This window comes from Sander vitreus, chromosome 5, assembly GCF_031162955.1.
Source record: "Sander vitreus isolate 19-12246 chromosome 5, sanVit1, whole genome shotgun sequence".
Lineage (NCBI taxonomy): Eukaryota > Metazoa > Chordata > Actinopteri > Perciformes > Percidae > Sander > Sander vitreus.
The window spans coordinates 31,931,192-32,002,837 of NC_135859.1; the positions used below are offsets into that span (position 1 = coordinate 31,931,192).

Sequence of the window (71,646 nt, forward strand, 5' to 3'; positions counted from 1 at the left end):
TCTCTCATCTCTGTCACTATACTCTCTCTCTCCCCCAACCCGTCTTTCTCCTCATCCATTGTCCTCGACCTCCCATATCCCTTATCTCTTCCTCCTCTTCTCATTAGCTTCTTTCCATCTTTTCCTCTTTCCTCCATTTCTCTCATTACTAAACTGTGCCTCTCTCCCTCCTCTTTGTCTCTTTCCTCATCCCACCCTCCTCCTCCTCCTCCTCCTCCTCCTCCTCCTCCCTGCAGGCTGTTGATGGAGAGGATTTCGAATGTCAGCCGGGACAGTGGTCATCGCAGGAGGAATTCTGGCTACAGTCATCTTACTGACCATCGTCGCTGTACTGTGTTTATGTAGGTTGCAGGTATGACATTTAATGTTTAACTGAAAAAGTACAATAAATGATTTTCTAAAAGACATTCTAAGAGTCTACAACGATAGGCACAGTGGTGCTTTGAGCTAAATGCTAACATGGGCTTGTTTAGCTTGTCACAATCTGGCTCGTAAGGCCACGACAACGTGGGAGTTTTCCCACACACTGTTTTCAAAAGTAAAGTGATTTCAAACAAACTGAGATTAATTAAATACGCAACAAGTACATGGAGAGAGTCTCAGAACAGCCAGGTGTGGCTCTAATGAGCCCCTGAAACCAGTTATCTAGAAAAACAAGTAGACAAACGACAGATTGGTAGGGAAGGGCAGTGGCTGTCACAAGCTGGTATCATGAAGCTGGTTCACCATTCTAGTGAAGCATGAGCATTTTCACATTTGCTGATTAGCACTAAACACAAAGTAGCCTACCGCTGAGGCCGATGGGAATGTCTGGTTTATGATCAAGTACCTTTAAAACTAAGTATTGGACACATTCAAGTTTTGACATGGGGATGGCGCTAGATCAAAAGTCAGAGGATCACCAAAGTTGTTACAATTCATCCTGAGGGGAACATGAATGTGTGAACCACGAAGTAGGATTCATCCTCTGGAGAACAGGAACTTCTGCACATTCATTTAAAGGAAATCCACGGAAAACTAGTCAGTCCAGCTGGTTAATGTTTAGATCCAGATATTCGTCATTTCAATTAGTAGCAAGGCTTCATATTGTTCTGCATGATGTTTGTCAATGTTATCATAGTCTATATCGACGATGTTTCATTTCCGGCTTTGTCCAGATGCCGCTGGAAATTCTACCAGATGTCCCTAATTTTCAGCCGGATGTCCGTCACCTTCCGCGTTCTTTGTGTTGGCATTCTAAACTCCGGCCGATTGATGATGACTATGGTTAACTGCTCCTCAGATCTCTGCAGGGTAAATCCAGACAGCTAGCTAGACTATCTGTCCAATCTGAGTTTTTTGTTGCACGTACACGTGCTGTGTTGGACGTACACGTTCCACCAAAATAAGTTCCTTCCCGAGGCTATTTTGCAGAGGCACCGTGGCTCCGTCCAGTGCTTAGCGCTGCCCAAGACGATTGTGATTGGTTTAAAGAAATGGCAATAAACCAGAGCAAGTTTTTCTCCCATACCGCAACCCATCCCGCAATATTGTGTGGACTAGCCAGACCCTCCTCCGCTCCGCTGTGGAGGTAGGTCTGGTAATGCGAGACTAACTTTTGACTCTGACCGTACTCTCTCCTCCTGTTTTTCACTGCTCCAGTATTACTGCTGTAAGAGGGAGGAGTCTGAGAAGGGGGAAGAGGAGGAACCGGAGTTCGCCACCATGTCGCCTTCCTGGCCGCTGGCTCTGTCCGCTCCCCCTACACCTCCGACGCCGGAGCACTACGGCAACGAACAGGAGAACTACACCCCCACCTTCCTCACTGAGGCCAACGGGCCTGCCAGCTGCTGCCCAACACCGCCACCGCGCAGGTGCCAGCGCTCACACACCTTCTGCCCGTCCTGCGCCCGCTGCTCGCTGCCCTTCTACCTGCAGCACCCGGAGAGGCTGTGCAACGGCGGGCGCAGAATCAGCTACAGGACTGTGCAGCAGCAGGACCTAGAGCTGCCCATAGATCTGGCCAGCTTCTACCAGAAGCTCAACCTCATCCGTTCCGTTACCATGAGGGAGGTGGTCAACCACAGTGTCAGCACCGACGTCTAGGAGCAGGCAGGGGGAAGGTCGTGCCGTCCTGCTGGCCTAGAGGAAAGTTGCACTGACTCTGTGCTGTCTGCAAAATACACGAAATGACTTTGTGTTGTGCAGCATTAATAGTGTGCTGCACTAATGTACTACAACACTGAGGGCTTTTGGATGATGCAATACATCTCCTGGCAGCCATATTGGAGGTCTACAGCTCTGGAGCCACTGCTACTGTAACAGCTGAATGCATTTGTGAACGTAGTTTAACATTTGTTTCTGACAGACTTGAACAGACTCACTTTTGTCAAGTTTGACTTAAAACTGATCATTTTGTAACCAATATGTCGGATTTTGATGTTTAGAAAAGTAGCTTGTTTGTTAATTAGCTAGTTAAGTAGCTAAACAATATGTGTATCAAAGTATAAAGACACAATTTGAGCTTTTGTCAGTAAATTAAACACAGATTTAGTTTGAATGCACCACACAAGACACAGAAGTGGAGGTAAAAGTCCAGTGCAAACAGGAGGTTTTCTAAATGAGGCTAATGGCTAGTTAGCTGCCTAGCTTACTCTAAAATCTCTTCTAAAGAATAAGTCGTGGATGTATAAAGAGAACTGCATACAGCGTTTGAGGCAGGCCCCCTTAATTCCTACAGTAAGTATCTCAGTGGTGCATGGCGCATGAAGCGGAGACTTCCGCTGACCAAGACGGCTACTCCTGGTTTAGCTCTTCGCTAATTTGAATGGGGAATATTGATTTAATCGTGCGACTCTTCTAGACTTTCCAACTTTATTGGACCGAATGGATAAAAAAAAGTAATTTCCCAGTGGTTGTGATGCTCAAAAACCCTATCTACTTATTAACAGACATCTCTTTCGCCATGTATGTCTGTGGGAAAAAGTCTTTTTGGGGCAGAGGGCAACCCCTGGCTTTGTAATTCCACTGTTTGGCCACTATGTCGAACATGCCTCAAATCCCGGCGCACTTCTGGGGGTCCATGAGTCTGGTCTTATTATGCGTTTCTGTTGACTTTGTGAATGCAAACAGAAAAAAAGCCTGTGAAGGTATGTAGTTCTCGGGGGAGCTCTGCTATGCATTTTCTCTCAGGGAGTCCCCAGAACTCTTTGGTCCAAAAACACAGATTGTCAAATCCCATGTGCAGACCAAAATCAACAGTGAGTGTATCTACTAACAAGTATTGTTTGTGTATTAAAGCATGATGTAGCCTATCTTCTTCCCCTGTGTCATAGAGCTTCATTGTTGTTAAAAACCCATCAATTGGCCACACTGTTGCACAGGGTGTCCTGTTCCTTCATGTTCCTACACACACTTTAGTTTATTTTCAATTAGAGTGTACTGACACTTGGCCCAGTTAAATTGTGCCCGAACATGTTTTTGACCCAAAGTCCAGTTCTTTGACTAGTGTGGTCGCTAAATAGTGCCCTGGCCCGCTCGAAAGAGGAAGCCAAGGGACCCGGGCATCGTTCAAGGTAACTGGGCCAAGTATGAGTAAGCCCTTAATCCCACATACACCGTCCCATACAAAAACTACAGTGACAGCTGACTGAGACTTAAAAAAAATGAAACTACATTTGTCTTTACGTATGTCTTCAGTAGGAACCAATGGCTTTGGAGCTGGGAGACGCAGACAGGAAATCATAAAGTATCGAGACACATTGTTGGTTTTGGTCTTATCATGGGATTTGTTAGCACGAAAAATACTAAATAACACTTATCTTGAAAGCTCCAAATCAAGAGGGTTTTGGAGAAGAAATACTGTCGAGCTGAAATCTGTTTCCTGAGTCAGTAGCTTCCGTTTGGAGACCAATTTATTTGAAGACTGTTCACATTGACTCAGACTGTCACTGACTACAGTCAGTTTTCTGTGTTTATAGAAATCCATCATTTGTGCACAACCAGGTCTCCAACAGACTAGTACTCTGCTCCAGTACTGAACATACAGTGTATATGTGTACTTTTACAGTGTACCTTTAACACCACTTAACTTTGATTTCATTCATGCAGTGAAAAATATACAAGTGGATGTTGACACGGACAAAATGTTTCATTTGTGTGTGTTTGTGTAGCAACTGTACAGTGTTACATTTCACCTTTATTTCTTTCACAGTGACATTTTACAGTTTATTATCTGTTCAGGCTGAAGCTGCACAGGTCTCTTCACTTATTCTGCCTGATTACAGAATGAGTCAGGGTCGAATCAGCCAAACTGAAACACCTGTGTGAGCTGCTTAGATGCAGAGAATATAGCGAGCCATTTCAACTATTTTTCAATTATCAGTTTGAGTGCACTAAGCATTTTGTGCTTGCGCATTCCCTTTTCGCCCTCTGTACTATATTGACTCATTAAATCAGAATTTTAATTGCATTTTTCACATCAAAAATCCATTCTTCAGTATCAAGAATTCTGGTTATAATGTTATGTCGTTTTTGAGAATCCATACCATTAGAAATTTGATTTTTACTCAGGCAAAATGTTATTTCTATCATGAATTCCATTTTTGATTAGTTGAATTTAAAATATATATTCTTGATCTTGAAATTACTCAATAAATCACCTAAATTTTTTTGTATGAACTGCTTGACAATATCTATAAAAATTAATATTTTGAAATTATAAATTCAGCTCTTGAGCAAGGCAAGGTAAAGATTATTCTTTTATCATCAAGGATTGCATTGATATTATCCAAGACCAAAAACTGGGATTTTGTAGATAGAAATGTATCCTTGGTTAAAAAAATAAAAAAATAAAAAAAGCTAAAACATTGCAGATGTCAGTAGCTTCAGTTTGACCCATGTTTGTGTTCACTTGTGTAGATTTGTCAGCAAAGCGATGTTGTTTTTTTGCTCCAATTCAGACACAGAGGTGGTGCTGGTGCTGGTGTCCTGTCGGTATGTGAGTGTTTCAGTGTGTGAATTCCTGTTTGTCTGCGGAGCGTCTCGGTGCAGAAAACAAATCACATTTTAAAAGGGCTTTTCTGAAGCATTCAAAATTCCAATGGCTGTGATTTCTGAAAGATATTTATTTCCTAATAAAGACATCAAGTAGATGCTGTGCTGTAGGCCGGGATTCTGCACCATAAGGTATCCAGCATTTAAGAAAAAAACTGCACATTTCTTAATGATAGTACTGTAGTAGTACTCTGTTTATTCTCTCTCAGAAAATGAGTGGTTTTTTTTCTGTCATGTGTGATTTAGTCCTTCCGTGTTTTTAATGGAGTGTGTGTTAACACATTGTGATCGTCTAACACTGATAGAGAGTGGAGGACCTGCAGAGCCCTAAAACACCTCGGTTAGGATGAATGGATGTGTGTTGGCGGTTAGGATAGTTGCAGCAGTTAGCGTGCCTAAAGCAGAGGTTCTCAATTGTTTTTCAGCCAAGGCTAAATGAAACACAGAAGAGAAGAGGGTTTTTGAGGTTAAAGTTTGCGTGTAGCCACAGAGGATGGACATCCTGGTAGTCAACTCTCTCTGCCAAAGAAATATCCAGCCTGTCGATCGATAAAGCCTCAGACATGAATCCATTCAGGGTGTTTTGGGCGACGATGCTGCACGTTCTACACTTTGTATTTGTAAGTTCCTGGGGAAGAATGAGTGCAGAACCACTTTCATTATTCAGTGAGTGTTTCCGGACATTTTTTTCTTGGGATAAGACTGAAACGGTTGCATTTGTTTCCTCTCTGCTTCATTAGTTGATGTGTTTCTATTAAATCCTGCAGTTCAGTAGATGATGAGGTTTGATGCTGACCAGCAGGGGGCGCCAGCTGCTGTCAAAACGTGCATCAACTGCAGCTGTTCTGTAAGGGATTTCATTTACAGTGTTAAATAAAAGGATGCAAAACTGTTTGGTATCTGTGTAATGCCTTCTGGGAGAATATTGATACAGAAAAGCAGAGCAGAGAGAGTTCTGTTGCTTATTTTTAAAATCATTTTTGACCGGCATTAAATCAAACGTGTTTACATCAAAAGAAGCCCAAGGGAAGAGAGTGGAGATCACTGTAAAATAATTTTAAGTCAACTGTGTGTTTCTTCATTCATAGTTGTGATGCACCTCTGCAATTTACAGCATAACGACTTTCAATTTCAGTGTAATAACCTGAACTAAACTACATTTATTCCTCCAACCACCTTAGCTAAAATTACAGATAGAACACGTTTCAGTTGCCAGTTTGAATCTCTGCACTGATAAAGATACAAGTTATTTTGAATACAAGTCATAGGCATTTTTAAGACCTGCAACAAGTGCAAATGTTTAAATGTAATTTTTGTTGAAATAGTGTGATTGGAGGGGAGTCCTGGTAGCTGGGGTGACACCACGTGCCCAGTTCATTTCCTGTCACTTCTCTACTAGTCTCGCATTGCCAGAACTTCCTCTACAGCGCTGCGGAGGACATTGTGGGGAGTCCACACAGCAATCCAGGATGGGAGAAAAACGCGCTTTCGTTTATTGGCATTTCTCTAAACCAATCACAATTGTCTTGGGAGGTGCTAAGTGCCAGACGGAGCCACAGTGCCGCTGCAAAATAGCCTCAGGAAGGAACTTGTTTTGGTGGAACGTGTACGTTCAAAGGTTGTTTTAGTCGTACAACAGAAAACTCAGATTGGACAGATAGCCTATAGCCAGCTCTCTGGATTTACCCTGCAGAGATCTGAGGAGCAGTTAACCAAAGCCTTCATAATTCGAACGGAGTTTAAAATGCCAACACAAAGAGAGCAGAAGGTAATGGGACATCCGAAAACAGACATCCGAACAGAGTGACATCCGGCGGAATTTCCGCCTGAACGAGAACAATCCTGAAAGTGGAACTTCGTGGATATAGACTACTTCTCTACTGTCTGCCATCATATAGAGCAGTTGTCTCCCAACCCTGCTCCTGGAGAGCTAAATGATCCTGCATCTTTTAGGCATCTCCTGAATGATCTGCTCATTATCAAGCAGCTGAAGCCTGCCAAGGGGATTGATAATGATGAGTTAAGAAGTAGAATCAGGTGTGTCTTCCCTGATTGCGCCGTTTGTCCTGGCGACCAGCTCTAGTTGGACTCCTGGTTGTTCCAAACTAGGAGTGACCCTGAATAGTCGAACATTCGATGCTTGGATTGAAAGAGTCTGATTCGACTGCCAGTTTCACAGTTGAATCTTCGCAGCGCCGTGTAAAGTCCAGCTTAGACCAAAGACTAACAACGAGACAAGTGTAAAGTTGCAGCTCCTTGCAACGCGCTGCTGGTCTGCAACGTTCTGAAACCTGCCAGTCGTCGATAGGCAAGACTTGACAGATCTGATTCGACTATGACAATTCTTAGTTGGGGACACCCCTATTCCAAATGAATCATGAAGGCCTGGATCATGGAGGCTTTTCACCTGACAGGTGTGTACCTTTCCAAATCAACTGTATTGACCACAGGTGGACTCCGATTAAGGAGTAGAAACGTCTCAAAGATGATCTAGAGAAATTGGAAGCACCTGAGCTTAATTTAGTGTCATAGCAAAGAATCTGAATACTTATATCAATGTGATATTTCAAATTTTAATTCATTTGCAAACAGTTCTGAAATCCTGCTTTTGCCTCACCATTATGGGTTATTGCGTGTAAGAATGATGGATGGGTCTGCGTATATTCTGAATGCTCTGTATATGGGCAGCCCTAGAAGAACTGCATTCTCAAGAAATGTATTTTCACCCAGATTACATTTGTTTCATTTGTCCTTATACCAGCAAACTGGCGCACGTTGTGAAACGGTCAGTTTTAAACACGATGATTATTGTAGATTGAAACAAAACTACTTGGTTGGATAAAAAAATATATGGTTTGGGTTCAAATAAGTATGTCTGTAACGTAACTTACGTTATGTACATAAGTTAAGTACGTTACGAAAGTTTTTATTCTTTTTTTCTTGTTAAACATTTGTTGTTGGAGAGAAACATGCTAGGTCCCTGAACAAATATATGAAATTCACATAAAAACGACAAAGAGGCAAATCTGATCATTTGAACTGTTATTTAATTGAAATACAAGTCAGTACCATTAGGTTTTTAGTTTATTATCAACAGTACACAATGTCCATACTTTCGTTTTGTACAAAGAGGTATCAGTTATATAAAAACACAGTACACAAAAGTTAAAAATGACACATACATGTACACGTCTGAATACATTTCAACCATACTTCAAGTGTCAGGAATCTTCTGTGTTTGTATTAACTCTCCTCTGTCACACACACACACACAGACCAGAACTGGCATCAGTTGACCCGAGGAATAACCATCGGCTGGCATCAGGAGCGTCACGATAAATGAAAATGTGCTATGACTAATAAATATGCTTCAATATCCTGCAGGCGTACCGCCACAGCGCCAAGCGGGCAGGCGGGGGGGGGGGGGGTGGAATGGAAATCTAAACTTTTTACATGCCAGACACCAAACTGAAACACAATTAAATAATATTCCATAAACAGTATCTGTATTAAATATTCTAGTCATGCAGTATATTCCGTTGAGAAATAATTTAATAGATATTTTCATCGCAGCAATGAACACAACAAGATTGAGCTGCTAACTGGTGATGGAGGTCTGTGAGACCGTTTGAGTGTTGACTCCACTTTGTTTCTGACTCCACGTGTTGTTAGAGGAAGATTTTCTACTAGAACAACAGCTGATATAAAACTGGCTTTCTGGTTGAGATACAGTATAATGATGATATGAATTGTGAGGATGAGGAACATTAACTTGTTCTTTCAGTTAATTAAAATAAAAACGGTATTAGAAGCACATGGAATACCATTAATGAAATAATTGAAACAATTGCCCCAAAATAAGTTTAATATTAATAATAAAAACCATAGAGGATCCCACTGAGATTGCCAACAAATTCAATAACTATTTTGTAAATATAGGTCCAGCTTTGGCTGCAAAAATTCCCATCATGCCCATTTATTCCCCGAATATAAAGTCCGTCCCCCCCACCTTCCTTCATTTACTTTTTCTTCCGTAAGTTAATGACGTTACACTGAGATCTTGACATAAAATTGGAGATGGTCAGAAAAAACTATTGTTTCTATAAAGCTGGGCGAGACGTTCCCTTCAATATTAAAAACAGCTTCCTCTTTTTGACCAGTTGATTCTCTATTTATTCCAAATAAAACAGACACACGTTCTGTGTGAATAAAGACTATGATAAACATGTTTTTTGTACGTGTGAACATTGCAGTTGATGCAGCATCAACAGGATTGACAACATGTTTTTGTCTGACATCAAGCTTTCATTTTAGATCATTTAAACTATCCAACTGACAAATGAACCCATGTAAATCCAAGTAATCGGAGGAAGCTCTGGACCTTCCTCCCATTGTTCACAGTAACTGCAGTACCACGTGTACATAAACGTACCCATTTGTTTCCTCATGCCAGTTTGAGTCGGGGGTGCGGAGAGGCGGTGGTGTCCTGGACTAGGAAGTTGGGGGCCGTAGGGCGCGGCAGGAGTGGCAGCAGGCCTTGCTGTAGTACCAATGGCTGCACAGGTTCACCTTCAGCGCCAGCAGGCAGTTGGTGGAGGGACGATCCTGGCAGCTCTCATCTGGGACACAGTTCGCACATGGTAGTGTTCATGTTAGCAATTTTAAAAACAGTTAAATCTAGGGGTTGCACAATTAATTGCAATGTTATCGAAATCGCAATTAGCAGGGGGGGAGGGCGCAATATTTGTTAAAGGCAAACAATGTGTCAAACCATTCTGAATTAGGTATTGTGGTGCTGCAGAGATTGGTATCCTACAGACTAAAGAAAAAATCTTTGTTTGGTACAGATTCTCGCCAAAATCACACTATAATCATTTACCTTTTCTTATTTTAGTATTTTTCAATGAAAATGAGAATGAGATTAATAATACAAAAATGATCATACCCTCCTATATCGTGAATTATATCGCTATTGAAATATCAGTCGAAATAATCGCAATTATTAAGATATTTTCCTCACATCGTGCAGCCCTAGTTAAACCTAAACTAGTCTTGCTTTGTCAGACCTTCCTCCACAGCGCTGCGAAGGAGGGTCTGGCTAGTCCACACAACATTCCGGGATGGGAGAAAAACGTGCTCTGGTTTATTGGCATTTCTTTAAACCGATTACAATCGTCTTGGGCGGCGCTAAGCGCCAGAAGGAGTCACGGTGCCTCTGCAAAATAGCCTCGGGAAGGAGCTTGTTTTGGTGGAACGTGTACGTTCAAAAGTTGTTTTAGTCGTGCAACAGAAAACTCAGATTGGACAGATAGTCTAGCTAGCTGTCTGGATTTACCCTGCAGAGATCTGAGGAGCAGTCAACCATAGTCATCAGAAATCCACCGGAGTTTAAAATTCCAACACAAAGAAAGTGGAAGGTAACGAACATTCAGCCGAAAAGAGTGAAATCCCGCGGAATTTCTGGCGGCAGCGGAGCAATCCCGGAAGTGGAACGTCATGGATATAAACTAAATCTAAACCCACAACCAGGCTAAGAGCCCGGCTCTATCTTTGATACCAACATTTTTTATCAAAAGAAGCCAAAGTTCATTTAAAGAGAAATTCCAGTAATATTCAACCTGGGTCTTGCGGCATTTCTACACAGGTGGCGTTTCAGTAACCCAAAGCATATTTCTATCCTTCAAGTCTATTTAATTCCATTTTATGTAACTGAACTGCTCTTAACTAAGTGAAGCTGCTGCTGCTCTGCTAACGTGCTGCTCACGCAATGGCCCTCATACTCGTGGCCATTCTCACTATGGGTCGTGCTAACTTTGCACTCGCAAATAGATGGAGATTTGGGGAAAAATGACTCCAGCAAAAGAAAATGTACACTACCGTTGGAATGTTATGAATCAGCTGTTATATTGCCGTTTTTCTTCTTTTTCCTAAATAATAACTATTTAACAGTGGATAAAAACATTATAATTCAGACACCAAATGTATTATTTACATGTGAAATAGTTTTGGCCCCAAAAGAAGAAGAATGAAATAACCTACAGTGTTGTATGACAGGGGAGACAACAGTTGGAACTTGTATTTTGAATTTGTTTTCCAGTCTAGAAAAGCATAAGTGACCCTCGATCCTTATTGAAGCACAACGGTGCGATGTGGCTCCAAATGTTGAGTTGGTGTTTTTTTTCTGCTCAGTGGTTAGATTGGAGTAACTGTGATTTGTCAGTCCATAGAATGTGTAGCTGTGATGCAAAGCTTCTAGTTTATTTTACCAATGACAGATGGTTTCTTCTATTCTTTTTCAACTGTTCTTTGTTTTCTTCTGCCCTATCAGTAGCTAACTGCAGAGGGAGCTACTTTCGGGGAAAGCTTGCCGGAAACTTGTGGCTAGAACAATCTGTTTTTCAGATTTTGTTAGATGAACAGGTAGATCTTGTTTTCTAAAATGAAGAACAGTGTGGGTAAGCTTCTGGAGGCAGAGCAGCATTCCCTGAAGTGTTACCTGGCGGCTCAGTGGGGCAGGGCTGCAGAGTACAGGTCTGTTTGGCCACCGGTTTGGTAAGGGGGTCACAGCCTCGGACCAGCTCCCTGCTCTGGTAACACTTGACGTCCCTCATCCTCACACCCACACCACACGTCTTAGTGCACTGAGGACGACACAAGACCAGAAACACAGTTGTTATACACGGCTGAAGATCAGGGGGATTTGTCTTTGTGGTCTTACTGGTGCAGGGACGCCCACTCTGCAGAGCAGAGGTGAAGTGTACTGTGCTGACCTCACCTCAGACCAGGGGGTGGTGTACCATTTGAAGCACGGCCTCTCAAAGCAGGTGTTTTCCTCCTCGGGCTTCTCGCTGCCTCCACACTCCTCATCATCGAAGGTCTGGAACTGTCCTCCACTGATGCCCACACACAGGACGAGCCTTCGCTTCACGCCACGACCGCAGGTTGTGTTACACTACAGACAAAAACAGAAAGTTACTAGTATCCATGTCTGATACGGGACTTTCTACATTTCAGAGTTTCTTCATAAAGCAGTTAAAGGTGCACTATGAGTTCCTGCATGACGTCACTTCTATTGACGTTCCAAGTAAATTCCAAACAAAACAGAGCAAGCTTGCCCCTCCCCCCATGTTTCCGTAATTGTCATGACTAACCATAGACAGTATATAAGAATGGACCAACAGATCCCGTTGCTCTGGACGGAGACCAGTGAAGGCCATTAGAAGCACTTTTCCGGTGATGGCTGAGCGTTACTGCGCAGCCTCCAACTGAGAGAGACGACGTAAATGTGCCGTGAGCAACGTGTCTGAAAGTTGGAAGTCTTCTGGTAGCTGTGCCAAGAGAAATCTCAATCATTCCCAATCTTGCAGAGACGGAGAGCGTAGGTATATGGTGATAACATGGACACAGGCTAATTATTGCTAACTCCAATGCTAGTTAACATTAGTAATTAAACTTAAACAGCTAATGTGAGACGAAACTGCCTGCGAGCTTCTCCTGTACTGTACGGTAATTTCTCTACTGTGCGACAGTAAGTCGCGTGGTTATGACACAATCGTTAGCCTATTTTTACAAAAACGTCTGCTACGAAGCCATAACGTGAGATACAAGGTAATGGAGCCTTTTATACATTGTCGCGTTTCTTTAGAAATAAACAATGGACAAATAGAGTCTTTAAACGCTTCAGATGTAAAGTTATTCGCTGTCAAAGAGACGCCAAAATGAATGGCAGTCAATGGAATGCTAATGGAAGGTGATGGCTTGGTAGCATCAAAATGGCGCCATAGGAGGTTCGGGTTGTGAGGAGACGCTTACCCCCTTGTGACTAGCTGACTAACTGTCACTAACCCCCAACCCCTCCCTCAACCATTTTGTCGGTGATTGGCTGGAGTCGTTTGTTGTATTTTGGTGCACAGCCTGTGCCCCTAGTGTTTGTTTGATGTTTACAATCCCTGTGTCGTCTCCCTAGACCGGGCCTTTTCACAGTGTATTCAGGGGGCAGGCAGCTAGCGGATCAAGGAGAGATGCCTACGATTTGAGACAAAAAAAAAATATGCTGAAACCATGAAGGAACTCATAGTGCACCTTTAAAACAAAGTGTTTCCTTGCTGATGTGAAAGTGAAAACTGTAACCATAGAATAACTGTCCATGACAATTTAATTTCAGACTTTATGACGTCCTCAAAATGCTTACTTGTGAAACAAACAGCCCAAAAGATTTTCAATTCACAATAATATCAAAAAAGAGAAAAGCAAGTAAGCAAGCAAAACAATCAATCGACTGAGTGGTTCAGGTAAAGTAATAAACAGTTCAATCTTAATTCCGACACTGTGACAAGGCCTCACCCTCTCCCAGTCTTGACTCAGCCAGTGTGGCGCACAGTCTCTCTCCCCACAGGGATGGATGGCCAGCGGCTTGTCCTCTGTAGAGCACTGGTTCTCAGGAACCACGCGACCCTCCGCAGCCTTACAGTACACGTGACGGACCGTCTTCCCCTGGCCGCACGACCCCGAGCACTGCAACAAAGAGGGTGAAACTGGGTGATTCATGATCAACAGTATGCATTCCTTTTCTCTTCACTGCCTCTTTTGTCACAAAGCTCAGAGTGAAACAATGCCTGGTCGTCTCACATCGTATTAAATAAAAAGGAGACGTGAAATGACATAAATGACACAAGTCACATCCCGCCACGTTACATCAGATAAAATCAGGTGCCTACTCATGTTACCAGAGATGATTATTTACTGTAGTTGAAGCTTCCAATGAAACCTCATGTATTAATATTCATACAGAGTGGTACGACACACTACTGTAGGCAAGATAAGTACTTTTTACAGAAGCATTTGTCCTAAGTATTATATATTTTACAAACGTTTGACCGACACTTGAACTAACGTTTGTCCATCTAACTGCCAATATGGTTTTAAAGTGAAACCAAAAGCTTGAAACAACCAGAAAACCTCAGTTTATTTGGAATAACTCTTATATGTATTGTTATACATTATCAGTGGATCTTGTGGTTAAGACAAATGCATTTCCATTCACCTCCTTTAAATAGGGGTGGAGGCAGAAATCTCAGAGACAGATATCAAAAAAACTAAATGATCTGCATGGATAGATCCAACAAAAAGTTTTTTTATCTTTTCTTTCTTATAATACACATACAAGTGCTTTAAAATCAAACTGATGTACACTTTACAAGAGGAGGAGGAGTAACAACCCACCCATACCGACACTAACAACAAATATAAATCCATAAAATAGTGATTTACTGCAGGGCTGTTATGTTGGCACATCTGTACATAATAAAGTGGTAAAGCGAAGTACATTAAAAATGCAAAGGTACATTGTGCTCACAGTAATTTTCTAAATAATAATATAAACTTTACTGACCCAACATTAGCTGTTGCAATAATATTTTTGTGCAAAGAAAATTTCACATTGTCCATGTTTGTGCTTGGTTGGACTCCATGGTTGTAAATTAGACCTGCAGGTTTCCAGACTTTGACTTTGAAAGGAACATCAGGAACTACATTTGTCTGTGCAACACAATACAAACCCTAAATTCACACTGTGGCACTGAAGTACAAATAGCTGGAACAGGTGAGGTGGAATAACCCCAACAAACATTTAAAAGAGTGGAAAAACATTTTTAAATATAAGGCAAGAAGGTCAAAGTGAACTCAGACACAGGACTCAGGTTATACAAATTAGCTTAAAATGAAATGCCTGACATCACTTCACTGTCTGCCACTTTGTTTTGTTTGGATACAAAGTAACTGTGTCAGTTGTCTATAATGTCTATAATGAGAGCAGCAACAAGAGCAGCTACAGGTGATGAATTCCAAAACACGTAACATGTGTTGTTATACTGTATATGTTACTTTCTCTGTATGTCGTGTACATGGGGAGTAAAAACACTCACAGGCCCCCACTCTGACACAGTCCACTGGCGTTCGCAGGGCGGACCGGTGCAGTTTTTGATGTTTGGTGGTTTGGTCATCTGGTCACAGGGTCGGGTCTCATCAGAGCAGCGGACATCGCGGGTCACCTGGGCTTTGCTGCCACATTTAGCAGGACACTGGATCACACAGAGACATATTTTTGATAAGATAAATACTGTCATGTCTAAAGGTGAAGCATTGGCAGATCACTGTTGGAAAGCCAGCTTTTTTTGGAAAACTGCCAGACTTTGAAGACTGAGTACTGCTACTATTACTTTACTTTTACATTTGGAACTGCTCCAATTTACCCTTATTTGGAGCCACGTTTAATCACTTTGCTTTTAAAGAGTCTGACATCTGCTGGAAAAGACCAGAAACAACATCTTGAGACTCAGAAGTGATATTGATTTACCCCGTAATATATTTAATATTAATATGTATTGTTGCCTGCAGAAGGCTAGAAAACTAACTAACTCTGCTGCTCAATTCAAGCCTTATAGCTGTTGATTCTGTGCTAATGTGCCACCTGGTTTGTAGTTGATAAATTAAGGGCAAAAAACATAATACATGTTTACGACTTATATTTAGCTACAACACAAGTGACTCCTGATGTTTAGAATGTACCAAGAATGTGGTAACAAATATTCAAGGACTGCTTTAAAAAAGCACTGAGAACAGCTGATTGTATTTGGACGTATGGCTGTTTCAACACCAGAGAAAAGTTGAACATTTCTAATTTCATTTCACTCTTCACTTTTCAGTTTTTTTTAAACCCCTTTGGCTCAAATCACATCTAGGGTTTTATGTTGTTGTCTGGTAAGTGTCTCTGGAGAATCCATCAGTTTTCAAAAATTAAATCAAACAATAATCCAATTAAAATGAAGAACAAACCCAAAAGCCAAAACAAAAAGTACAGAGTCGCAAAGCATTATCAGCTGTGAACAGGCAAAGTCATGAGTAGGCTACTGTAAAGCCGTAAAACACACTTCTCTCTTTGTTTACTTGCTCCAAGGGTAAATCATAACAGACGTCTCGTACCTCGGTCCACTCTGCCACCTCCCACTGTGGGCCGCAGGCGGGGCTCTTGCAGGGTCGTCTCTCCACGGGTCTCTCCAGGTCGGCCATGGTGCAGACATCGCTGTAGACCGAGCTGTCCAGGCCCGGCGAGAGCATCTTCCAGCAGCGAACTTGGCGAAACTGGAAACCCTCCCCGCAGGTCCTCGAGCATTCGCTCCAGCTGCTCGCCTCCCATCTGGAACACCACATTAGTCCCATCTCATCATGGGTCTGTACAGGTAGCAATATATATATATATATATCCTGTTTAATGTTTGAATCATTTCTGGCTCATTGAAATGTTTTAATTGTACCTGGGCTGACATTCTCTCCCAATACAGAAGTCGTGGACCGGCTCCGGTCTGGTCAGAGCGTCACAGTACATATCGTGCACCTCGATGCCGTCGTAACGAATACATGTGACGAAGGACTTTGACACTCCTGGATTGGGAGCAAGAAACAATAAGCTGAATGAAGCAAGGCAAACCTATTTATATAGCACATTTTAAACACAAGAGACCAAAACGCAAGAAAGAAAGAAAGAAAGAAAGAAAGAAAGAAAGAAAGAAGGGGTTTACCATCAAAGAAGTTAAGAAGAGCCATCCACAAAAGGGTCCCAGTGAGCACACAAGCAAAACGGCTAAAAACTAAATATTCAACCGGCAGCAGCAAAAAGTAACATTTTGAGGTTACTTTTGATGGCTAGCATATATATGTATAAAGGCTGTTTTATCATAAAGCACATAACTGTACTTTGTTTAAAAATGTGAGATTTAAATACATATATTTATTGAAATTACATTGAATGCAGTCAATGTTATTGTTATTCACATCTGTCTGCTGTGAAGAAGGCCTGAGGGGACTTCTGGCCTCAAACATGATTACTCAATCAAGTGTCCTTCGGTGTAAATGCACAGAACGATGCACCAAGTGTGCACTTCACCAAACCAGTGTAACAAGTGTTACTGCAAGCTGGTCTGCAGTCTGTTGATATTGTAGATCTTAATAATATTTTAAGAGTGTGTGTGTGTGTGTGTGTGTGTGTGTGTGTGTGCGTGTGTTTGCATGTACCTATAGAGCAAGTCATGCTGCATGGCTCCTGAGATGAAAGTTTCCAGCGGTACATGTCAGCTGCACTCAGCTTCAGGTTCTTCTGGTAGATCCTTTGATTCCCCCTGTCACCCCACACACACACACACACACACACACACACACACACACACACACACACACACACACGCAAACATGTAAACAAACATATAAGGAAAGTAAAAACTTAAGCAGTAGCTGTGGCAGCATTTATCCTCATGTCAAGTATTTAAGAGTGGAACACACTGTGCATGCAAATGTTGAGTGGAGAAGTTGGAACAGTTTATATAGAAGTTTCTTTTTTTTTTTACCAGTAAAATAAACTGTGGCTGCAGTAAATCCGAACTGATTACGGCCACTGTCTCCCACAAAGGAGCAAGATTTAAAAAGACAGATTTTGAAAAGCTACATTTTCAGTAAGATATTCTTTTAAGGACATTTAAGGATACCAGAGCCTGAAACACTCACACACTGAGACTGACCACAGTGTGACAGCTGATTCACAGCCTGCATCCCAGCAGACGCACTTTGTTTTTTCATCACATCACATAAAAGTCATGTGCACATTCTTGTCATAACACCGGTTGCTCCCTCCGCCTCTGCCAGACGTTTATTTGAAAATCACTTTGAGTTATTCCTCGCCGGCATCCCTCCATGTACGCCAGACTGATTCTTGCACATTATTTTCTCCCTAGAGGTGACTACAGTCGGACAGCACACTTTCCCTCTTTGCATCACATTTTTCACTTTTCTTGCAAATAACTTGAATTATTTGATTCTAAGTGTGGCTGTACTCCCCTCTGTGCTCCTCTGCTCTGCTCATTTCCTCTCCTCTCTGTCTCTCAGAGGAGAGGGCGTGTCAGCCCCATGTTTTATAGCTGCTGGCTGCAGAACTGGTAAAGCCGTGTTTGGACACAGAGGAGAGAAGCCAACATGAATTATAAATATGATGAATGGAAAACCTGCCAGGTCTACCTGTCTGTCTTACTGTCTGTACAATATCTCTACAGTACCTGTCAAACTGCTTTACTGTCTGTCTGTCTGTCCATCTCCCTGCATGTCTAGCCTAACTACCCTACAGTCTGTATGTATACCTGAACTCTTTCTGTCCAAGTGATTTATAGTCCACCTGTCCTATCTACCTGCCTAAAGTATCTGTCTGTCTACCTGTCTACCTGGTTTCCCACTTGCTTAGCTTGCAGCTGTCTGTCTTACTGTCTCACTTATCCTTGCTTGCCTTCCTTACTACTTGTTCTGCTTTCTGTCTGGCTTACCGCCTGTCTGCCTACTTCCTTCTTTGTACCCTACAGTAGCTTGCCCCACTGTCTTGCCACATTCTTGCTTTTCTGTGTTGCTGTCTGTCTCTCTGCCACTCCCTCTGGCTACATCTCTCTGAGGATATCTTCAGAGGAAAACCAGTGTTCCCGGCCTCCAGATTGCTTCTCGTTCAGCCTGCAGCATATTTTTCCCTCAGCCCGCAGCAGACCCAAACCTGAACACATTCAGTCAGGACAATCCAGCCCGAAAGGGAATGGCTTTCTGTGAGTGGACCTCTGCTGTGGATCACCTTAAAACTCATTTGAGATTCGATGTACTTGATGCTCTTTTTTTACCTGTGTTCCGTTGGATTACCTGGTTCTGTTGGAGCGGCTGGAGGTCCTCCCAGCGCTCTGCACTGTTTTGTTCTGGAAGGAACTGTCTCCGCTGTCGTTGCGTTTGCGACCCAGAGTAAACTCCAGCGTCTCGTTGATACCCATCAGCCCGTCTTGCTCCAGGCTGCTCAGGTCCGCCTCCGCTGGTCCCACCTCTGACGGGAACAAACTGTCTCCCTCTGTCAGCAGCTGATTGGTTGAGATGTTGATGAGCAGCTCATCGGGGCCAATTCGGCCATCCAGCAGGACCCTCCAAATGAGGTTTGGGGAGTCTGGTCCTGTATCCAGGAGCCCACCAGCAGAGGCAGGGTTGGCAGTGCTACCTGCATGGCTGCTGTTTCCTTCTGATGGATCAAAGTGGAAAGGAAAATTCAGCTTTGCTTGGAGAGCAAATTGATATCTCATTCAGTTAATCTGAGACGGAGCTTTTGGTCATGTTGCACTTGAGACCGTAATTTATTCAGCTCAGATTGGAAGACTTTGCAGCTGTTTTCATATTGTTTCTTCTAAGGTGTCACACCTGTGCATCAAAGAGATGGGAATTTAAAATTACAATATTTGCAGAACATTTAAAAAAACGGTGAGTGAATGAAAAAAAAGAAAGGCGAGAGGAGAAAGTCAGTGCTCTGGTGACTTTATCTGGTCTGTAATATGACGTCAGCCTGTGTAGAAGGTGTATGGCGAGCCTTTCAACCACCCCTCCATCTCGTCTCACCGGCGCCCAAAGCGGTGGTGTAATGGCCTCGACAGTGAGCTGAGAGCCCACAGGAAGGCCATTACCGCTCATGTTTGTGATGAAGCCTTTTTTAAAAGGAAAAAAAACACACCAAGAAACTCTGAATTTTTCATCTGCTGCTGATCCTCTTTATGTGTCTGTACCATAAATAATGCAGAGCTCCAAAGGACTACCTCTCTCTCATACACACACACACACACACACACACACACACACACACACACACACACAGAAAAAGAGAGCAAGATAGAGGATCGGCTGTAAAATCTGACCTATTTTGTGTCATCTGCCAAACAAACGCCTCAAACTAGAGCCCAACCAATACATCAGCATGGACAATATTATCCTATCCCAGATATTTTGGCCTTTCATGCTTAGATTTTAACATGGTAGGCATCAATCATTTAAGCCTCTAACCTAATAAATGTTATTTGCAGTGGTGGAATGTGAGTCTCATGTGGATTTAGTACTTTTACTTACAGTAAGTAAAGGATCGGACTTCTTCCTCCATCACTGGCGATTTGGTCGTTTTCCATGGTGATTGGGTGGTGCCTGGATTTTTGTATACTCATACAACACACACAGATCTAAGGTGTTACATTAGTCCTTACCTGTAAATTTTGGGGCAGCTGCTCCGTCCTGGTCGCAGTCGATGGCCGCTGTCTCCTCGTACACCTCGTTGGTCTCTTGGCCTTTCTGCCCGTCGGCATCTCCCAGCTCCAACTGGCTCTCAGGGGCCGCCTGGTCGTAAATACTGCTGTTCGGGGCCATCGGCCCACCTACCTCCACAGAAATCTCTCCGGCTGAGGTGTCTGACCCGGTGTAGACGGGAGGAGGTGGGACGGGTGGCAGGGAGTCTCGGAGGACGGTGTACTCGTATGTGATGTACGGTGTGCGACCGTTCTGGTTCCACACCTAAGTGACGAGAGGGAAGCGAGTCAAATCAAGGTTGGGTTAATTTATACAGATTTCAGACCAGTAACAAGGAGAGTCAATAACAAAACTAGGACCAAAGTGCCTCAAACTGATTTTACACTAAGACCTTTGCACACTAGGTCTGTTATTTCTGTCTATTGTATTTAAAACCAACTCCTAAATTGTCATCTGGTTTCAGAACTGCCTTTAAAATGTTCTTAAAATAAAAGGTTATTTAAAACAATGTACTTTATATTTATGAATGACCTTGATTTGGAGAGATGTGAGCATATATTATTAAGATTATGTTTCCCCAGGACAATGTGAAGTCAGTGCAACTGTAGAACTTGGCAGGATTTATTGCAGGGTTGTTGTATTGGACTGCATTACATGCATGCTTTTTTTTGGCTTTTCTTGGCTTGACTTGCCATTGATACACTATCAGCTCTACTGTATGTGAGTCTGCCACAGTTTTACAAATCACTAGATTTAAGATTATAATGCAGAGGGAGAATATGCAGCTCTTTAAGGAAAGGTTTTTACATGGTGTGCATCCTGGCTTATAGGTCTGAAGATAAAAATTCTTTAGCAGAGAATAACCAGCAGAGCTACAATGAGCGTCCAGGTAGATCTCTGTGATCCAGCATCCTGTAGAGAGATCTGTCAAACCCAGCCTGTGACTTGGAATCTGTTTGAGATGTATGGCTGCTGTCAGAACACAATCAACCTGAGACACAGACTTGCCATTACGTCTGCATTGCATATACATCTCTACATTTACTCTGAAAAAGGAGACGATACACACATTTTTGGCATTTCTCATTTTCTAGAGACTGAGCTGCTACACCATCACTGACTGCTTTAATCACACATGAGCATCTTGTTGTATTCTTAATAGCCTCTGTGCTCAATTTGTTTGCTCAAGGGTTGGCGGTCTTCGCCGCTACCTCCTGAGTCAGCAGTCTTAATCAGAGTGACCTTTATTAAGTTCAAGAGTTCAGAACAGTAGCCTAAAGCTTACATTCTTGGGCTTCTTATTTTACAATTAGCTAACAAAAAATGCAGAGGCCAAAACAACAAACATCAGTTTGTTTCTTTAATTTAAAAGCTTTAGGAGAACCTTAGTTGAATATTACAGTAAAATGAGGAGGTACTTTGTGCAGGTCATACATGTGCATGCACATTTTACTTTGGGGGTTAGCAGTCCCAGGGCAGGCAGGTGCAGGTTACTGGTCAAGCTCTTGGTGTGTATGAGTTAGTCTAGCAACAAAAGGACTTTCTGCATCATCAACTGGCCTTAAAAGAGTACTTCTACCAATGCAGCAAAACCAGAGATATTAATGTTTTGCATGCATTATTCTTCCTTGTCAAAACCTGGTGCCTACATTACCCACAATGCAATGCAATTGAGGGCCAACAGTTTAGTCAGAGATCGGGGTGTGCTATGCTTGTAGCAGCCTTTAGCCTTTCTAACGCCGTACCTAGATTTTTTTTTACTTTTTTAACTTCCCTTGAGGACATTTATCAGACTTCACTCAGCTCCCTCTGGAGACACTATACGCTTTAGTAATAAAAATAAATAGTTAAAAAGTGTCTTGACAGGAGAAACAAAAGCACAGACAAATCAATACACATACACATTTTCTACTACTTTTTGACATACACAGTAGTAGTCCACAAGAGAGTTCCATTTTAAGCACACAAGCTGAAAATTAAAAAAAAAAACATTAAATAAGTATAAACACCTACACTGGTACAGGCATTTATAGTCATCAATCCACCGTACATGTGACACATTTGGAGACTAAAGTGTCCTCTATACATAAAACCACTACAGTTTGTCAGGGTGAAGATACAGGGCAAGCCCACAGCAGCATATTGATGCACAAAATGTATATTCCTGCCAAGTTAAACTTTTCTTTTTTTTTTTTTTACAGTTTTTAAATACCTTTTTTGGCATTCTTCTTTTATTAGATAGCCACAGGAAACATAGAGGAGAGAGAGAAAGGGGTTGGATATACAACGAAGGTCCCTAGCCAGAATCAAACTGGTGACGTTGTGATGAGTTGCTGTGGTCGCTACATGTATGATGACGTAACACGCACGCCCTCTATCGAACAGTTAGCTCAAGATTACTCTATGTGTCCCTAGGGAAATTTATAATTGTGCAGTAACAGACGTAAAGTGCATTAAAATATGCCCCTCATCTCACACCCTGCTTATGGCATTAGTTTAGGAGATTCACTGATAGAGGGATGAAATCGTTTTATACCTATTAAGGCATCTTCTGTATTTAACTGGAACTCTATAGCATCTGACTGATGGGAGAAGTTCATATTCTGAATACAAGACATGGGAGGAGTCTGTAATCATTTCCTTAGCCTGTTTAACTACAATCTTCTAAAAGAGCATTTGGAGGAGAGCTTCATGATAAAGAAGCAACAGGTGAGTGTGGAGAAAGAGTTCAAGTGAGAGAGGCAGATGGAGGAAGGTTAGGTGTACCAGAATATTGATGGCCTGGTCGATGGGGCCTTTGGCGACAATGTACTCGATCCCGGTCTCATAAACATCCATGGGCCGGCGGTACTTGAAGACGGCACCTGCTGCATGAAAGTTCTGGGGAGTGTCCACCTTGTAGGCGCCATTAAAGAAGAAGTTGCCCGCCTGGTCGGTCACAGCTGGGGGAAGAAGATAAATAGAAAACTCTGAGAGGTACAAACACTGTAGAAAGTCCTGCATTTTCTCCATCAAATTAAAACCAAACATTTCCATTAAGCATGTGGAAAGACTGTTAATTGTCGCACACTTGTCTTTTGTGAGTGTGTGTGGAATCAAGGAACACACATAAATAGTTACGTGTGTGTGTGTGTGAGAAGCAGAAAATGAGGGAGTACCCACCTAGAACATCGGCCGACTTCTTCCTCTCAATGATCTGGATGTCCCATGATCCTTCAGGGATTTGAGTGATAAAAGAGTAACCTTGATGACAGGAAAGCAAATATAAAAGTGGTCAGGGTCACCTCATTCTTTTTTATATTTTGCCTTTCTATTATTATTTTAAGGTTGTTTATTTATCCAAAAAAACCTGTTCTGACCAATCCTGATGACTTTAATACTTTTAATTTCTCAATAAATGTTTGTGCGTATATTAGAGATGAATCAAGTCCTACATAATAAAATAGACAAATATTTGTGGGTGGACAGCCTGGGACAAATGAACCCAGAAGCTCACCCAGAGTCGTGGCCCCGCGGCGGAAGTTTCCGGTGACTCTGCTGCAGCTGCTGCCGTCCCCCTGACAGACTCCACACTTATCCAAGGTGTTCGAGGAAAACAGTACTCCGTCACATCCAATTGGCTGAGCAGCAGAGCGGGAAGTGGAAGTAGAGAGTATAAAATAAAACATAATCTCCAATAAATCGTGAATAAGTTATCAGTGATAATTTGGTTATGATGTATGAAGCGAGCAAATACTTTCTATCATGAGATTTGATTCTTTTGGAAGGTGATCCAAAAAGATTAAGTGTGACATAAACTATTCGTTAAGGGTAGAATATTTATGAAAAGTCATAAAAAAAGAGCAGTGTGCATTTAGACTATTTAATGCATTCAATTTTGAAATCTCAGCTCAACTTGCCTGTAGTCTTTCTGGATAACTTTTTGAATTCAAGACAGTTTATATGAATATTTTGAAACTCTACACCTCCGATTTGTCCGACAGTTGAAATGCTGCTGCAGCAGCTTCCTCCCTGTGGGTTATTGTTGGTCATACAGACTTGATGTGGTGCTTTCAGTGGTGCTGAAAACTCAAAGTAGAGTGAAACTGTTTGAGGTACAAAGTAAAGAAGAAGCTGGACTCACCTCACACTTACCGTCCACACAGACGCCGCGGTAACTGCTGTACTTGCAGGAAGTGCCATCTCGTGCCGTCACCATCAGCTGCCTCTGGCCATCGGTCGTGGTGCAGTGGAGGTCGCAGGGGTTACTGGAGATGTGAACGTAGTCGTCTGGAGAGGAAAACACGTCAACGGTCACTGTCTTATGACCAATAAAACTATAACACAATCTGTACTTTTACCTACATATTCTTAGTCACTGCTGTTAGAAATATATTTGTCTCTTTAGCTGCAAGATGTTCCACTTTTTTCACCAGCTAGTCGCTAACTGTGTCTGTTTGCTGTTTGGTGCTGGGCAGGTACAGTAGTAGTGTACAATGGGTTTATCAGAGCTTGTTCGCTGAAAACACACTCCTGCTGCTGCTGCTGCTGCTGTTGTAAACAAAGGATACTGTGATACCAAAACTATGAGCTGAAAAAGGGGTTAAAACAGTTGATGAGAATTCTCTGTTTTGATTAGTGGAGCTTGAGAAGTGTGTCAAACTCCAGTCTCACCGATTCTCACATTCCCCACAAATGTCTTCCTGTTGCCCTTTTGCCATTTTCTCTCTCAGTGCAGGAACCACAAAGAGGAAAGATAAAGTTGTGAGATATCTTGTCCCTCATTCAACCTTTTGTTTTAATAACTACTAACTTACCAATAAAAGCCAACAATGTGAATCAATAAAAAAAAACACTTTCAGATATTAATAAGAGACAGGTTTTAAAACAACACACTGTATTAACAGACAGTTAATAGTCATATAAAGGATGTTACTGTTTTGGATGCATGGCAGGATGATGCTAAGCAGCTCAGACGGCAAAGATCTCAGTCTGCACTGTTAAATGGGGTAAAGAGAGGTTGTCAAGGCGTTTTATGGGTGTTAATACCAGGATACAGAGGTTTCCACTGGTAGTTCCTGCCATTGTAAAGCTGTGAGTTGAAGGACCAGCACTGCTCCTCTCTGAAGCTCCTCCCAGTGGCAGGACATTCCTGCAGGGCAAAGACAGCACAAACCATTTAAAAGAGGTCTGCTTCACACTTGTTAAGACTCAGTTTTACAGTATGTAATACAAATAAATTCTTTTTAAGCGTTTATTTGTGCAGGGATGGTTTTCTGATCGCTCTGAGCCCCGCCCAGCTTCACTTTCAAATAAGCTCCACACAGTCACGCCTGGAGGCCACCCGCCACAACCACAGCCCTTTACTGTCAGCCATTCAGAAGGGCCGTGCTTGTTTTAATAAAGATGTGAAATAAAGATGATGAGAAATTAACTGACTCACTTTAGTGTTGCAGAGATGATATTTCTTAGCAGTTCCTGTGCAGGTCATGTTGTCTTTCCCTGCAGCAACTTTCTTTCTTTGGACAGAAAACAAACATTTGGAGAAGTAACACCATATAAAAAGATTGGACATAAACCATAATAAATAAAATATCGGGTTGATACAGTATGTGTTATGATCTGTCACATGAGCTAAAATGAATATAATCCACAATATGACTGCCAACACAGATGCAGGGTTTCTACAGGTTTCACCAAGTCAAATGTAAGACTTTTAAGACCTTTTTAAGACCATCATGAATGAAATTTAATACCTACGTATATACCGACATAAAAAAAAAGTCAGATGTCAGAGTCCTGAAACATTGTCTGAAACAATGTCCTGATTTATTCATTAGCATTATAGGACTGGTGTCAAGATTGGCTGCAATATAAGTTGCATGTTGGTCTCATTTGTATTCGTAAAACAGCGAATTATATCTGGACTAGCGACAGAAAGAACTACAACACCACAGAATTAAAAAAACACAATACTATATAGCAAATTTAAGACTTTTTAAAGCCTAAAATTTTGATTTTGAAATTTTAGACTTTTTTTAGACTTTAATACACTTTAAAACACGTGGCTGTCAAGTACCAAAACATCACCACCTTATATTCTTTCTATTGTATGTGCAGACTGACTGACCGCTGTTTGAGGCAGTGTCTCTCCTGTGACATCACTCCCCCTCCACAGGCACGGGTGCAGGCTGTCCACTTGGCCCATTCCCCCCACCAGTATGTGGTCACCTCCAGCTCCTCCTCCAGACTGTTGGACGCCACGCCGTCCTCCTGAAAACACACACAAATACATTAAGATACACAAACAGTGGTAACTTGTTGTAGTAGTAGCATTATTAGTAATCATTATTAAGAGCTACAGTATGGAGGAGCAGCTATTTGTGGGTATATCTGAATCTGCAAACACTTTCAGACAAACCAAAACATTTTCACTTGTGAATTTAAGTCAGATGATGTTTACTGTTCTATTCATTTCTTTTTCTATAGCTGTGCACTTTCAATTGCAGTTTTGTGAGAAGGGGATAGTTAAATAACAAGTAATTTAGTTTGAGTGATGGCCCACTGCTTACCAAGTTCATTTGGCCAACACACCACCAGGGACTTAAAGGAGAAATCCTGCCGATTTTTACCTGAATCTGGATCGCTAGATGTCTCCAATACTGTCGATAGGAAAAAAAAACGACCAAAATCGGTGCTAGCAAACTGGAGTTGCTGCAGCTAATGGCCAGAGCTCCCAGTTAGATAAAATGCCAGTTGTGGGGGCATGTTCTAAAGAGTGCCTTTGTGCCTCTTAACAGATATAAAATGCAATTAAAATTTCTGTGCGACATGAACAGGGCCGTTACGTGACAACAAGATGCGTTTTCAACTCAGACATTGTGAAGAAACCGTTTAAAGTCAAAGTTTGTACTGTCACCTACTTCTTTTTCCATCGGTCGCTTCACCAAGTTTAAGTACTTGTATTTTCTCATTCTGTTGCCACAATTTGGAAAGGCACAAACGTGAACCATTTCTTTTCCACAGTAGATCAACACACGTTATTCTTACTCCAAGCTTCTTCCCTTGTGAACACCTCCTCTCTTCACTCTTCACACACTATGCTCCGATCTGCACACTACTGTTTACCAGTCCCTGCAACAACTGAATTCCCACGGGACTTCAGCGCGAGACTACAGCTAGCCTTCAGTAACGATATTACTGTGCAAGCCACAGGCATCATTTGGACTGTTTCCATGTAGTTACATAGTCACTGATATGGTCATAACCACTACAGTGCTCAATTACCTATTTTTGAGGGGGAAATAAACTTCAAGTTTTGTTGTCAAAATATTTTATCAGATGTGGCTTTCGTTTAGACGGCGACGACGTTTTTGGGGCTTAAAAACGCAAAAAAAGTGAAACTACCCTCCAGAGTGGAAATCTTAAAAACGCTCCACCGTCGCGTTCCCGTCTAAAGGGTAAAAACGCAAAAGTCTGCTCCGATCTGCTCACGGTGGCACCCCATATTTCGTTACATAAATCGAAATATAGAGTGATTACTCGCCCATGGCCACTCTGCCGTTGGGTATCCACAGCCTGCCTATACTTGGTCCGGATGCCTTTCAGCTTTGATGATATCCGACTTTTACAGATAGCGTCTTTCTTTTCCCTCGTCTAAACGCGGAATAAAAAGTGAGAACACAACACCACTTTTGCATTTTCTCTTCAGATCGTTTCCGTCTAAACATAGCCTAAGTTGTTTCCCTCAAAGCCAATTACAATTGATTTGTTGCATTTGGGCCATAGTTGGTCCAGAATCTCACATCCTGCACTGAACCATTCAGCCCCTTGTTTTCTTAATGTTAACATACAGTATTTTATATTTGTTTCTGTATTTATTGTTGATTTCATATTAATGTTTAATATGTTTATGTATGCACCATCCACCAAGGCAAATTCCTTGTAAGTGTTACTTACTTGGCAATAAATCACTTTATCTAATTATAAAACTTATACATGCGGCTGGTTATTTTTTTGTTTTTTACCTTTTTTATCTGAGAAAACGTTCATATGGGCCACAACTTTAGTTGCTCAATGGTGTTTTAAGCCCCTAACGTCTCCTTCCAGGCAGCGCTGCGTCCGTTGACTTCAAGGCACCTAACCCTAACCTTAACCCTAACCATAACCAATGTCTAATCCTAGTGCCTTCCAGGCAGCGCTGCCTGGAAGGCAGTATGATCAGACAGTATTTGTAACAGCAGTCTACAATATCTTGTAGTACAAGTTGTGGTAGTGTTAGTGACAGTAACAGCAGTCGCAGTACTGTAAGTTCTACTCTGATTCCACTGTGTAAAACTGCGGTACAGACGATCTGACGTTCAGAACAGAGTGTGTCAGAACCAAATAGATTCACAGTAGATGATTGTCACAGTGTTTTGTTCTGGGACTCTAACGTGTGAAGATGCGCAGCATTTCACACATTCCTGACGTGCAGGAGTAGCATTAATTCAGGCCGATGGCTGCATCCCTTCATTCAGACAGATTCATTAGAGTGACTGTTGGAATGTGCACTGAGCTCCTTGTAAAGGTGTGAGACAGAGCAGCTGGGAGAGAGGGCGAGCGACATTGGAAATACCAGACAGAGAGCATAAGTGAGAGATAGACAGGGAGCGATAGATGGGTACAGAGAGAGTGAGACAGGAAATTGTGAGGGTAGAAAGAGAGAAGTCACTGATTGGTCGAAGATCAGTTTGACAGCAGCTCATCATAGTGCTCAGATTACTTTTTAAAGTTAGTATTTACACTTTGCATGTTTCTTTTTACAGTCTATTTTAGCTGGACTTAAAAAAAACTGTTTTATTTGATCTTTCTTTATTATAATTTTGATCTATTTGTCACATTACAACAGTTGCCCATTTTCGTCCTGAAATTGTCTCTGTCTGTGCTTAAAATCATTCAACATGATGGTATTAACATGTCTGTTAATGACGTCTGTGTAATCACTGTTAAAGCGTAGTTATCCTTCTGATAAACAAAAGGTCGTCCTGACAATGCAGCTGTACTTGGATGTTTATGGTGAAAGTAAATATGGAAGCAGCCTCACAATTTCCATCTAAATAAAGGAGTTCACAGCACATTTCCATGTAGTAACAGTACTGTACCTGTAAGAAATACATGAAGCTATCACACAAGAACAGTCAGTGTACTAAAGATTCCTACTTTTTATCTTATTTTGACACTGGCTTTCCACACCTACCTCACTTCCTGTATCTCACTTCCTTTCCTCCCTGTCTTCACAACTGATTGGCTTTTGTTTCCACCCTAATTACCTGATGGAGTTCACCTGGTCACTCCTTATTTAAAGACTGCACTCCCTCTCAGTCAGTCTTTACTACACCTTCACATGGGGTGGTAGCTGGTAAGATGAGTTTCATTTTGCACCTTATTTCTTGATAACCTGTTTAATATTTGAATGATAGCTTTACTTATCTAGTTACTTTATGATGAACATGTTAGCATATTGACTTTAAGTTCTAATTTCTATGTTTCTTCCCAGATTCTCCAACCCATGTGTCTGTTCTGTTATGTTATCCATTATCATTTGCCTCACCACTTTTCTGTTGAATAAATCTTCATTGAATGGACTGAACTTCTGTGGCTTAATCATGCATTCTGACCGATGCCCCATGACGATGGCAATCAACCTCTAAAACTGAACCCTCAATAGTCAGACTATTCTTTGCATGCTTAGGCCTGTAGTTTTATTTCTCATGCACCTTGCCATTCACTCATCTTACTCATGCCTATTTCCATGCAATCCTGTCAGGGGCTGTCAATCATGATATCGGCTGGTCACATCAACTTATCTCATCTATCCATCACTGCAAAACATCCTACACCGTTAGCCTATCATCCTGCTGCTGCCTCTGTTTAAGATTGATTCTCTCTGCCTTTAGTACATTTATGCTGTTATGCGTGCAGTACATTCATGGCTGTTATGCTGTTTAAATCTGTTCTCTGTTGCCGTCAGCTGTCATTTCAGTGCAGATCGTTACAATGGCAAAGCGCCCCTCTACCTCCCCATCATTACCCAGTCTAGCAGCTTCACTCACTGCTGATCAGAATCATCAGCCACCACCACCAGTGTCTGGACTCCATGGGGGGGAAAATTTCTCACTGCTGCACAGGTTACAAATCTCCCCGTAGAGTCTAAGCGCCAAAGATTTTCTGCCAAGACTCAATCGTCACATCTGTTATAATAAAGATGCATCTTTACTTCATTCACTTGTCTCTTCTGATTTAAAGTGTAAAAGTGAAACATTTTGCAGGACGTCATGCAGACAACATACTCTTGGTGAAATAACTGTCTACTGTGTCTACTTGAAAATCAATGACTTTCGGCTTCCTGCAAATAACCAAAACAATGCTAATTGAGCTGCAAAGACAGCAAACTAACAATTTCCCAAAATCTCAATACTTCTGCAGCTCAGTCTACCGGGAGTCATCACAATCCAATCAAACATGACGAGATGCCATGTTTATACCTTTTTTTTGTCCACCAAAGTTAGCACTTGCGTATGTGCAGGTTTTTTAAAAGCTGGAAACCCTGCTAAAAATAGGCGATGGTATGTAAATAGGTGAGTGTGTATATATATGCCCTTTTTTTTCTGGTGTCGGAATCGACATGACAAACGTGCAGGAAAACAGGGTTAGTAACCACTAAGCAGCATGGAGACCAGTGTTAATGTTACGGTGGTTTCCTTTTTCATAGTCTCTTACAAACTGAGTGCAGACTAATTTGGAATGGAATTTGTGGCTGAGATGACAGCATCACGTCGTAAAACGGGTGAAAATTAGCATGACCAACCGGGTATCATGTTTCCATCACGGTCGATCAGACCTAGAACCGATAAATACCCATGACTACTGCGGAGTAATTTGACCCGGAAATGAATGTAGATTGTAACCTATCCCGCTACAGCCAAAAGCCAGCTGTGAGTGGGTCTGTTGTCCAGTGGGAAAGGGGCTTTTGACAGCCAATAATTTAAGTCTTTTAGCCCCCAACACAAGGATGTTATCAGCCCTGCAAGTCATCAGTGGGTTTACCTGTGTGTTGTGCTCCTGCAGGGCCCTGGTGGACAGATTCCCCACAGACACTGCCAGCGTCAGGAAGCCCAGCAAGACAACGCCCGTCACCCCGCACTGTTCCCACGACCACACCCTCATCCTGTTTAATCAGTGAGACAGAAAAATAAACAGGTTTAGTATATCAACCAAAAAGAAACATCTGGTGAAGAGACCGTTCAGGTACTAAAAGTTCCCAGGTCATTGCTGCAGTAGCTTGGTGCAAGAAACTCTGACCAGCTCCTCCAGCCACTGACCTTTTGTGTAGAAAATAGTCATTTAATTTCTGACACAATAGATAAGCAAAACACCTCTACCGTTTTGGGAAAATCTACTATAACCCAGATTTCTAATGATCACAGTAGTAAAATACTAGGACCCTTGATGCTTATTAAACATTTTAAAACTATAAACACAGAAAAATGTTCCACTGTAATGTTCTGCCTAAATCTGCCTTGTGTCCTGGTTCTGATGAAAGACAATCAACTGCCAGAAATCCGAAACCTCTCAATCACTCAACACTAATCATCATACACAAGATAGTTTTGACCAAACACAGAGCAGCCGACGACGTGATTATGGAGGGAAACCTGACTGTTTCTAGATGGAAGCATCCAGCAATGAGTCTTTAACAAAGGCTGAAGGGTATAAAGGGAAATAGTATGACCACTAATGAGTTCTCAGGGCCTTAAAAACCCATGTCCAGGCACTTATGTGAATTGTGTATGAAAGCATATTGCCTAGACTTGTGGGCGTTTTTTTTCATCTCCTTTCCCTCTCCAAATTGAGGCTTCTCAGCTTCCAAAGCCACAAAAGGGCCTCGAGTTGGATTTTTTTTTTTTTTACGCCACGAGAACACATTTGTGGTCGTAATATTTCCTTTCTGACTCTCCAGTGAAATCCCCAGCCACCAAGAACATCTGTGCTTGTTTAGGAGAGGATACCTCAAGTGCTGCTGTCTTTTACCTTTGCACAGACAGGAGAGTGTTTGACAGTAAATCACATCAGTGTTGATACAAGAGACAAAACAGCAGAAAGTGGACACACCTAACACTTAATGAGGTGCAGAAAGCTGTACCTGCAGAAGTTTCTGTACCTCACAGATTTTACATGTTGGTGCCCTGATGAAAATGTGTACTGACATATTGAATTATGAAAAAGACCCTTAGACTTCACATTTGACATGACAACTCACAAACAACGTGCAATTTTGAATGCCACTTTAAGAAATAGTTCAACATTTTGGAAAATTACACTTATTTGTGAGAGTAAAGTGGTTTGACAAGGTTAGTCAGCAGGATGATGAAAAAACTACTGGCCCGATTTTCATGAAACTTGCTGGGATGACGACATTTGTATATCATAGAAGACTGGACTATTGGCTTCGGCAGATGTCTACGTCCTCCGAGTGCCTTTCTACTTTGTTTGTTTGATTGTTCCAGAAGCCTCAAAATAATGTATCTCCCTTCAGGGATTCTTCCTCTAACAGCGTCCTAAATGCACTTACATAAACAGAGTAAAGTGCTTATAAAGCTTCTGCCTGACACATATTATTGCCTTAATTGCATTACAGTTCTATCTTGTACCGTAAGTGCATACAAAGCTGGCAGCTGAAAGATGTCCTGGATTACCAACCTGATCTCACAGAATTCCATGAAATGAACACGGCCCCTTAACTCAAAATCTGTGAACTCTGCTTCAGATGCAACCCAGTATGCACTGTCAGGCTTTCAAGCACGTCAGAGAAACGCCAGCGAAACAGCGGCAAGGCAAGTGAAGGGCATTTTCTGAGACAATGGCCGCTCGCGCCAAAGCCGGCGTGCCGGCTGCAGGTATTTCAATGTGCTGGCAGTCTGTGGCAGGCTAGTGCTGGCAGGTGGAGGGTGACACAGACAGGCTGTTGAGAGGCCACAGGTGTTGGAGACGGGGAGTTGGACAGCAGAGGGGCGCGTATAAAAGTTAAACAAGCCCCACTGTGCTGGAAGGACGAAGGTAAGTTTCCTAGGACTTTACACAGGTAGGCCTTTGTTTAGCTCTTCAGACTATAAGGAAATGTAGATGTCTGTATGTAAAGGCTGACATAAACAGGCACAGACACACAGGAAAAGGAGGGTACTTGAGCAGCTCTGCAGTTGTATATACAAGTTTAATGACTCAATGAAGCCTTTGATTTGTTAAACTTTGTTAAATACTGAACCAAAAACCTAGGTTTAGAGTATAGAACACCCGCCGCAGACTGCAGAATTTCCTGCAGCATAATCCAGTTTTCTTTACTTGATTTGTATGATCAGTCTGAACCAAATACATAACTATGTTACATTTATAAATATACCATTTACCATCAGGAAAAAGAGACAATGTGCCATTTCACACAGCAAAAGTACATTGGGAGTACCTATGGTTGCATTTGGCATTTGTGGGGAAACCTGCAGCTCCAAATGTAAACAGCTTACTCTGCTAAGCGACAAACAGAATTGGTGTATTTTATCATATTTTGGCAAACATGTATAGTAGTGTTTGGAACATACAAATGGATAGTGGAGAAGTTAGTTATGCTTCAGGGGTAATTTTGAGAAGGCCTTTCTACAGGTGAAAAGGGTTTGATACAACAAAAGTTATTTTTTTTTAGTACAAAACTAGTGAATTATAATGAAAAACATCCTAAAAACATCCTCATAAAGTACTTTTAACACTGCTGTTTTTGAGCATTTACACTGGTTTTGCAAAGAGCCTAAATAGGATCCTAATACTTAAGGGATTTAAACTTAATATATACTGTAGGTGAACACACATTTTGATGATTCTCAGTCTCTCTGCATCAGGAATGTGGGCTTTAAACACAGTTACATGCACACAAATGCATACATGCACACTCACAGAATATACAAACATATGCCTACATACTGTAAGTGTATTCATACTGTATACACACTGCACTGACAAACGCACGCTGCACTTTAACTGTCGAATGGATATTCTTTCATTTTGCCTGAAATAAAAATCATGAAATTAGGTCTTTGCTCTTGCAATTTTGTTGGAAATAAAAAGCACAAATCTATTTAAATATTCAACCTTTTGAATGTCTGAATCAGCAAAAGTCGGAATAATTTCTGAAGGCTCACTGCTGCACACACACACATACACAGTACTTACTAACACACACACACACACACAAACACACACACACACACACACACACACACACACACACACACACACACACACACACACACACACACACACACACACACACACACACAGACAGACAGACAGACAGACAGAGCTTCTAGGAAATGGTTCATAGTACATCCCGTGTCCACAAGTCCAGTTAGGGAGCCTTGTTAAAATAAGCAAACAGCTCGTCCCGCCCTGTTTGCAGTCTGGCTTTCTCTGGCACTAAATATTGGTGACAGGTGTCTTAAAGCAGGCGCAGCAGCACCTGGACTTCATTATCCAACCAGACACAGCTGGAGCCCTGCCAGCTGCCCAACACACACACACACACACACACACACACACACACACACACACACACACACACACACACACACACACACACACACACACACACACACGCACACACGCACACACACACGCACAGAGGAGAAGGACACTCAGTCAGACACAGCTGCACATGTGTATACACTCAGCCAGTGGCGTGACTGAGTACACACACATACACACGTTGGCCACCGTGCACGCTTATGCTTAAGCTTGAGCCATGTGCACGTACAGGTATGCAAATGCCCTAGCATGAATGTACACACTTAAACAACTCACAGTCACACACTTTCTCTTACTGACAGAGACTTGCTTTCCCTCTCTGCTGCTAACACACACATTCACATTCTTACACCTATACTAGAGAGGACAATCATTGACACAATATAATCCTATATGCTATATGCATAAAGTCTAAACTTACAACGTAAAACTAAGCCGTTTTCCTCAAATGGCTCCTTGATGGTGTGGACAGGCTGACATTTCTTCTTTCTTTGTTATAATATCCTCAATTTTGTCAACTCACCTCATTATCAGAATCAGAAAAGGATTTATTGCCAAGTAAGTAACACAAGGAATTTGTCTTGGTGGCTGGTGCATACATACACACATTAATATGAAAAATGAAATACCACAATGTTGTCACTTTGCCAAAATATCCTCACATTACTTAAGTGTCCCTAGTTTGAAGTAATGCCCTCACTATGATACAATGTTTATTTGTTCCGTTTTTTTGTGGCATTTTAGGCCTTCATTGGATAAGACAGCTTACACATGAAAGGGGAGAGAGAGGGGGAATGACATGCAGCACTGTATCGAGGACTGAGCCTCTGTATATGGGTGCGCGCCCTACCAGGTGAGCTGCCCAGGCGCCCAACTATGATACAATGTTATCACTTTGCCGCAACCTCCTCACTTAACCACAGTGTCCTCATTTTGGTCAACCAACCTCATTTTGCAACAATGTCCTCACTTCACTGAAACATACCTATTTTGGCATAGTGTCCTCACTTTACCAAAACACCCTAATTTTGCAGAAATGTCTCCACTTGGTTGAAACATCCTCACTTCACCACGGTGTCCTCACTTTAATCAACCATCCTTGTTTTGCCACAAAGTCCACACTTTGCCAGAATGTCCTTACTTTATGCTATTTTATTTTTTACTTTAGTTGTATATACCTTATTTCTTTTACTTTCTCTATTTATCCGTATCACTGCTGTCATGTTCTGCTGCAACAACAATCGGACAAGCCATCCCCATTTAACTGGTAATTAGTCTGAAATGTGTCCCCTAAGGTAGGAACACACATAACCAAGCCCATGCACCCAAAGAGAAGCACACCCCAAACTCTCTGTGGGTCTCTCTGGTTCAAACACACACACACACACACACACACACACACACACACACACACACACACACACACACACACACACACACACACACACACCATTCAGAATCAGCCTGTTGCCTCTTGCTCGTCCAGACAGGGTCTTCCTCCTTCCTCCTCCCCTTTGCTGTCGTTTCCCAGCCAGTCTGGCAGAGCAGGCACACAGGACAAAAGTAAACACAGTCCCCTCATCCTCCCTGTCTCCCCCTCCCTCATCCCTTTGCCGTCCCCACCCTGACAGCCCCCGGGGGCCCCTCGCCTCACTGTCTTGTTTTTGTAGCGCTGGCAGCCCCAGCAGACAGACAGAGAGCAGTAGTCTGTCCCCTGGGAGGCTGGACTGGAGCAGAGCAGTCAGACCGATATATCAGACCAATACTGGACGTTTATTATCTAATACTGGATATCAGCCAGGCGCTTCTGGCCACCTGTAATATGAATATCATACAATTTACATGAAAATGTTTCACAGGTTAAAAAAAAAGGTGCTGAAATGATGAATCGATTATTCAATTTTTTTAAATCAACAACTTTGATGAACAAATACATTTTTAATACATTTATCAAAATGCATTTATCAAAAATGCTAAACATCCGCTGGATTTGCTGCTTTCTCGCTTTTATACGATTTTAAATTGAATATCTTTGGATAGTTAGACAAAACAAGCTATTTGACCAATAGATCAAACTATCATTTTATAAAAATAATCAACAGTTTAAGTCATAATCAATGGTTGAAAAATCATTAGTTGAGGCTTCACAATAACATGTACGTCCTTGTTAAAACAGAAAATGAGATTGGGGACATTAGTGTCCGCGCGATGGAAAAAGGTGAGAATGGACAAAGGATCTTCAAGTAACGGTGAATATGTCTTAGACCATATATAACCATTTTGAATAAACTGGGTGCAAGAGATCCCTGTCGTCTCAAATGTCTAATGCGCCCGTCCACACTCCATCTCTTTAAGTACCTAGCACACACTGCTACGCTCTCATCTTTGTGAGAGTTTCAATAGACACTGTAGTTCACACTGTGCCACGAGCAAGCATTATTATGCTCCTGTACATATATCTGAGATACTGTTACCACAATCTAATAAGCATACGTCACCCACTGAGAAGCAGGCAAAGAAATATTGGTCTGTATACTAGACAACAAACCAATGGACTGCATTTACTTTTATCCAAAGTGTTTTACAATTCGCAGATCATTCACACACTCAGTTAAACACCAATGGCAGCAAGCTTCCATGCAAGGTGCTGTTTTGGCCATCTTGAGCAATTTGGGGCTCAGTGTCTTGCCCAAGGACACTGTGTACAGTGTGACATGTGAACAGGAGGAGCCATGGGGTCCCACCGCCAACCCTGCGATTAGTGTTCAGCACTCTACCTGCTTAGCCCCACCTTAATGTTTCAAAGGTCTTGCGGTGGGCTTTAAGTGTTTAAGAGACCACAGTGTCCAATGTGACAAACAAACATCAAACTTGGGGAGGAGTATGGGGTGGTTGTGGATGTCTGCTTGCCAACGGGACTCATCCCTGCTGCCTTTTGCTCCATGAGCCAAACTCTCTTCTCAAGCTCTCTTCTCAAGTACACTTGCAAAGTGGAAAATAGATCTCAGCTCTCCTCGGCCTCTTGTATACAAAAAAAGACCAAACAGAGCAAAGAAGGAGGATAACCGGTAAAAGACAGAGTGAGAAGGAGAAAGAAGAAAAGACTAAGAGGACGAGTAAGCAAGGCAGTCTGGGAAGTTGAGGAGAGGTCAGCAGAGTTTAGTTGCCCCCTGTGGCAAACAGAGGCCAGGGTAGATTGCTCACACTTGAACTCTGACCTATTTATTGACTTGTTCTTTGGGGATGGCTTTCCCAGGAAAACAACCAGGCTCAGTTCATCTGTATTACATTCACTCGCATTAAAACAAAAATGAAATGACTCTTGAGCAGGTTTTTGCGAAGGCAAGAGAGCCCATTAGTGGTTTGCTGACCACCAGACTTCTTGGAACAAGTCTGTGCAGTTTAGCACACAATGCTGCCATTCCAAAAAAACAGTGCACTTATCTATTTACAATGACTGCTGTTTTCACAAACTATATTCAGTATAAGAAAACTTCATGAACGGAAGACAAATTCTTAAGTTATTGTTTGAAGTAAAATTAACCAAGGCTTAACGGGGGAAGAGCGCCACCTCCCGAAACTTTAGCAACAGAGAATCCAAAGAAAAAATACTGCTTCTCTATGGTGCTATAGCCGTCCTCTAGACGAAAAAGCAAAGACGCAACCAGTGTATTTAGCTATATTTAGGCAAAACAACAATTGTTTGGAACTTACTGAGCATACAAATGTTCAGTGGAGAAGTGGATGATGCTTTTGAGTTTTGATTCTCTGTTTGCAGCCAGTATTATAACTGAGACATGGGACTAAAGATGATACTAAGCGTAATTCCATGAAACAAATCTTAGATACAAGTATAAGAAGCAAATACAGTGCATGATGGAAAGTATGCTAGTAAGCTAACACTTAAAAACGTTCCTTCAAATCATATCTTTAAGACTTAAACACATGATTATAAGTTATAAAATGGTTCTGAAGGTGTTAACTTTTAGTTGATCTGACATGAAACTGAAATCTACGTTAGCCATTATTAGCTCCGCCAAGGAGGTAATCTTTTCGTTTCGGTTTGCTTGTTTGTCTGTCGGCAGGATTATGGAACTACTGGCCACATTTTTTTATGAAACTTGGTGGAAGGGTGTAGCCTGGGCCAAGTCAAAAACCATTCAAGTTTGGAGTGAATCACTTCACTCCAATATCACAGGGCAGATATTATTGAGATATGATTATTATTTTTCACTTCCTTTAACATTACAAGATAGGGCATTTAGACTTGGCGGAGGTCTCTGCCCTCTGAGTGCTGTTCTAGTTTCAACTGTGTTTAAATGGATATTTGTGCATCTTATCCATATCAGTGCAAGTAGACTAAATGTTAGCAACACCTCTCAGTATAATGAAATACAAACTACAGCCTTCAAAGTAACCATTAAGTTGAATTTGCCCCTCTCTTTCTGAAGATTATAATGTATAATCACCAGAGGTGCAGCTCTTTAAATGCTGTTGAAACAATGGTATGTAACCTACACATCAATCAAACTTTCAACCAGATTTAAGCCACTTTAACATCGACGTCACCAAATCAGTCCTTCTCAGGTTATCTAAGTGGGTTATAAAAGATGACATCCTCAGATAGAGGAAAATGAGCCCTGATATTTCATACCTGAGCCTCTACCACAAACTCATCATCTGAAGTGACACCTAACTTTAATATTGAACCAAAATGTGCTTGATGTTAGCACCAGGAGTCCTTTTTTTGACACTTTCTTACACGATTAACAGTAAGTTTAGTAAGTTTTCCAAGTGAAACTTGAGAGGCAAGAAGTAGGTAGATTTTATCCTGTAGTTCTCTGCAACAGTAAAACCAAAATCCACAGTTTGACAAGTAGCACTGGCACGAATGTTAGCCTCTACCTCACCAGTTTATATACACACACACACAAACACACACACACACACACACACATACACACACATCTCCCAACAGCTGACAAGTTTCCAGACAGACTCTGGCCTCTCCAGGCACACACACATATACACATGCATGCCTGCACGGAAACACACACACACACACACACACACACACACACACACACACACACACACACACACACACACACACACACACACACACACACACACTCCTGAAAGAGAGTCAGCACTATTTTGTGGATTTGTTTTGGTCTGGTGCAAAACACTCATTGGCTCTGGTGTACCTCGTAAACACACACACACACACACACACACACACACACACACACACACACACACACACACACACACACACACACACACACACACACACACACACACACACACACACACACACAGAGGAGGTTTCAAATATTTACACACTCACCTCGCCTGCAGCAGTCCAAGGGCGTCTCGGTCTGTGTTGAGGATGCCGCTCAGTGTGTGTGTATGTGTGAGTGTTTGAGTGTGAATGTGTGTGTTTGTGTGTGTGTGTGTGTGTGTGTGTGTGTGTGTGTGTGTGTGTGTGTGTGTGTGTGTGTGTGTGTGTGTGTGTGTGTGTGTGTGTGTGTGTGTGTGTGTGTGTGTGTGTGTGTGTGTGTGTGTGTGTGTGTTTGTGTGCCAGGGAAAGCGGTGGTGTGTTGTGGTGTGCTGGTGAGTGCTGCTGTCGCTGTGGAGTGAAGAGGAAGAGACAGACAGAGGGAGGAAGAAAGAGGGGAAGGGAGGTAAGGTGTGCTCTCCCTGCATCCCTCTTCCTCCTCCTCCTCCTCCCCATGCAGTCAGCAGGAGCAGCAGACGGAGAAGGTGGGAGGATCAGAGGAGTTAGAAGAAAAAAAACCAGGAGCTGGCTGCTTTGCTTTCATTCTCTCTGACCGAAGTCTACTGAAGCTCACATGGATATAAAAAAATCTACACAAATAAAAACTTTACATATTTGTGTTATATCCAAATGTACTTTAACTTTACACCATCCTACTGTCTGCCTCCATCTTTCCTTATGAATCTGTTGTTGGGGTGAAGGGCATCACGCCGAGAGACAGACAAATGAATGGACAAAGACGAAGACAAAGACTGATTAGAGACAGACAATATAGTCCTCTGCCTCAATACTGAGCTGAAACATGAATGTCCGGAAAAAAAACTCTCATTCATTTATCTCAGGTTGCACAAATGTTTGTTTTGTAAATCGATATATTTCTCAGTTTTTTGCTAAAATACTGTAGATACTGATGTTTTTCCTTGAGCTGGATGTCCTGCATAAGCTCAATGTGCAGCATTACTTTATGACTACATCATGACTTATCAATATTTCAGTGTTTTTACAGTTGAATAATGAGCTTATCTGTTTGTCTGGTGGACAAACTCTGTAATGGTGCAACGTATCCTCAACACAATGGTTGGTATGATACCTTACGAAAAGTTACGCACAATTTTTTGTGCGTAACTACGAATGTCCAGCAACACGAGCGATCAGTGCGCCTGTGCAGCCCCTGCAGTGCAGAACCTGTTTAGGCAACAAAACAATTTGGTTAGGTTTAGGAAAAAGATTGTGGTTTGGATTCAAATAAGTGTGTTTGTTACATAACTTACATACTTACATAGTTAGTTTTTTACGTAAGTGACGTAACAAAAATAGGTCAACGTTGACTTTTGCTTTCACACGGGTTAGGGGGTTAGGGTTTTGGGTTGGGAACGTTTTTCGTTCTTATACTACATCACCTAAATTCCTCTTTAGAGGGAGCCCTGCATGTCCTGGCTCGCAATTATGGTGGTTGTATACAAATTGTATAGTGTATTACTTTTTGTAGGTACAGTATAAGTACGAACAGTAAATAAGAACAGCCTGATAGAAATTTCTTGTATTTCTTGTTAATTATCAGCTTATAATATATATATATATATATATATATATATTAGGGCTGTCAGCGTTAACGCGTTAATCGCGATGCGATTAAGGGCCGACGTGACGCGATTCATATTTTTTTAATCGCATGCCGGCATTTATTCATTTATTTTACACTTCACTCGGCTTTGCGTCGTGCCTAACAGGCTACTAGTTTGACCCTTTGCAGCACCGTTACTTATCATCAAGCTGCCACTTCCTCGTAACACATCCTGCTGCTGCAGGCTGCAGGCATGATGGAGAAAGACAGCAGCAATGAAATCCTGAATGGAGCTTTTTATTTTCCAAAACTCCCTCACGGCTTGTAGACAAGTCGAAAGCCATATGAACATTGTGTAAAGCCGAATTAAAATATCACCGAAGCACGTCAAGCTTGAGCTACCACCTACGGAGCTAAGCATATAGTTGCTACCCGCTAGCATGCTACTATTTTGGAGAGTGCTACTTGTCGACATTGTAGAGGACTCAGGTCTAAAAGACGTACTACGGTTGACATGTTCTGACCTGTCTCGTTGCCGTCGAGGGGGACAGCAGCCCCACACACAGCCTGTATGACACGGAGAAAGCAGCCACAGTGGAACTGCTGCAAGGTGCTGCAAACGCTGTCTCATTAACCGGTGATCACTGGACGTCAGTGAGTAATCAACATTATTTAGGAGTTACTAAACACTATATTGACTCTAGTAAGGATAGGGATTTTTAGTTTTTTAGTTAGGTACTTGGAGGAATTGTGCAATAATGACAGATTCACACATTTTTCTTTTGTTTACAGTAAGTAAATAATTACAAATCTTAAAATCAAGTTCATAAAGTAACTTTCTTTGCATTCATTTGATTCCCAATCAAGAATTGCTTTCGATTGTTAATATGTACTTAAAAACCATTCTGAAATGCAAAATAATAGAATTTTAATCATGTGATAAAATATGCAATTAATCACGATTAACTATAGAAATTCAGCGATTAAAAAAAATTAATCGTTTTAATCGATTAAAAAATGTAATCTAATTAATTACATACTCTGTGATTAATTAATCGAAATTAATCGCATACATAATTAACGGTGTCTGAACCATGCGGTTTATAAGAAAGTAAAAAAAGAAAAGAAAAAAAAAGGGTACTAAACAACAGTTGGTGACATTAAAGAACGACTTTTTTATTGCTAAGGCCATATGGTCAAAATTAAATGATGATAATAATGTATTACAATAACTTATTTCACTAGTAAATTGCTGTTGAACGACAAAAACAACCACCAGATGGGAAAAAAGTTTACCAGTTTCATTCTGTGTTGTTTCTCCGACGGCAGCTGCAGATTGTTACCGATGTTGAATCCTCTACAGTAAAACACAGTCAAACTTTACACCGTTTAGCGTTAGCTGTCAGCATTATAACCGTGTTTAATCCAGCTACTAGCTAGCGGTAGGCTAACGTTAGCTGCTGTCGAGTATAGTGTTAACTAGCGTCACATGCAGTGGTGTTTGTGTTGCCTGTATCGTCTTCAGAGCATCAGAGAGAAGCGCAGACATATCAGTGGCACCAGATTTTGGTAGCCAGGGTTGGCAGGAAGAAGATTTGTATAAGTAAATGTTCCAATTAATGATCCAGGCAGAACATTCTCGTCTCCCTCCTTCATTTTACAGTCCAGTGGTGGCTAGAATGGCTCTGGGTGAAATGTCAATATGGAATGGATTAATCTGCGTTATTTTTTCTCAGATTAATTAATCGAAATGAACGCGTTATTTTGACAGCCTTAATATATATATGCCGATAACGATTCATCTACGATAAATATAAGCTAATATGACACATCTGCCCATTGCTTAACCAGTCAGGCTTTAGTTGTGACTACAATTGAGGACGTTGAAATGCTTTATTCGTAAACCTGCTGCAGAATGCTGAGCCATGTAAGACCACCTTTTTCCTTGGATGTAATTAGTAATTCTTTAGTTTCAGTTGCTACATTTCACTGTCTCATTATATGATGCTCTCGGAACCCATCGGCTATCGGTCTGACGATGATTTGGCCTTTGGGGGCAACACCCAATGTTTCAGGGGTTCTAGTGTAGCCGGGGCCAAGACTTGGTAATAAGCAACTTGAGACGTGAGAATGGAGTTGGAGTAGTCTCGCATTGCCAGACCTTCCTCCACAGCGCTCAGGAGGAAGGTCTGACTAGTCCACACAACATCCCGAGATGGGAGAAAAACTGGTTCTGGTTTATTGGCATTTCTTTAAACAAAATCACAATCGTCTTGGGAGGCGCTAAGTGCCAGACGGCGCCACGGTGCCTCTGCAAAATAGCCTCGGGAAGGAACTTGTTTTGGTGGAACATGTGTACGTTCAAAAGTTGTTTTAGTTGCGCAACAGAAAACTCAGATTAGACAGATAGTCTAGCTAGCTGTCTGGATTTACCCTGTAGATCTGAGGAGCAGTTAACCATAGTCCTCATAAATCGCCCAAAGTTTAGAATGCCAACACAAAGAAAGCAAAAGGTGACGGACATCTGGCCGAAAATGAACCTCCGGCGGCACCTGAAAAATCCTATAAATGAAACGTCGTTGATATAGACTAGAGTTGGAGTTAAGAGACGGCGTCTCTATAAACAGATATTTGCATATGAAAAAAGCTAATAAAAAGCTAAATCGTCATCAGATGATGGCCTACAGAATGTTCCGAGATTGCATTTGGGCCAATGCGGATTTTTAATATCCAACAAAATTTCACGAGGAACTGCAAATTACTGTCGTCTTCAGCTGTTCTTTAACTTATTTGCGTTTTGTATAAATACACACTTCACCAGTGTGTTGAATGATAAAGTTTTACATCACTATCTACTTTCCTTTTTCAGGTGAAATGGTCCTTTAAGTGATGGTGAACCCGGGATTCCTTCTCCTACGAAACACACTGAGAAACAGAGGAAGCCAAAACCAGATGGGAGGACAGCGATTCAGACGGAGGAATCAGAGGCGAGGAAAAAAGAGTGAATGATGAGAGGAGGACGAGCAGACGTCTGAGGACCACCATGTCTGCCCACCATGTCGTCTTCCCCTCTTTTTCCCCCTTCCTCCTGCTTTATTACGATTTCTCCGCTTCTCTCATGTTTTTCCCTCTATCTTTTTCTGGTGTTATTTCTCACCCCTCCCTCTCTTTCTCGCTGTATGCTTATTTCTCTCCTCTTCACGGTCACACTCCTTTCTACACTTCTCTCTGTTTCTACAGCTGTCTCTTTGCAGCTTTGCAGCATTGCACTTGTTCTCTCCATTAATCTCTCGATCACTTATTTAATTATGGCCATGTATACTGCTCAGTATGTATTCACACAGGTTTTGTTGTCAATCAATTTTTTTAAAAGTATCATGTTAAACGTATAATCATTTCAGATTTCAGAACTTGCTGATTTGGCAACACTTGCTGGTGCATTTTAATAATCCAGGTGCCGGAGTTTCAACACATATATCTACCAATGTTGTCGGCAAACACGCCATGAGCAGCTACTTCTTTCTCTCATTCTCCATCCATTCATGGCCTCTTATCCTCCATCCATTTCTCTCTTTCCTCTACGCCTGCTGCCGGTATGTCTGTTGGCTACATTAGTCACCGCTCTGCTCCATCGCCAGATTTATAAGCTGATAGACAAAGTTCAGTGAGGCTGCCAGAACAGAGGAACAAGCCCTGCCTCCCGAAAACCCCACCACCAATTAAAGCCCACCACCCTCCAAACGACAAAAAAAAAATGAAAGTGTGTTGCACGAAGGCTTACAACACTCCCATGGGTGTTTTTGTATGTGCCCATTTGCAGCAAAGTCTGGAGTCATTAGGGTTGGCGCATGCAGACAAAAGAGCAATTAAAGGCGTTATAAACGTAACCGCAGGAGGGGAAAAAAAACGAAGAAAAAACATTTGCCCATTTTAGCTGCAGTCTAAAATGTGTGAAACAAAACAACCTTCTTCCTGAAAACACTTGGGTGGAAAAACAGATTTAAAAGTACTTTAAAAAAGAAGAAAACCTGGAAGTTAAGCTGCACTAGATGCTGTGTCATTAGTTTCTCTCTCTAATGGGCAACAAACACCAGCGATGAATTATGTGCATATAAACAGCAGCACTCATTGTTTTCTATGTTGCCGGCACACTAGTTTTGTCCTGACACACATCATCACAGGCTGACACACATCAACTCATCGGGATACACCACTGTCTTATTTCCCAGTCAACACACGTCAACTCTCAAGAAAAACAGCAATTGTTTTCACATTTTGACACGCAATTCACACGTGTGTGTGTTGCATTTAAGAGAATTTATTCTATATCTGAACATACCTATATATGTCATATCTGAATTGGAGTGCATTATTGTTCTAATAATGAACAACGACAGAACACAAAACAGGAAAAGAGAAAATCGGATCAGATATTTAAACCACATCAGTCCAGCCTGATATTGTCTGAGTATGGATTTGGAACAGACTTTTAAAAATGGGCTTTGTATTTCTTTATTTTTGTGATACATCTGGTAAAATCTTATTACAGCTTTTGGTGTTTTGCTCTTGAAATGAGCACTGAAGACTTAACCCACTCACTGTACACTGGCTGGCTTGTTGTACTATATATATTTTTTTTATTTAGTCTTCACCAGCAGGTTTTTTTGTCTGTTGGAGAGAAGAACACACACATCAGTTCCAGTACGGCTCAGACATTTTCCTGGGAAACAGGTAGCTTCTCAAACGTTTTTACAGTGAAAGTCATGAACTGGAGCCAGGTTGTGATGTGATTGAGTATCAATGCAGGCTTTTTCTTTCATGAAAATGTTGATATCAGAACACAGTAACTAATTTAAGGCAAATGTGTTGTACGCAAATCCTTCTAAGTTTTCCTTTGTTCTGTCTGACCTGTGAGTACTCCAGAGTGGCAAGTTAAATTAAAGTGTTACTTAACTGAAACCCAAAGGTAACATGTTAGGTTTTTTTCCTCCAAAATACTACCATAAGCAGGGCTATAAGCAGCATTGTTTATTATACCACTCTTGTTTAGTTTCAGCACAGCAAAACCTCGGTGTTGTCTGTGCACCATGAAATGTGGTTTTGATGCATTCCGTGTAGTGCTGTCAAACGATTAAAATATTTAATCACAATTAATCACATTAATGTCATAGTTAACTCGCAATTAACTGCAATTAATCGCACATTTTTCTCTATTCTAAATGTCCCTTGATTTCTTTTTGTCCCATTATTTTTTCTCATTTTAATGCTCTTATCAACATGATAAAACGATACTTTTAAAACGGTGCCTGAACCGAAAGATTTATAAATATATATATATATACATTTTTTTTTTAAACGAGCACCTTGTTCAATTGTATTTGTCTGTTCTGTATGTTCGAAAATATAACACAATAAAAAGTTGATCTAAAAAAAAAAAAAAGGAGCACAAAACGGCGAAAAAACAGCCACTGGATGGGAAAAGGGTATTTTACAACAACTTTGAATGCACCATGAGGCTGGCCAGGCGAGTGTCAGTACCCGTACCGCCTGTAAGATCCGTAGGCTGAGTCTGTGTTTTTCAGACAACGGCAGCTACAGTCTGGTGTTACAATCCTCTACAGTGAAATACAGCCACACTTTACGCCGTTTAGCTGTCAGCATTTTAACTGTGTTTACTCCAGCTGCTAGCTAACAGGAGGTTAACGTTAGCTGCTGCTAAGTGTAGTATTGACTAGCGTCCCGTGCGGCGATGTTTCAGCATCAGAGAGCAGCGCAAGCATTTAAGTGGCACCTAAATAAGGCACCGGAATCCGCGTTGCCATTCGGTCTGGTAGATAACGGTCGTTAAGCCGTATTAGCACCAGGTTTCGGAAACCCCCCCCCCCCCAAATAAAAACTCTTCGGATCTACATGATTCACGTGGATGACATTTTCCCATTCAAAACGGAGATTTTCACCAAAAAGTGACTAGTTTGCAGGTATGTAATACTCTTTGGCCGGCTCGCAAGCCCAAACAAGTGTGTGCGGAGTGTCTGTTGTTTTGTTTCCGGTCTAGCTAGATCCGGTGTGGTGTTGCAGTTTTTCTAACGTTACTAGTTGTTGCAACAGCATGTTTTTAAGTCTTGTAATACTTCGTCTTGACTAATAACCATAGACTGTCTATTATTAATGCGATGAAGTGTAAACGTACATAATTCAATTCAATTCAGTTTTATTTATAGTATCAAATCATAACAAGAGTTATCTCGAGACACTTTACAGATAGAGTAGGGCTAGACCACACTATAATTTACAAAGCCCCAACAATTACAATTCCCTCAAGAGCAAGCATTAGAGGTAGCTATTGCGACAGTGGCGAGGAAAAACTCCCTTTCGGGAAGAAACCTCAGACAGACCCAGACTCTTGGTAGGCGGTGTCTGACGGTGCCGGTTGGGGGTGTGATGAAAGGTGGTAGTAATAGTCACAATAAAGATAATGGAACAGTGACTACAATGGTAGTCATAGTAGTTCATGTCATAGTAGGGCACAGCAGGGCATTACGGGGTGTAATGTGGGACAGCACAGCATGGGTGGACGCGGTCGGACGCAGCAGGATGCAGCCAGATGCAGCCGGACACTGCAGGGAATCGCAGAGCGAAAGAAAGACACAGAAGTGTCCTTTTGAAGACGGGATGACAGCTCTTCCAGCCACCACTGCTGTATACCACTATAGTAGCTACATGCTAACGGCAGTAAACTTATCTTAGCTGGCAATGTTGTTAAATTCTCCCCAATTCCGGGTCACATTCCTGCTGAAACATGTCCAATTGTGTAGTGTTTGGTTTGATTAACCTGAAGCAGGACGGAGTCATGACTTAAAATACCAAAGCAAGGCTTCTAGCTCAGGCTAGCTAGCGTTAGCAAATTACCTTCAAAGTTGCAAAGAAATGATTAAAGCCTTTGAAGCCTTTATTTAATTTGCTACATGGTGTTGTACTGGATGGCCGGACGACCATCCATATATCATTAACAGATACTTTAGGCAACTCCAGCAAACACCTTGTAAACTTCATCTCTGCCATCATAACGGTCTACTGTCACTGTCTAATGTTTTCTTCTGGTAACCAGAAATGTCCAAACATCCTTACGCCAATGCGTGCATAGAGTTGTGAAGTTTGCCGGTGTTCGCGCAAGCGTAGAACTGATCAGGAAGTGTCGTAAAACACGTTGAGTTTCTGCGCATGCGCTGAATTATGCGCATGCGCAGAACGGATTTTACAGGCGGTACGGATTGGGTACTGACAGACTGTACAGCAGCATGGCTAACACCAAAAACGGAAGCTAAATTACCGACAATCCATCAGGTGTATATCACTACGGATCTAATAGTAGGCCAAAATAGACAACAATATCTTAAACATTTTCTCACTCATAATAAACTGATGTGGACAGCTGTGTTTGGTGTGAGTTCTTTTTTTGTTTTTTCTCTTTTTTTTTTTTTTTAAACGATCCTTCAAACAACGACATCCAGAGAAAAACAAGGCTAAGCTTTTAATTAAAGTTTGATGAAAGAAAAGAAAGGCCAAAAGTCTCTGTCAGGGAAACTGTGGGGAAAATATAATTTCCTGCTTATTAAGTTGTTTTATATAATTAAAAGAGCAAATAGAGGGTTTTATTGGAATTTAAATCAAAACAAAGAATGACAATAAAATAACTGATGGACTAAAAGAAACAATAAAAATATAACAGTCAAGATGACCATTTCCTGCCGAGGTAAAATAACACCAGAACTGAGGTGAAGCACTCCGCTCACACTGGTCCTGAGTGACTGGCTGGCTGAAACATCAGCACTGCCCTCCAATTATTTGTGAAAGAAGGCCTGGGGGTCAGAGGTCACAGCTATTTATTACTGAATCAAAAGGAAGCCCAGTGTTTTTTCAGATGCGTCCAGGAAGTCTGTTCTACATTCCCACACTAACCCGCCGTGTTTAGACTAAGGGGTCCTGAGGTGAAAGTCACCATGGGCCACGAACTCTCCTGGACAAGAAGAGCTGAGGATCCTCACATCTCACTGCCACAAAAGTTCAGACATTTGGTGAGTCTAGAAAAGGTTCTCTCGGTGAGATGCTGCAGATTTAATTTTATACCAGTCTCGCATTGCCAGACCTTCCTCCACAGCGATGCAGAGGAGGGTCTGGATAAGTCCACACAGCAATCCAGGATAGGAAAGAAAACGTGCTCTGGTTTATTGACATTTCTTTAAACTAATCACAATCGTCTTGGGAGGTGCTAAGCGCCGAGCAAAGCCACAGTGCCTCTGCAAAATAGCCTCGGGAAGGAACTTGTTTTGGTGGAACGTGTGTACGTTCAAAAGTTGTTTTAATCGTGTAACAGAAAACTCAGATTGGACAGATAGTCTAGCTAGCTGTCTGGATTTACCCTGCAGAGATCTGAGGAGCAGTTAACCATAGTCTTCATAAATCGACCGGAGTTTAAAATTGCAACACAAAGAAAGTGGAAGGTAACGGGACATCCAAAAACGGACGTCTGAAAAGAGTGACATCCGGCGGAAGTTCCGGAAGTGGAACGTCGTGGATATAGACTCATTTAAAATAAATGAATATTGATGTTAGGATGGTCATCGGTGGGCAATACTTTGTCCTAGACAGTACTTTTTTTTGGCATGAAGCATCATAGAACCACTGCCAAAAACAAAGTTTGATTCATGTAGTTTAAGATAATATTTATTTCTTCTTTTCTTCCAGTGAACTGAAGATCCTTATTTGTTTTTTACATTTCACTATCATCAACAAATTGAAATCATTGGGTTCAACAATTGTCACAAATTCTTATTCTTAATTGGTTATTAATTGAAATAAGCAAAATAAAAAACAAATATAACGTGGCTAAAAGAGGTCATTTGTAATTTTTCTACCTATTCGACTTTTGCACACAAGCATTTCCTTCTTCTATGCTTCTTTGTATTAAGCTCAAATAAGAGCTAGACTGATCGGCCAATATTAGCCCATTTAGCCTATATAGTATCTGGTTTATGTTAGTCAAAAAGTAACAAGAAACCATGCTAAACTAGATTTGAGATCATTTAGAGTTAGTGCCACCATTACATAGTTTGTCCACCAGAGAGCACTGCGAGTTGATTTCTTCAGTGTAAAAATAATTTGTATTGCAATTACTAAAAAAAAAATCGAAGGGATCCATATCAATATCGCTTCTTTCTAAAACTCTAACATAGCTCAGAGTCAGCCTCAAAAATCCAGTATCAATTATACTTTCTACATCAGTGTAGCTGCGAGGTCTGCAGCACCATCCCATGCTCGCAAGGGTCAGCGGCCCAAAATGTAAGACAGCAAGTACAGCACACGTAAACATGTCTGTAAACACAGAGACCAAGCATCGTAGCAACAGAGCTGTATGTGCACCCGCTGTCCACCCTGCTGTCCTCCATGTCTGTTTTGGAGTATGTATGGAGGGAACCCAATTTCGCATGGTACATTCCAAAGTACACCCAGGACTTGACTTCTTTGACCAGGCCTTGGAGGGTGAGTAGGGGCTTAGGGTGATGTCATCTAAGGTCATCGGCCTCATGCTGTGACAGTGGTGCTAATGAAGACTTACGCTACTGCATCAGTTTATCTTACTGTAGCAAATTTCTTTTCACCCACAGGTGGGGAGGACACATGCACATTCTTCTCATAGAAAGTAGTAAACCCCCTGCTGGGTACCGCATTGGGAAACCAAAGGTCAATGAGAGTGGCCTGCAACCACAGTAGCAGGAATGCCACTTATTTAATTGTGCTGAAGTGTTCTTATAAGTGCACATTACAAAAAAACTAACTACTGTACAATACAAACTGTACAATTCAAACAATGTATTTTTATGTCAGACTGGTTAGTTTTAGACAGGAGGAAAGAAAGTTTGCAGACATGTTTCAACAGGATGCTTAAATTTGCAGACAAGTTCCCGGCAGAGGGCGTGGTTAGGCCACCGCAGCAACTCCAAAACCATCAGGCCTGAGAGTTTGTTTCCAGCCTCGGCCCCAGCGGCTCGGATTCCTGAAGCACTCGGAGAATCTGAGGCGTGGGGTGAAACCCCTCAGCAATACTGCACCCTTTGTGTCACTGCCTCGAGCCCTTGAGCAGGTGTGACAGCTGAGAGGAGAGCAGAGGAGGGCAACTGCTGCCTCACCACCATCACGGGATCATTTAACACGTTCAAACAGAAATCCTCTCTGGGAACAACAGTGCACTACAGAGTCAAATATGGCTTCACTAAGAGAAGGTAAACAGGTATCAGCTTTATATGGCACATGATCACTGTTTATATAAAACCTATGATTCTCAAGAACGTGTTGCTGTTATTTACATGTTCAGCTCACACGCTGTTTGATTTAAAGAGTCAGTTCTCTTGAATTACACAAACAATAGATAGATTCCTTTAAGAGCCAATAAAGTCAGGCTGAGTCCAAAATTATATTCTGTCTAATCGGGTTGGGTAAGGTCCTGTTGTATTCAACTCAGGTTAATATTGGGTCTCAGGTTAATATGTCAACATGTCTGATACCCGAGTAAAGGATCTCTAATATCTGATTGCTCAGGGATCTAATTGTAATCATTATGAGATACAGTAATGGCAATGAAATCTAATATGTTTTTTACTGCTCTTCTCACAGCCAGAGCAGCAGGGGCATTTTCCACACCAGAAGTATTTCCCACCCTACCCAGTGGGTAAATGACTTTACTGTAATAGGAGTTAGTCAACAGTGTGGGCTCAACACCAAATCACACGGCCACAACAAACAGAAACCCATGACAAGTGTTGTAATGTCCTCCACGAGATTGCCAGCCATAAAATATACTGGAAGTACCACAGGACGTGATAAATAAAAACCACAAACTGTCTCCAAACTGCAGTGAGCTGTAGAAAGCTGGACTCACCAACTGTACATTTTTTCCTCTCACATTCATTCATTCCTTGCTGTCCTAAGGAGGTCACAGGTCGGACAGCAGGTGCAGATCAGCATCTTTTGGATTCAGTGTCCCACTCCCCAAACAGACTGTTGATACTGGATGATTCACCATAAGTCTTAGCACGGCAACTACTCTACGGTTATGGGTGTATTAATAGAGCTGGATAAAGAAAAGCATTTTACACGTAGACCACCATTACAAAAGACACTTTTGGCAGGTCACCTAGAATGCAAAGTCAAATCTAAGTCTTTATGTTATACATTTTTTAAATCATAAATATTAAATTATTTTCTTCCAAGGCCCTAGCAAAGCAGCTATTTTTACATTCCTGACTTCTTAATGTAAAGTACATGAGATGATAGTGTGCAGGGAGCCAAACAGCCAGGAAGACAGCCAGAAAGTGAGAAAGCTTCTTTGGCGCATGCGCTGGGTGAGCGCCATTTACTGGATTGAATGGGCACCATCTTGGAACATGGCATCCATATCCATAAAGGACTTTCTTAACAAGAACTGAACAGCATGTACATTAAAGCTGGGGGTAGGCAGTTTTCTAAAAAAAATAAATAAAAAAAATTCCCTTCATATATTATTGCAATCATCCCCATCGTGATTGTGATCCTGATGCCGTTATATAGCGATAATTCTACATGAATCAATGACCTGTTTTCTTTGTAAAGTCATTCAAGGCTCTAGCTAGCTACAGAAACATGAACTTGAATTAGCCACAGCCTTTCGCTGTCATGATTGTGATGTTCTGTTTCCTGTTTTATTTTGAAGTCTGTCTTGTCTCCCTTGTCCTATCTACTTTACTTCCTGTCTTTTGTTTTCCGCCTGTTTCATTGTTCTGCCCTGATTTGTTTCACCAGTTGTGTCACCTGTTTCTTGTTAGTCCTTGTTAACTTGTGTATTTAGTCTCTGTGTTGTCTTTGTCTTGTGTGGGAGCATTCTGTTGCTGTGAGTTTGGTTGTCTCAGAGTTCCAGTTTTGAGATCCTGTTTTGTTTTGGAATTAGTTTTTGCCTGTTATTTTCTGGATTTTTTGGTATGTACTTCATTTTTGTTTAATAAATCATCTAAACTGCATTTGGGTCCAAGCCTTTCCTGACAAACCGTGACAGAATGCTCCCACCAAACACGGACCCAGCAGAGATGATTTCTGATAAACTTTATGACCTTTTATGTGAACTTATGGAACTCAAAGCCTGGTGGAGGAAGGTTAACGATGATTGCCAGAAGGAAGCAATTTTGGCATTGGCTCGTAAGAAGGTTTTGGAAAAACCTTGGTTAAAAGAATCTATTCCTAACTGGGTTACAAGCTTCATTTTTGATCCAGCTCCTCCACTTACTAAAGGATTGTGTTCAGTCAAACCTGTTAACTCCACCAATGCTTCACTCAGTCACGTACCAGCTCCTCATCAGATTCCAAGCCAGCTAGCACCCACTAGCCTGCCTGCCTCTAGGCCTACTAGCATTGTGGCTACAGGTTCTCTGTTTTTGACCCTGCCTACCCCTTTGCCTGCTTCTCCCAGTCAGGAAGTTTCTCCACCTGGAGGAAAGCCAGAGACTTATGACTTTGTTCCAGTACCTAGCTAAATGTGCTAGACTGAGGAGGCAGAAGCCGCTAGATTACTGAGCAGTCTTTTGAAGGGAGCCGTCTGGCCATATTTTCTGGGAACCGTGGAGGCCGCAAGAGAAGACGTGGTCGACATAGTCCCCGACGCCATGCACTGGTTCAACCGCTCTCCAGTGGACCGGAGCCCGAGTTGTCCAGTGGACCAGAGCCCGTGCTCTCCAACGTTTCCGAGCCCGTGCTGTTCAGCGGATCTGAGCCCGTGCTGTCCAGCAGTTCAGAGCCCGAGGTCTCCAGCGACCTTGAGTCCGTGCTGACAAGTGTTACTGTTCCTGAGTTTACTAGTTTTCCCGAGCTGACGTGCAGCCTTCCAGAACCTCTGCTGACGTGCAGCCTTCCAGAACCTCCGCTGACGTGCAGCCTTCCAGAACCTCCGCTGACGTGCAGCCTTCCAGAACCTCCGCTGACGTGCAGCCTTCCAGAACCTCCGCAGACGTCCAGCCATCCAGAGTCTTCGATGACGGTTCTCCCAGAGTCTGCGTCGACTGAAATCCCAGAGTCTACGCTGACCATTCTCCCAGAGTCTTGGCTGACCGGCGCCCCAGCGACTTTGTCGGGTTGCGGCGTCCCTGAGATATCCCCAGTGACTATGCCCTTTCCCGGTACCCCTGAGACTTCGGCCGTCTCCAGAGTCCCAGAGACTTTGCTTTTGTCGGCGGTCAGGCCAACTTCTGCTCCAGTTACCCTGTCGGTGGAGTTACCGACTTCTGATCTTGTTGCCCGTGCCTGATCCTGTTGCCTTGTTGGCGGACCCGCCTACTCCCGTTCCTGTTACCTTGTTGGCAGACACTGGCCCAGCTGACCCGTCGCCTGTCTCCAGTTCAGCTGACTCGTCGCCTGGCTTCTGCCCAGCTGACCCATTGCCTGCCCGGCCTCCAGAGGGGTTTCGCCTTCACGAACAGCCTTCAGAGGGGTTTCGCCTTCGCCATCAGCCTTCAGAAGGGATTCGCTTTCGCCGCCGGCCTTCAAAAGGGATTCGCCTTTGCCGCAAGCCTCTAGAGGGATATCGCCTTTGCCGCGGCCTTCTGATGGGTTTTGCCTTTGCCGCCGGCCTCCAGATGGGTTTTGCCTTTGCCGCCGGCCTCCAGATGGGTTTCGCCTTTGCCGCCGGCCTCCAGATGGGTTTCGCCTTTGCCGCCGGCCTCCAGATGGGTTTCGCCTTCACAGCCGGCCTTCAGAGGGGCTTCGCCTCCGGCCTCCAGAGGGATATTGCCTTCGCCGCCGGCCGCCTGAAGGGTTCTGCCTTCGCCGCCGACCGCCAGAGGGACACTGCTTTCGCCACTGACCGCCAGAGGCGTCCCATCTGTGCTGTGCCTCTCTGTTCCCTGTCCCAAGTGGTCCCTCTGCTTCCCCTCGTGGCCCTCTGTTTCCCCCAGGCCTCTTTGCCCACTAGTTTCCCGTGCTCTACTGCCTAGCGGCTCTGTCCCCAGTTCCCGAGTGCCCATGGGCCCCAGTTCCCACTATCCTCTGTTCCCTAGCACTGTTTGACTTTTTTGTTCCTCCGTTCGTCCCTCCTCCGGTCCCCCTCCGCACTCCCTGGGTTGACTTTTGTTCGGTTTTTGGTTTTGGACGTCTGGGATCCGTCCCTTGGAGGGGGGAGTACTGTCATGATTGTGATGTTCTGTTTCCTGTTTTATTTTGAAGTCTGTCTTGTCTCCCTTGTCCTATCTACTTTACTTCCTGTCTTTTGTTTTCCCGCCTGTTTGATTGTTCTGCCCTGATCTGTTTCACCAGTTGTGTCACCTGTTTCTTGTTAGTCCTTGTTAACTTGTGTATTTAGTCTCTGTGTTGTCTTTGTCTTGTGTGGGAGCATTATGTTGCTGTTCATTCTGTTGCTGTGTTCTGTGAGTTTGTTTATGTCTGGAGTCTACCCTTCGTCTCTGAGTTCCAGTTTTGAGATCCTGTTCTTCTGTTCTGGAATTAGTTTTTGCCTGTTATTTTTTGGTATGTACTTCATTTTTGTTTAATAAATCATCTAAACTGCATTTGGGTCCAAGCCTTTCCTGACAAACCGTGACATTCGCCATGGTTAACAGAAGGCTAAACTATAAGCAACACTTTCTGTCCATCTCTGAAATGCTTCGTCCGATATTGACACATTTTATTGTGTTTATTGTCAGACTCTATTTTAGACTGGACTCTCTTTGAGAAGTCTGTCTTCCTTGTTTTGGTTTGCTTTGCAGGGTGACAGTAGTTGCTAATGCTGGAATAGCAAAAAAAATTCTGCAGGATTTTATGCCATTGAATCAGGCTTTCACCATCTGAAGGGACGTGCACGTGCATCTGCATATGTAGAACAGCCAATAGGAACGCTCTCTCTATGTAATGACCTGTGATTGGCCAAAGCCTCCCGTTAGAGGGATTTCCAAGAAGAGGTGCAGAAGTTTTCTCTCAGACCACTTGAATTACAATATGATGAAAGGTTATTATGGGATTTCTACCCAATGACGCAAAAAAAAAACCTGCCTACTTGAGCTTTGACCATATATTGAACATTATAACCATAATAATTATATGGAGACTGGACTGGTGTTCAGTGGCTTGCTAAAGGCTGGATGCATGCCATAACATGTCTCAAACTCTACTCCTTCCCAGCTGAAACTTCCTGTTGACCCACAAAGGCTGAAACTGTTCTGTCTTTTGCCACAAACAGGTAAAACAAATACTGAGAATAATGGTGTTCAACCCATCTGGAACAAGTCTGTAGATATGCTACAGAGTGGCATGCTAGCACTTTCCCTGACCACAGCCCCTCCCATGTCGCACTGGTATGCAAACAGCTGCCCAGTCATGACACTGGCCCCGGTGGACCTGCCAGCCTGGCGGACATTTAAACTTTAAAGGGCCAAACTGGACAGCTGGCTGTGTTCATGCTGCGTGGGAGTGTATGTGTGCTGTAAACATTCTGTAGCTCATCCACACACTACTAGACTCACTTGTCACACATGAGGACTGAGGGACCTGAGGACATCCACTTTCCTAGTTGATATCACATTTTATTAATTTAGCACTTTAACACACCACTGAGTGTACACAGTGTATAACTTATCTTCTTATAAGATCATTTCAAAGATCTTCTGAAGCCCAAGGGATATTTTCTCATCTACAAGCCTTCACAGTTTCTATTTGAGTTGTGTTTGCTGTCCCTCCACAATGGGCGCATTTATTGCCAAGATGCTGCTTCCGACAGTCAGCAGCCTGGTGTTTCTGCCTACAGCCAGTGTGGCAGCCAAGAGGGGCTTCCACATGGAGGCCATGGTCTACTTTTTCACCATGTTCTTCACTGCGGTGAGCTTGTGGTTCTGTTTTCATGTGATAGACTGAATCTGTTTTGCTCGCGCTTCATTGATTGTGGTGTTTGAGTGAAATCTTCGTTGTCGATTGAGTATGCAGGAAGCTGAGTGAATTTATATTTTTCAAAATTGCTTATATGAGGGGTTTTGTTTTCTATTTGCTGTTCAACTCAGCAGCATGCTATTTATGAATCTAAGAATCCATAAAGAATATACACTTGAGGGATTTCAATCAGAAGTAAGGTTGGAGTTTAATAGCATTTTATTGAATCTGAATCCAGTATAAATCACACCCATCCCTTATTGAATATATTTAGGATTCACAAGTATAAATAACCTCATATCTAAGAGATACTTAAACTCAAATATTTTGAGAAATATATTAAGTTTTGCGAAACAGTGATCTCTCTAAATGACTACACATTTTGCGCATCGCTCTTTGCTGAGAAAAAAAAAAAGAGGAGACAAAAGATTTGCTAGACTCAGAGCTTAACAAATTTGGATGTTTTACCAACTTGGAACTAGATCCATCATTAAAACAGCTATTGAGGCCCAACCCAATTCACAAGTTGTATACGGTACATATTTACTTTAATGGAAAGAAATCACTTATTAATGATTACCAAATGTTCTATAGGCTCAACTTATTGTGCTGTTGAAAATGGGACTCTATCTACAGGTTGTTAATTGACTAATAACTTATTTGATAAACCATTAACCTCATTGTGACTTGTCTTTCTGTAGATCTACCATGCATGTGATGGACCAGGCCTCTCCATCCTGTGTTTCATGAGATACGACGTTCTGGAGTACTTTAGTGTTTACGGCACAGCTCTCTCCATGTGGGTCACACTGATAGGTAAGTCCTAGTTAACAGTCTGCCACACGCTACATACTAGTTAGTGGCCTCTTCTACACGTTTCTTCCATAATCAAAGTCCATAATTATGATATGACATTGAGAAAGACACTGAGATCCTGCTCACACATGACTACTGTACCAGTCTTTCCACCTGTCTGGATTCCACAATGAAAAATTGGAACTTGCTTCTGGGTTTGTTTGGTGTAAATTCAAACTAGCAGGTACTAAAAACACGTTCATCAAAGAAAATAACGATGATAAGTTAGTATTCAGCAACTACACTTCCCAAGTACAAGGTTAAAAACAACCAGCTCTGCCTGCAACAGTTGTTGATAACACATGTTGTGTCTTTGAGTTCAGCTCACATGTGGTCAGACTTACTTCCTTTTACTCTCTCATATGATCTCACACACGCACGCAAATACATTTGCTCCTCTCCCATCTACCCATCTAAGCCCTTAAGGTTTTGCATCAAGGGCTTTAAATCACGTGCTTTGAAGGGCCAAATGCTTCGACAGCTGACTTCACTGATTGGTCAGCTGTAATTGTAAAATGGCTGGCTAAATATCAAGCTTGAAAGTGTGTGTGTGTGTGTGTGTGTGTGTGTGTGTGTGTGTGTGTGTGTGTGTGTGTGTGTGAGTGAATTCCTTGTAGAACACCAGAAAACAAACTGCCAAAAGGCATCACGGTTTTATGTTTGGATGAACTGAAAACCTTCAGAATTTTGGGCTTCTTGTGCCTGATGCTTAAACTGCCTTCATTGTTCAAATCAATTTTATTTTCACATTTTAAAATGCAAGATTTCTGTGCCATTTCTTCTGCCATTAGTACTTACATATTTCATATCAGTGTGAATTCTTCGGAGTTCTAAGGGCGTTGGGTCCCTCGATAAGTAAGGACTCGTGTTATTTTAACATTGACATAAGATCTATCTCGCAATGTTAACTAAAGTGAAAAATAATTTGTGTATCCGCCCCGTCATTTGGATCCGCTTACATTTAAGGGGTTCTTCCTTGGTCCATGGTACACCCTTCATCTGTAATCTCCTTCCACAGAGAGCAGACCAACAACTCTTGAAAATGAAACTTGGATTATATTGAAAAATAAATGCACCACTGCAGTTACATTTATTTTTCACATCTCACATGCAGTATGTGTCTCCTTGTCCCAGCTCTGGGCGACTTTGATGAACCCCAGCGCTCCAGTATGACCATGTTTGGAGTGCTGACCATCGCTGTGAGGATCTACCAGGATCGCTGGGGCTACGGGATCTACTCTGGACCCATCGGATCAGCTGTCTTCATCATCACTGTCAAATGGGTGAGTGGCCTTAGAATAGCAGGTTGTATTCAGGTTTGGTGAGTAGATGTAAATAAACTGCAGGGGATACCATACAGTAGTGTATACTTATGTGGAAAAATCTTTACTTTTTTACCTTTTTTTTTTCTATCTTCTCGTTGTTGATCTCCACCTTCGACAACTTTGACTTGTGACCTCTCCTTTTTCAACATCTTTTTCTCCTCAGTTTCTTCTGCACTTTAGTCTACTCATTTCACACTTTTTTAATTCTTCTTTTCAACTTGTCTTTCTTCTTCTCCTCTACCGTCCTTTCCTTTCTTTTCCTCCACACCTCCTCTTCACTTTGCTCTCATTCTTTTGCCCCTTCTTTTTCCTCTTGCCATCAAATCAATCAATCGCTCTGTTGGACTTTGTGTGTGACTACTCTGTGGAAATCATTGTAATGATGGTGTTTCAGCTGCAGAAGATGAAGCAGCTGAGGGCAGTGTATCCAGAGAAGACGGTGTACACGCAGCAGGTCGGTCCAGGCTGCTGCTTTGGTGCTCTCGCTCTGATGCTGCGTTTCTACTTTGAGGTGACTATCATCAAAATAAGTGATTTTTTTAAACAAGTGTTTAACTAATCACATACTGTTTTCATTTATATTTAAAAAGATCTGAAGTTGCTCAGTTGCAGCTTCATCTTTTATCAAAATGTGTTGTTTTTCATTAATATACAACTATTTAAAAAAAAAAAAAAGGCAGCCGGCTGTCTAGTTGCATTTCTTCATATGTTGAAATACATTTAAACATTGATTAATGAAATCACCCTAAATATGATGTGCTGTATTCTTTCCACTGCAGGAGTGGGACTACGCCTACGTCCACAGCTTCTACCATCTGTCTCTGGCGGTGTCCTTCATCCTGTTGCTGCCAAAGAAGAACCGCTATGCAGGGACGGGACGAAACGCGGCTAAACTCAGCTGGTTCACTCTCTGCTGCTGTGTATGTTACTTTTTTTTTTTTAATAAAAAGAAAGGAGAGCTGAAAGCAGCAGGACAGGTCATACATGAATGTGCGGACAGAATAGATTTGCATTATCTACATAGAAAGTAAAAGGTGTTATCACTTAGAGGGTAAACTGACCTTGTTTCAAAGCAGCATCACTCCCTGTCAGTCAAACTCATATGTCCTTTAAGTCACCCTAACCCTGCCTCCTAATTGTTCCCTCTCCAGTCCATGTCCCCTGGTACTACTAAAGAGAAGACTGGTACTACTAAAGAGAAGACAGACAAGCCGAAGAAGAAGAAGTCTTCTCGTACCGTGTGGACAATCCCCACCGAGAAGCCGTGGACACAACGCAGTAGCACCCCCATCCTGCCTCTTTACACCCCCCCACCCTCCACACCTGTCAAAGGGACCAGCATCAGCAAGCTCAAAGAGATGAACGGCTGGAAGTGAACCCCAAAACGTAACTGTCTCACGTAGAAGGACTTCATCCTGAAGAACAGGCAGAGATAGTGGTCGGCTAGGAGTGGGAAACAGGAAAATCACCAAATAACTGTCAGTCAAATGCTGATAAACTTGTATGTGGCTGGTAAGTTAATCAACTTCAGCAGGAAACCAACCATCATGAGGACGTTCCTTTCGACTCCAGAAAATCATCGTTGGCTGGTAGAATATTTAAGGTCAGCAGCGATTTCAGGAATCCACCAGTAACTGTAGCTAGCAGATAAAGAAGCAAAAGGGCCCGAAGGTGGTTCTAAAATTTAAGGGCAAGAACAAAAGAGGAATCAGGCCTCCGGCGCCCTCAAAGACCCAATATGAACACAGCTGTCTGAAGCACTTGTCCAGAGCTGAGGACAGGCAGCACGCTACGAAAGAACACACACAGAACGAACAGGGAGACGGTGGCTGAGACAAACCAGTAAAACTGACTGGAAAATTTATGAGAAGAGCAAACAGGCAGATGGTTTATCTCTCCAAAATATATAAATTGTCTTTAGAAATGTTCCTCAGGGGAGACCTTTCGTCTGCTCGCCTCTGTCTGTCCGCCTCCCCTCCTCCTTCTCCTTCCCGTCTCTCTCAGGGAAAGGAAGCACGCGGCTGAATTTGTTTTTGAGAATTACAAGACTGTAAAGCACATTTTACCTGTTTTTATACGTCCTCGAAGTGCCAAATGTGTCATGTGGAGCATCAGACGTTGGAGCAAAGGGGAAGCGGCGGCGGCCCAGACGTCAGTCTGTAACCCGACTGAAGCATCTTGATGTGTTTCTGGATCAGCAGGTGGACTCCTCTGTCTGTTAACTCTAGTTCACTGACCGAGCAGCTTTGGCTATGACTTCTGTCCCTAATGTGCACTGCAGACTTGTGATGTCTCTGGTGAAAACCTTTATCAATATATTGTTATTTATTGCAGCACGGAAGATTGTATATTCAGTATAGTGTGTTTGTTATTGATAATTTTGTTATATTTTGAAAATAAAATGAAATGTGACCATAGAAAGAAAATGGTTGTGACCCTGTTTTTAACTGGTCTTTGGGGACAGGATGGAATTTTAACAGCCTCAACCACCCGAGCCATTATCATAATGCAGTGATATGTACTTAAGCAGAAACCGGCCATTGACACCAAACCCTGACTGGCGCATACTTCAAGGCCCACTCCAGTCTAGCAACACTAATCCAATTTCAAACCCACACATCCCTTTCCACTTTCACTTCAGGACGACATGGAGTTGTGCGTCCGTGCACGTCACCTGCCCTGAACACTACCCAAAGACTACAAACGTCTTCTGCGTATCTTAGACAAAACAGTCTCCGGCCAAAACGTGAATGAACCTCCCCTCCACCAGAGAATGTTTTGAGTCGGGGCCAAGCCGCCAGCTCCTGTGCCCAGAGAAAGGTGTTTTTGTCTGGGTTAAAAAACTTGGCTGGCTGGGCCACCGGCACCACCCGGCTGGCTGCGCCTCCTGGCCCTGACAGGACGGTAACTCGAGCCTTTTATTGCACAAGTGTGAAACACTTTTGAGCTCTTTTACGATCACTGTCTATCCCAGCACCACTCTGCTGAGGGGCTGAAGCCCACACACATTCAGGGCTGTATTACTATACTTGTGAAGACTGTCTTCTGTCTGTAATCCCTGACATTAGCAGTACATTTACCAAAATCAAACCCTATTCTTAACCCTAAATTCAAGCCAGAACCCTAAAAGCCATGTGTTTTGAGGACCTGGAGAAAATGTCTTAAGTTTTAAGGATTTTCTAGATCACTTGACCCTTGAGACATGTGGTCCTTACACACACAGAAACACACATATACACACACACACACACACACACACACACACACACACGGTCTGAACCTGGCCTGTCCGCCGCAGGTCGTATTGGGCGACCGCACTGCTCAGCAGACATCGACAGTGTCAACATAATAAGCGTTTATTGACACGAGTGTGAGCGTGGTCGTCTCCTCCGTGGTCGTCTGCACCCACATTCCAAGGCGGCTAGGAATTTAAGTGGGTATCGAAATATAATAAAGGAATACATCTGAACAAATACAAAAAACGACTTCTACACCAGAAAAGAGCCCTTTCTTCAATACTCCACGGCCTATTCAGGGAAGGTAAAGAGAAAATGTGCTGTATCATTTTTCATTAAAGTCAATTAAGCACCAAAGTGCACGGTGTGAAGTGACTGCAACAGACTCTGGTATGTTTGGTATGTTTGTGCTTTCAGCTTTGTGGTGTAGGTACTTTCTATGGTGAGACAGCAGCCAGTGTGCCACAGGTCCTCTCTCTGTGTGTCAGCTGTTGCCACAGCTGTTGTTAATGCTGTGAGGTCAGCTGCCTCTCAGAGATCACCGCAGGGCTGCAGCCACAACCCATCTTCACTGCTGATACTGGTTACCAGTGACACAATCAAATTCATTACTTCTGCTGAGCAACAGATTGGTCCGTGGCTAGGAATTTAATTTAATGTTATGTTAACATGTTAACATGTTTGTACTGTCTTACTACTCAAGGAAAAAAGACATAAAAACATCAAGAAATAAAGACAAAGAGCTAGTAGGAAAGCAAGAGGGAGGATGAGTGAAACTGAGAGAGTGAAAGTAAAAGTAATTTAGTATTCATCTCATGTATTTCTGTGTGACAAAATGTTGCCAGTCAAACGTACTGTAGAAGTAGAGCAGCCTGAGAAATGCCATTGTGCTAAAATTGTGCATCTGCTGCCACCTATTGGACTACAGTACATGATGAATGCTAATTAAAGGATAATACCACAGCGTTTTAGAAAAGTGTTGCCACTGTTGATTTAGACTCTGCAGTCTAAATGTCTCAGACTTTCGTTTTAGTTTGAGTTAAATGACTATAGTTATGGTTGTAGGTATTGTAGATTTTCTGCAGTGTGAAAAGGTGTTTAAAGGTGATTCGCAATGTTTACAGCAATAGTTAAAGCACATTAAATGCCAACTATGGTAATTTAAAGTCAGACAAATGAACGTAAAAAACACAGCACTCAAACATAGATAAAAAAAAACACATTTATAACAGATTTTTCGTCCCACCCAGAGTAATTCCACTATCAGTTCTGACCAGTGGTTTCAGAACACCCCACATGTCTTGTTGTAGTAAGAACTCCTCTCGTGTCTAAAGGCGGACTGGTTCTGTTTCACTGTGTGGATGGTGATGGTGGTTGGTGTGTGTCGAGGCGTGGCCCAGTGTGGTGCACAGTTGGACGATTGTGGAGAAATGACCGAACCACTTCCTTAACCTGCCACAGCCAACACAGAAGAACAGCTGTAGTTCAGCACAACTGCAACACTGCCGTACACTTCGAACTTCCTAAATATCCGCTTTGTAGTTGTAGTCGAACTATCAACTTTCCATCAGTTTCTGTTATCAATTTGCTTTTAAAATATGTTTTTGCTAAATGCACAGCAGATGGAAAGGTAATGACCAGGGGCTCGTTTCACAGAAGCAGTTTTCAAGTCTTACAGGGCTCTCACGAGACTTTGTTTTGATCAGTGAAATGTGTCAAAACAAAGGCATAAGATGCAACTTATCTGCATAAAAATGTCTGAAAAATAACTAGACTTGTGTTATATATTTTTTTGTTGTGTGCTTTCATTATCCAAAATGCTTCCAACAATGTTCAAACCCAGAAAAATGGGTCTTTTTATTCAAGCTAATGCTCCGTTACATTTGGTCGCCTATCGTTGGCGTCATATCCCCTTTGTGCATGTGTCAGCGTTGTGGTTGTCTGCCAGAAGCTGTCATAAATTGACTTTTTTCCCAGTTTAAAGCAACATTTTTGTGGTCGTTTGTAACTATATACTTTGACCAGCTCAAGGATTATGAAGGTCTTTTGTTATTGTTTTAATTGAGAGAGCCCTAGCAGCAGAACATTAAATATTTTGTGTTTAAAAGGAGAGAAGGTGATCCCATGTTGTAACTTGGTCAAACGGGACCTTGTGTTGTACAAAATGTAGCTTGTGTACTGGGGACTTCAATAATGATATTATTCCTGGATTGCTGGGTTGCTTTGTATGTTTTCACATAGATTTTGAAAATGTTGTCAATGACCTCTGTTTAGGAAGATTTTCTGTTTTAGATATACAAGTCATTGATCAGTTGTTCTAAAGGATATCAGTTTTGTAACTAAATAGACTTTTAAAATTCACTGGACATGAACAATTGTAACCCTACTTATGATTTTCCCGTCAGTACCTGCAGAAGGCTCTTCACGGTCAATTGCATCTCCGGTTGGTTGACACACAACTTCAGCTCCTTTCCTGCGACAGGGGGGTCTACTGATGGGCCTGCTGTGTTCTCACTGGTCAGAGTCATCTTTAGGAGCTTCTCACTCAATCTAAAAACACATTACAGCACTTGACTAAGTACGCTGCTGGTGATATGCAGTCCCAATTTGGAAAAAAAAAAGGAACAGTTGTATCCTTACACACTGACAATGTGTCATTTCAGTCAAAAGCATTAAATGTATTCACGTCTGTCAGTGCATAGAGGTTGTTTAAGAGAAATCAGAGTTTGAACTCTTGGTGTACCACTGCTCGACTGGAGGCACTCACTGTGGCCTTGCAGGAATGTGGACCTACAGGTTTAAGATCATTCCTATTTACTGTAACTGCTTGACTGCAAACTGCATCAGCATCATCAACTTCCTGAGATGTAAAGTGTATTTGCTGCTGTAACACTATCTATCACTGTGATGTGGAAGTGGATTAATAAGGGTGTAGCTGATGATGCGGCACCAGCAGCAAACTGGTTGCACTCGGAAACTCCCAGGTACAGAAGACATACAAGTTATTTATAAGATGTTTAGATGCAGTGCATATGTCCTAACGTCTGTCAGCTGTTCCACAGTCAGTGTAAATCAAGTGTGTCCCAGACGTAGTGTGTCCCAGACGTAGTGAATTGTTTTTGTCTTGCTGACCTTTGTTGATCGGCGGACGAGCTGCAGGCCTGGATGGTGTCCATCAGCTGAACTCTGATTGCTTGTCCTGTTGGACTGGACAAAACATCAGACACGCTGCATCCAGGGAACAGATTCATGAGCACAGGAGGCACCTACACAAAGAAACACACAGACACACACACACACACACACACACACACACACACTCAGACAATGGACTACTTTTCAGTTCCACAAGCTTTGGAAATATTAATAAAAAAAGAAGGAGGATCATTAGTAAAAAAAAATAAAAAATGTCTGGAGCAGATTGATCCATATGTAAAAATGTAAAGAGAAGTTCTGAAAATAAACCACAAAATCTAAGTTATACTCATACACTGTTTCTCATTATGTGAATGCATTTCATAAGAGAATAACATAGCTTACATCTAAGGCTTTAAATATCCACAATATTTAGAAGAAAACCACTATAAATACAGTAATGCTGTGATAACTACCACAGCAGCATCTCGATATTGGTGCTTTATATTTACTGACGGACTTAAAGGTCCCATGGCATGACATTTTCACTTTATGAGGTTTTTTTAACATTAATACGCATCCCCCCAGCCTGCCTATGGTCCCCCAGTGGCTAGAAATGGTGATAGGTGTAAACCGAGCCCTGGGTATCCTGCTCTGCCTTTGAGAAAATGAAAGCTAAGATGGGCTGATCTGGAATCTGCCCCTTATGATGTCATAAGGAGGAAGGTTACCTCCCCTTTCTCTGCTTTGCCCGCCCAGAGAATTTGGCCCACCCATGAGAGAGAGAGGCATCATGGCTTTCAAACGAGCAAAGTGGCAGTTGGTCAAGGCCACACCCCCACCCTCCACCTTGCCCCCCCCTCTCTCCTCCTCAATAGCTACAGACACAGAATGGCACATACTAAGGAAAGCTCATTGTGGGACTGGCTCTAGTGGCTGTAATTCTGCACCAAGGCTGAATTTCAGGAAAGAGACTTCAGATACAGTATTAGGGGACCACTAAGGTCTTTATAAAAGAGACTTCAGATACAGTATTAGGGGACCACTAAGGCCTAGATAAAAGAGACTTCAGATACAGTATTAGGGGACCACTAAGGCCTAGATAAAAGAGACTTCAGATACAGTATTAGGGGACCACTAAGGTCTATATAAAAGAGACTTCAGATACAGTATTAGGGGACCACTAAGGTCTATATAAAAGAGACTTCAGATACAGTATTAGGAGACCACTAAGGTCTATATAAAAGAGACTTCAGATACAGTATTAGGGGACCACTAAGGTCTATATAAAAGAGACTTCAGATAAAGTATTAGGGGACCACTAAGGCCTATATAAAAGAGACTTCAGATACAGTATTAGGGGACCACTAAGGTCTATATAAAAGAGACTTCAGATACAGTATTAGGGGACCACTAAGGTCTATATAAAAGAGACTTCAGATACAGTATTAGGAGACCACTAAGGTATATATAAAAGAGACTTCAGATACAGTATTAGGGGACCACTAAAGCCTATATAAAAGAGACTTCAGATACAGTATTAGGGGACCACTAAGGTATATATAAAAGCATCCAAAGAGCACCATGTCATGGGACCTTTAAAATGACATGGGAAAAGTTCAAATTGAATTAACGTCATTAAATTAAATGTTATACAACGCTTGAGTAGACCAAATCCTCTCAAGAGAAAAATGTCAGTGTCTAATGTCAGCAGACCTGGAGGTTGAGATGAAGCACTGACCTCCTCGTTGCCGGGATCCAGGATCAGCATGCAGATGAAGTCCCGTCTGGCTCCGTCCAAGTTCAGGAGCTTCCGAAAGGCCATCGATCTGTTCTCATAGTACTGACTGGCTGTGGAGTTGTACTGGATGGCCAGAGAAAACATATCAGCTGCTTCCTGGAAACACCTGTGGGTGCAAAAATATAGCGTATGAACAAGATTAGATGATGGTTCTCTCCAGGTTTCTCTGTGTAAATGTGTAATTGTGGTTCTGACCCGTCCTGGAAGCAGAAAGAGCCCAACGAGTTGTGAAGGACAGCGAGGCGGAGCCGGACAGCAGGGTCATCAGGCTGCATCATCTCCTCAGCCTGCTGGTAGTCAGCCAGAGCATAACACCACTCACCCTGCTTAAAGAAACAGTCTGACACACACACACACACACACACACACACGCGTATATTAACATTTAGTTGACACAGTTCTGTAATGTCATCCATCAGGAGACCATCAGGTTAGATTTGAATCATTTAATTAATATTTTAATACAATAACCAGAACAGCTGCTTCTGATGACCAACATCTTTTCTAGGGAAAATAATCGTCAACACTAAATTCATTATTCAGTTAAAAAAATGTTAAAACAATGAAAAATGTCCATCGCAATTTCCCAGAGCCCAGCAGCAGATTCACACAGTTGCTCTATTAATATTTGGCTTATTTCTGGCCTAAGCGAAACATTCTCCAAGGACTGAAGTGTCAATATACACAAAATGATGTGCGTTTGTGTGCACAGTAAACAAAAAAATGTCCACACAAACACACTCACAGACCAAGTAGCCTCACCTCCTCGGTTCAGGTACAGGCCCGCCTGGCCCTTCTCCTCCTCGATGGCCTTGTTGAGAAGCAGAGTGGCCTCAGCGTAAAGGCCTCTGTTGAAGCACTGGACAGCAAAATCATTGTAGGTGAGAATCAACTGAAACTGCACCTCCTCTTCCACAGAGCCGTGCTCATCCTTCTTGTCTTTGGCCTCCGCCTGACCTCTGACCTCCTCCTCCTCCTCCTCCTCCGCACTCAGCTCCACAGCCTGGACCAGATCCTCGATGGCTGCTGTGTAGTCTTTCAGCTGTCGGTACAGAATCCCTCTAATGGATAATTGGAGTGAATGACACAGGTTTGACTTTAATTTAATTAAAATAAATGTAATCAAATAAAACAGAATCAAATTTAGCTTCACGATTGAATTCAAATGAATTTTAAAAAACTGAATTGTTCTGACCTTATACCAAAGTTATTGGTGAGTTAATATAGCAACATTAACTGATTCTTGTAGTTAGTTAATAACTAAGAATACCAATCATCTGCTGGTTCTGGATTCAAAAATGGAACATTTGAAGCCTTTCTCTGTCTCATATTGTAGAATGAATATTCTACAATTAGGGTTTGTTTGGCTTCTGTTCACACTAAATAAGCATAAAATATAAATAATGTATAATATAATGTATAGTAAAAATGTAGCTCTGGAAACTTGTAATAAGTGTGTAACTGTTTTACATTTTATATACTAGATAATGAACTGATTATCTAGAAAACTAATCAATACATTCATTAGTGATGAAAAATGTCACATACAGTATAACTAGATAGAAAAATAGAAAGATAGCTTGTATTGTTATTCACCTGTACATATACAGTACATATAAATACTGCTTTAACTAAAAACAAAAGTTTAAAAAATAAATAAAAAGAATAAATACAAATGCCAAATAGTGTTAGTTTAACATTAAAATATGACACTAAAAAAAAGGAGTTTGACAGCAGCATAAATATTAATATTGCACATATCGAATGGAAGCACAAAAACAAAAACAAAAATAGATAAACATTTCCTCTCCACATCTGCATGTTTATTTATTCAGGTTCTCTGGTTTCCTCCCACAGTGTAGAAACATGCAGGTTATCACTAATATGACAACGTGTATGTTTTGTTGACTTTACAATACAGCACCTTTGTAAATAAAAGATGTCTGAGTGTTTTATATTGGCAGGACTCACCTGAACAGGTAGAGTCGTGCGTCCTGCGGGCAGTTCTCCAGAGCGATATTGATCATGCAGAAGGCTTCAGGCAGCTTGCCGGCCAGAGCTCTGTCCACGGCCGCTTGTCGGGCCTGTTCACTGGCCTTCTGCAGCTGCAGCAGCATGGCTCCGGCAGCCGGACACGTCGGGTTCAACACCAATGCCGACTTCACGTCTTGATAACATTGTGACGTCTGGACAGGAGAGAAAATCACTGGGACGTAATCCACAGACAACTGACTGTGTGTTTACAGTAGGTGCAGTATATATCTACAAAAAAACATATTATAGTATGAGTGCTCCTTAACAAAGTCTGTCCAAACAAATTCTCTGTCATTTAGATACTTTACACTGAATAATTATTATTATGTCAGCAGGATATCTTTATTCACTGCTCTAACATGATTTAAAATTATCTTCTGTTGATTCACCCTAGAAATGTCTGAAAAAGCTTTGTTTTTTTTTGCTTCAACTTCACAGACAACTTCTGTTGTCTGTGGCCTTGCAGGAATGTGGACCTACAGGTTTAAGATCATTCCTATTTACTGTAACTGCTTGACTGCAAACTGCATCAGCATCATCAACTGCCTGAGATGTAAAGTGTATTTGCTGCTGGTTTTGAGGTATTTGAAGTGTAAGAGGTCCCTGCAGCTGTAACCTGGTTGAGCAGTTTGTGCAGTCGGGCTCGGAGGATGTAATGATCAGAGCTGGGACCATCGGACAGCATCCAGCTGTTCACCAGCTTCAGAGAGTCAGTGTGGTGACCTGCAGCAGTCAGACAGGCCAGGCTGGGACACAAGGCACCAAATACATATAATAATGAACAATGTGCATACAATTGAAACCAAACCGTAGATTGAAAATATCACATCTGAAGTCTTGAGTACTTGTGATTAATGACTGGTCCCTCTGCACCCGGTCAATAATATTGTCAAATATGAGTTATAGTGCTTAAATTTAGATCGACATACAGTATATCTGATGTTATATCCCCACAGACTGTAAAAAGCAGGATCTTTTTTGCAATATACCCCATGAGGAATTCTAAGTAACAGGGTTCATACGCATTTTAACCAATACTTTTCCATGACTTTTCGGCAAATTTCCATGAATATGTATTCCTGAAAATGTCAGTCGACATTATACAATAAGAATAAAAATCAGTGTTAAAACTTACCCTCAGAGGTTTAACAATAAAATGAATGACAATTGATGTGGTTCATAGTGGGAGTCGTAATATCGCGCCCCGAATAGAACGCTGAGGTTAGGATGACGTGAAATACATTTATTAATCACATATTATTATTATGCTATGTAAAAAAAAAAAAATTCCGTGACTTTTCCAAAACTTTCTGGGTCTTTTTATGTTTCCAAAACCTTTCCAGGCCTGGAATTTGCATTTTTTAAATTCCATAACTTTTCCAGGTTTTTTCAAAACGTATGAACCCTGAAGTAATAACAGCAAACTGTCGGCGCATCCACATGACACGAGCCTTCCGTGATCACGCACCACCCCCACCCCTCCTCCACGCAGTTGCTAGTAGCCGGGGGGGACACAGAGGATTAAAAAAACATGATGGACTCCTCAGAAGAGGTCATTATCTTTGCTTGATTTTCTGCGCGCGAAAGTCGCCGGACTTTTCTGAATCCGGAATTTTCTAAACATAGACATACTGAAAAATACAGAGAGAGTTTTGTGGAGCTGATAGTCTTAATTAGCTTTGTATTAACTCAATGGCATGAATGTAACGTATGTTTATTGCTGTAATATAAAA

General features: G+C 42.0%; 4 protein-coding genes across 6 annotated transcripts in view; 2 read left to right on the forward strand and 2 right to left on the reverse strand.

The window, feature by feature from the left end:
• Positions 1-250: 250 nt before the first annotated feature.
• On the forward strand, positions 251-2,208 carry fam163b (family with sequence similarity 163 member B). The gene is made up of 2 exons (XM_078249824.1): positions 251-352; positions 1,642-2,208. The coding sequence occupies exons 1-2, from the start codon at positions 260-262 to the stop codon at positions 2,083-2,085; spliced, it is 537 nt and encodes a 178-aa protein (XP_078105950.1). The 5' UTR covers positions 251-259; the 3' UTR covers positions 2,086-2,208.
• Positions 2,209-8,084: 5,876 nt separating this feature from the next.
• Positions 8,085-40,376, reverse strand: LOC144518667 (ADAMTS-like protein 2). The gene is made up of 19 exons (XM_078251499.1): positions 40,100-40,376; positions 31,228-31,348; positions 26,270-26,412; positions 25,583-25,658; positions 25,189-25,291; positions 24,284-24,429; positions 23,657-23,780; positions 23,323-23,403; positions 22,927-23,102; positions 20,121-20,424; positions 18,754-19,117; positions 17,104-17,207; positions 16,347-16,473; positions 16,015-16,228; positions 14,958-15,113; positions 13,378-13,548; positions 11,810-11,986; positions 11,531-11,675; positions 8,085-9,653 (listed from the first exon to the last, which is right to left on the reverse strand). The coding sequence occupies exons 2-19, from the start codon at positions 31,345-31,347 to the stop codon at positions 9,526-9,528; spliced, it is 2,859 nt and encodes a 952-aa protein (XP_078107625.1). The 5' UTR covers position 31,348; positions 40,100-40,376; the 3' UTR covers positions 8,085-9,525.
• Positions 40,377-57,344: 16,968 nt separating this feature from the next.
• mymk (myomaker, myoblast fusion factor) lies at positions 57,345-61,976 on the forward strand. Of its 2 annotated transcripts, none has more exons than XM_078249825.1 (6): positions 57,345-57,479; positions 58,229-58,343; positions 59,517-59,665; positions 60,102-60,218; positions 60,487-60,627; positions 60,859-61,976. In XM_078249825.1, exons 1-6 carry the CDS (start codon positions 57,345-57,347, stop codon positions 61,081-61,083), a joined length of 882 nt encoding a protein of 293 aa, XP_078105951.1. In that variant the 3' UTR covers positions 61,084-61,976. The 2 variants fall into 2 exon arrangements, with proteins under 2 accessions (XP_078105951.1, XP_078105952.1); XM_078249826.1 differs by having other exon boundaries at positions 60,910-61,976.
• Positions 61,977-64,149: 2,173 nt separating this feature from the next.
• Positions 64,150-71,646, reverse strand: part of LOC144518668 (tetratricopeptide repeat protein 16-like) — an 11,209-nt gene continuing 3,712 nt past the window's right edge. For both annotated transcript variants that reach the window (XM_078251500.1, XM_078251501.1), the window contains exons 6-13: positions 70,530-70,659; positions 69,851-70,065; positions 68,642-68,940; positions 68,075-68,219; positions 67,820-67,985; positions 66,076-66,209; positions 65,352-65,493; positions 64,150-64,395 (exon numbers count right to left, since the gene is read on the reverse strand). In XM_078251500.1, coding sequence (XP_078107626.1) covers positions 64,294-64,395; positions 65,352-65,493; positions 66,076-66,209; positions 67,820-67,985; positions 68,075-68,219; positions 68,642-68,940; positions 69,851-70,065; positions 70,530-70,659 — 1,333 coding nt within the window. In that variant the 3' untranslated portion in view covers positions 64,150-64,293. The remainder of the gene's footprint in view (positions 64,396-65,351; positions 65,494-66,075; positions 66,210-67,819; positions 67,986-68,074; positions 68,220-68,641; positions 68,941-69,850; positions 70,066-70,529; positions 70,660-71,646) is intronic.

Coding starts and splice junctions, on each gene's coding strand:
- LOC144518667 (XM_078251499.1), bottom strand. CDS start 31,347: ATGAGGGTGTGGTCGTGGGAACAGTGCGGGGTGACGGGCGTTGTCTTG. Junction 26,413..31,227: donor TGCAGGAGCACAACACACAG/GTAAACCCACTG, acceptor GTGTGTTTTCAG/GAGGACGGCGTGGCGTCCAA. Junction 16,474..17,103: donor CAGCATGACTTGCTCTATAG/GTACATGCAAAC, acceptor CTCCCAATCCAG/GAGTGTCAAAGTCCTTCGTC.
- mymk (XM_078249825.1), top strand. CDS start 57,345: ATGGGCGCATTTATTGCCAAGATGCTGCTTCCGACAGTCAGCAGCCTG. Junction 58,344..59,516: donor CATGTGGGTCACACTGATAG/GTAAGTCCTAGT, acceptor TCCTTGTCCCAG/CTCTGGGCGACTTTGATGAA. Junction 60,219..60,486: donor TGCTGCGTTTCTACTTTGAG/GTGACTATCATC, acceptor TTTCCACTGCAG/GAGTGGGACTACGCCTACGT.
- fam163b (XM_078249824.1), top strand. CDS start 260: ATGTCAGCCGGGACAGTGGTCATCGCAGGAGGAATTCTGGCTACAGTC. Junction 353..1,641: donor TGTGTTTATGTAGGTTGCAG/GTATGACATTTA, acceptor TCACTGCTCCAG/TATTACTGCTGTAAGAGGGA.